The 70,433-nt window shown below is 46.7% G+C and overlaps 3 protein-coding genes across 3 annotated transcripts; 1 reads left to right on the top strand and 2 right to left on the bottom strand.

The window, feature by feature from the left end:
* Positions 1-23,771: 23,771 nt before the first annotated feature.
* On the bottom strand, positions 23,772-46,242 carry LOC115464872 (gastrula zinc finger protein XlCGF57.1-like). The gene is made up of 4 exons (XM_030195236.1): positions 46,014-46,242; positions 45,251-45,377; positions 27,485-27,604; positions 23,772-25,956 (listed from the first exon to the last, which is right to left on the bottom strand). Exons 1-4 carry the CDS (start codon positions 46,035-46,037, stop codon positions 24,542-24,544), a joined length of 1,686 nt encoding a protein of 561 aa, XP_030051096.1. The 5' UTR covers positions 46,038-46,242; the 3' UTR covers positions 23,772-24,541.
* Positions 46,243-62,958: 16,716 nt separating this feature from the next.
* LOC115464794 (heat shock 70 kDa protein-like) lies at positions 62,959-65,476 on the bottom strand. Its single transcript, XM_030195158.1, has one exon. The coding sequence runs from the start codon at positions 65,116-65,118 to the stop codon at positions 63,175-63,177; it is 1,944 nt and encodes a 647-aa protein (XP_030051018.1). The 5' UTR covers positions 65,119-65,476; the 3' UTR covers positions 62,959-63,174.
* A 633-nt stretch (positions 65,477-66,109) lies between these two features.
* Positions 66,110-68,694, top strand: LOC115464805 (heat shock 70 kDa protein-like). The gene has a single exon (XM_030195168.1). It carries the CDS (start codon positions 66,537-66,539, stop codon positions 68,478-68,480), a length of 1,944 nt encoding a protein of 647 aa, XP_030051028.1. The 5' UTR covers positions 66,110-66,536; the 3' UTR covers positions 68,481-68,694.
* The last annotated feature ends 1,739 nt before the right edge of the window (positions 68,695-70,433 follow it).

Below are 70,433 nucleotides of genomic sequence, written 5' to 3'. Positions count from 1 at the left end.
GCGCAATTTTCCGCAGCCCGCAGCCTTCGAAAATTTCCCACATTCTCTCTTAAAAACCAGCACATCATTGTGGGGCAAAAAAAATAGGCATTTCTCTCCTGCGTGCTGGGTGCACACTGATGACGTCACAGAGAAGGGCTATCCAGAATCAGCTGGAATGGCAATTTTACACAAATTCCTCAAAATAACACCTAAAGAATGGTTAAAGTAAAAAAAATAAATAAATAAGCTAAAAAAGGTAAGACGTATAACCTACAAAGTAGTAACAAAGAACCATAAGTAGAGAAGTGGTCTAGTGGTTAGAGCACCAGTCTTGAAATCCAGAGGTGGCTGGTTCAAATCCCACTGTTGCTCCTTGTGATCTTGGGCAAGTCACTTAACCCTCCCTTGCCTAGGCAGGTAGATTGTGAGCCCTCCTGGGCCAGAGAATTATCCAGTGTACTTGAATGTCACATTTCTTGAGTGGTGGCAGGATACAATTGTTGCTACAGCTGCTGGTTCCCTCAGGATTATACAGTTTTTCCTGCTCATATGAGAAGCAGGGGCATAGATTTGGCCCTAGACCCCCCCCCCCCCTACCGACGGCCCTCGCAACCCCTCCTACCTTTGCTGGCGGGGGACCCCCACCTCTGCCAGCCGAAGCCGTCGTCCTTCGTTCGTTTGTTTTCTTCTTTCTGAGTCTGACTTGTCTCTGACGTCCTACACAACGTGCAGGACGTCAGAGTCATACGCAGAAAGAAGAAAACGAATGAAGGACGACGGCTTCGGCTGGCGGGGGTTGGGGTCCCCTACCAGCACAGGTAAGCGACAGTGGGCGGGGGGGGTGACAGTTGTTGGAGGTGGTTCTGGAGGGGGGTGGCGGCAGGGGGCGGTGACGCCACGGGGGGGGGGGGGGCTAAAATGTGCCCCTTCACCTCAGCTCTGGACCCCCCCTACCGGCAAAGTCCAGATACACCCCTGAAATTGAGAAGTCAAATATAGAAAATCAAGGACCTGCTGGTATTTTGGTGGAATAGCCCAGTTAGGTTCGCAGGATTTCCTCAATAAATACGCATGAGATCTATTTTCATGCAATGGACCTAGATTGCCTACTCCTGAACTAGACCCTGTGAGCAACAATGGAGAACGAAAACAGAAATACATTTACTTTTGCATTGTGTAAAATAATAAAAAGGTATGAAGGAATGTACATTTCCCAAAACAAATATAGAAAATCAAGGTTTTGGGAAATGTACATTCCTTCATACCTTTTTATTATTTTACACAATGCAAAAGTAAATGTATTTCTGTTTTCGTTCTCCATTGTTGCTCACAGGGTCTAGTTCAGGAGTAGGCAATCTAGGTCCATTGCATGAAAATAAATCTCATGCGTATTTATTGAGGAAATCCTGCGAACCTAACTGGGCTATTCCACCAAAATACCCTCACCAAATATAGAACAAGGGATCACAAATTTAAAAATAAAATACATAGACAAAAATTTAACTGGAAACCCCCAAAAGTTACACAGCATATACTGCAACACTGGAGAATAAAAAGGAATATGCATTTCCTTTTCTAGTGAACACATACCAAGGCATCTGCTACCTACACTTCCCAAAGCTAACATTTTAGTTAAATTAAAAATAAAAATGCTTTTTTTTTGTTCTATCTTTGTTACCTGTACATTTTATTTTTTCCATCATGTTGGTTCTAATTTCTCATGCTTTCCTGTCTGCCTACTACTACTACTACTATTACTATTTAGCATTTCTATAGCGCTACAAGGCATACGCAGCGCTGTACAAACATAGAAGAAAGACAGTCCCTGCTCAAAGAGCTTACAATCTAATAGACAAAAAATAAATAAAGTAAGCAAATCAAATCAATTAATGTGAACGGGAAGGAAGAGAGGAGGGGGTAGGTGGAGGCGAGTGGTTACAAGTGGTTACGAGTCAAAAGCAATGTCAAAGAGGTGGGTTTTCAGTCTAGATTTAAAGGTGGCCAAGGATGGGGCAAGACGTAGGGGCTCAGGAAGTTTATTCCAGGCGTAGGGTGCAGCGAGACAGAAGGCGCGAAGTCTGGAGTTGGCAGTAGTGGAGAAGGGAACAGATAAGAAGGATTTATCCATGGAGCGGAGTGCACGGGAAGGGGTGTAGGGAAGGACGAGTGTGGAGAGATACTGGGGAGCAGCAGAGTGAGTACATTTATAGGTTAGTAGAAGAAGTTTGAACAGGATGCGAAAACGGATAGGGAGCCAGTGAAGGGTCTTGAGGAGAGGGGTAGTATGAGTAAAGCGACCCTGGCGGAAGATGAGACGGGCAGCAGAGTTTTGAACTGACTGGAGAGGGGAGAGGTGACTAAGTGGGAGGCCAGCAAGAAGCAGATTGCAGTAGTCTAAACGAGAGGTGACAAGGGTGTGGATGAGGGTTTTGGTAGAGTGCTCGGAAAGAAAGGGGCGGATTTTACGGATGTGGTAAAGAAAGAAACGACAGGTCTTGGCGGTCTGCTGGATATGAGCAGAGAAGGAGAGAGAAGAGTCAAAGATGACCCCAAGGTTTCGAGCTGAGGAGACAGGGAGAATGAGAGAGCCATCAACAGAAATAGAAAATGGGGGGGGCGGGGAGGTGGGTTTGGGGGGGAAAATGAGAAGCTCGGTTTTGGTCATATTTAATTTCAGGTGGCGTTGAGACATCCAGGCAGCAATGTCAGACAAGCACGCTGAAACTTTGGTTTGGATGCAAGGTGAGATATCAGGGGTAGAAAGGTAGATTTGGGAGTCATCAGCATAGAGGTGGTAGGAAAAGCCATGGGATGAGATTAATGAACCAAGGGAAGAAGTGTAGATAGAAAAGAGGAGGGGACCAGAACAGAACCCTGGGGTACGCCGACAGGCAGAGGGATAGAAGTAGAAGAGGATCCACCAGAGTGAACACTAAAGGTGCGGAGGGAGAGGTAGGAAGAGAACCAGGAAAGGACAGAGCCCTGGAATCCAAGTGAGGACAGGGTATCGAGAAGTATGCTGTGATCGACAGTGTCAAAAGCAGCGGAAAGATCAAGAAGAATGAGGATGGAATATTGACCTCTGGATTTAGCCAGTAATAGGTCATTGGAGACTTTAGTAAGCGCAGTTTCGGTTGAGTGGAGAGGGCGAAAACCAGATTGTAATGGGTCAAGAATAGCATGTGAGGAGAGAAAATCAAGGCAGCGGCGGTGAACAGCACGCTCAAGTAATTTGGAGAGAAAAGGAAGGAGGGAGATGGGTCGGTAATTAGAGGGACAAGTAGGGTCAAGTGAAGGCTTCTTAAGGAGAGGTGTGACCACAGCATGTTTAAAGGCAGCAGGGACAGTCGCAGTGGAAAGTGAGAGGTTGAGAATGTGACAGATAAAAGGAATAAGAGTAGGAGAGATGGCATTAAGAAGGTGGGTGGGAATGGGATCAGAGGAACAGGTGGTACATTTTGAGGAAGAAAGGAGAAGTGTAGTTTCCTCAATAGTAACTTCAGGAAAGGAGGAAAGGGAATGAGGGGAAGGAGAGAGAGGGGAACGGACTAGTGGAGGGAGAGCTGGTGAGGTAGAGAAAGCAAGGTTTATCTTTTGAACCTTGTTGTGAAAGAATTCAGCAAGGGTCTGAGGAGATAGTGAAGGGGGAGTTGGGGGAGGGGGCACCTTGAGGAGAGAGTTCAATGTGGTGAAGAGAAGTCGAGGATTAGAGCCAAGAGAGTTGGTCAGTTGGATATAATAATCCTGTTTGGCACGTAAAAGAGCAGATTGGAAGGAGGTCAGCATGAACTTAAAGTGTAAGAAATCAGCAAGGGCCCGAGATTTCCGCCAGAGGCGTTCGGCGGAGCGGGTACAGGAACGTAGGTAGCGGATATTAGAAGTCAGCCAAGGTTGGGGTTTTGTACGCCCTCTGCTAATTCTCCTTCAACTCCACTGCTGTCCATTAATTGTCTTTTCTCCTCTCGCCTGTCTTGCTCCATTCCCTCACTACCCCTGCCTCTGGTCTTTCCTTTTTAGGAGGGAGGGGAAGAGTGAGAGGGAGCAACCAATGTTGGACGGAGGGACCTGGTGAGATAGAGTGGGTGATGCTGGATGGATGGATGGATGGGTGGGAGGGAGGGAAGACAGTAGGAGACAGAGGAAAAATACTGGACATGGGTGGAGGGAAAAAGAGAAGGAGAAAATGCATATGAATGGAGAAGAAGGGAAGAGAGAGCAAGGAGATGTGCATAGATGAAGGGGAATAGAAGGAAAGAAAGGGATGAGATGCACATTGATAGGAGAGGAAGGACAAGGAGATGTACATGAGAGGATATGCTCATGGAAGGAGAAGAGAAGAAGGGAAGAGACCAGAAAAGCTGCACATGGGTAGAGAAAATAGGCAAAAGCTGGATCTTTCAGCTCCACTGGATCCACTCTATACCTCCTCAAATCAAGTTCACAGAGGACCCGGCTTTTACTTATGCACTGCCCTGGATCCTCTGCTGCCTTGGACATGGGACTCCAACTTACTCTGCTTTACTACTACTACTATTTAACATTTCTAAAGTGCTACCAGGGTTACGCAGCGCTGTACAATCTAACAAAGAAGGACAGTCCCTGCTCAAAGGAGCTTACAATCTAAAGGACAAAAAAGTGCAGTCAATCAAATTGGGGGCAGTCTAGATTTCCTGGATAGAGGTACAATGGTTAGGTGCCGAAAGCGACATTGAAGAGGTGGGCTTTGAGCAAGGATTTTAAGATGTGCAGGGAGGGGGCTTGGCGTATGGGCTCAGGGAGTTTATTGCAAGCATAGGGTGAGGCGAGGCAGAAAGGGTGAAGCCTGGAGTTGGCGGTGGTGGAGAAGGGTACTGAGAGGAGGGATTTGTCCTGTGAGCAGAAGTTACAGGTAGGAGCGTAAGGGGAGATGAGGGTAGAGAGGTAATGAGGGGCTGCAGATTGAGTGCATTTGTAGGTTAGTAGGAGAAGCTTGAACTGTATGCAGTATCTGATCGGAAGCCAGTGAAGTGACTTGAGGAGAGGGGTGATATGAGCATATCGGTCTAGGCGGAATATAAGACAGGCAGCAGAGTTCTGAATGGATTGAAGGGGGGATAGATGGTTAAGTGGGAGGCCAGTGAGGAGTAGGTTGCAGTAGTCAAGGCGAGAGGTGATGAGAGAGTGGGTGAAAGTTCGGGTGGTGTGCTCAGAGAGGAAGGGGCAAATTTTGCTGATGTTATAGAGAAAGAAGCGACAGGTCTTGGCTGTCTGCTGGATATGAGCAGAGAAGGAGAGGGAGGAGTCGAAGATGACTCTGAGGTTGCGGGCAGATGAGACGGGGAGGATGAGGGTGTTGTCGACTGAAATAGAGAGTGGAGGGAGAGGAGAAGTGGGTTTGGGTGGAAAGACAATGAGCTCAGTCTTGGCCACGTTCAGTTTCAGGTGGCGGTTGGACATCCAGGCAGCAATGTCGGATAAGCAGGCTGATACTTTGGCCTGGGTTTCCGCAGTGATGTCTGGTGTGGAGAGGTAAAGCTGGGTGTTGTCAGCACAGAGATGGTATTGGAAACCATGAGATGAGATCAGTGAGCCCAGGGAAGAGGTGTAGATTGAAAAAATAAGGGGTCCAAGGACAGATCCCTGAGGAACTCTGACAGAGAGTGGGATGGGGGTGGAGGAAGATCCATGAAAATGTACTCTGAAGGTACGGTGGGAGAGATCAGAGGAGAACCAGGAGAGGACAGAGCCTGGAACCCAAATGAGGATAGTGCAGCAAGAAGTAAATTATGATTGACAGTGTCAAAAGCGGCGGATAGGTCGAGGAGGAGGAGGATGGAGTAGTGACCTTTGGATTTGGCAAGGAACAGGTCATTACAGACTTTAGTGAGTGCTGGTTCTGTTGAGTGTAGAGGGCGAAAACCGGATTGAAGTGGATTGAGGATGGCATGAGAGGAGAGAAAATCAAGGCAGCGGCTGTGAACGGCGTGTTCAAGTATCTTGGAGAGGAAGGGTAGGAGGAAGATGGGGGCAGTAGTTGGAAGGACAGGTAGGGTCTAGTGATGTTTTTTTGAGAAGTGGTGTGACTACAGCATGCTTGAAGATGTCAGGGACAGTTGCAGTGGAGAGAGAGAGGTTGAGGATATGACAGATGGGGGGGGGGGGGTGACAGTAGGATAGATGGTGTTTAGTAAGTTGGTGGGGATGGGATCAGAGGAACAGGTGGTGCATTTTGAGGAGGAAAGAAGGTCGGCGGTTTCCTCCTTGGTGAGATCAGGAAAAGAGGAGAAGGAGGCCTGGGTGGGTTGGTTGGTTGGTTGGTTGAGGGAGTGGGTTAAAGGGTGGAGAGGAGGTGGCTTGGTAGTGAATTTGAGGTTGATCTTCTGCACCTTGTCACGGAAGTAGTCAGTTAGTGATTGAGGAGAGAGTGAGGGGGGTGGGAGCAGAGGGCACTTTGAGGAGGGGGTTAAGGGTGGCGAAGAGACGGCGAGGGTTGGAGTCGAGAGAATTAATCAATTGGGTGTAATAGTCCTGTTTGGCAAGAAGTAGGGAGGACTGGAAGGAGGATAGAATGAATTTGTAATGAATGAAGACGGTATGGGTGCAAGATTTCCTCCAGAGGCGTTCGGCAGATCGGGCGCAGGAGTGAAGGTATCGGATGCAAGGGGTCAGCCAGGGCTGGGGATTAGTACGCCTTGTGGGACGGGAGATGGATGGTGCAAGTGTGTCCAGAGCAGTGGAGAGAGTGGCATTGTAAGCAGAGATAGCTTTGTCGACAGACTCGGAGGACATGATGGAAGGGAGGCGATTAGAGATACAAGAGGATAAGGTGGGAGGGTCAACAGCCTGGAGATTCCTGAAAGTAGTGGTTAGTGTTGGGCGGGACTGAGGGGGAGGGTGATGAAGTGTGAAGGTGATCAGGTGATGATCTGAGAGAGGAAGAGCAGAGGCGCAGAAATTGGAGGGTGAGCAGGTAAAGGAGAGGACGAGGTCAAGACAATGGCCAGTTTGGTGAGTAGGGGTGGTGGAGCTCAGCTGGAGGTTGAAGGAGGATGTCAGAGTGAGGAACTGAGAAGCGTAGGAGTCGGATGGGTCATCAACGTGTATGTTAAAGTCTCCAAGAATGAGGGACGGAGATGAGGGTTCAAGAAAAACAGAGCGCCAGGCATCGAAGTCGGTAAGGAAGGAAGGGAGGGACTTATCAGAGGGGGGGGTGGTAAATGACTGCAACTCTGAGTGGCAGCGGGTAGAATAGACGGATGGAGTGAACTTCAAAGGATGAGAAGCAGTGAGACTGCAGTAAGGAGGGGTTGAAAACTACAGGAGGGCGAAAGTAGAAACCCGACTCCTCCACAGCCAACTGGGCGGGGAGTGTGGGAGAAAAGATAACCTCCATGGCACAGGGCCGCGACTGAGGCAGAGTCGTCGGGGGTGAGCCAGGTTTCAGTTAGGGCGAGCAGTTGGAGGGAACAGGAGATGAAGAGATCATGGGTGAAGGAAAGTTTGTTGCAGACCGAGTGGGCATTCCACAGGGCACACGAGAAGGGGAGGGAAGAGGGGGGGGAGGAGGGGAATAGAGATGAGATTGGAGACATCCTGGAATCGTTTGCATGGATAGGACGAGGACAGTTGTGGGGGACCTGGATTGGGATTGATGGCTCCCGCGGATAGCAGGAGAAGGAGCAAGAGTGCAGAGGAGGGTGGGGGAGGTAGGGCGACGAAGGCGAAGAAGACAGGATGCGCTTAGGAGGAATGGGGATGGGTTAATGGCAGGAAGGAAGTGATGAAAGTTGATAGCTAGGAAGGAGGAGGGGGATAGGAGAGATGGTGAGGGACGGGGTGGGTAGGGTATTGTAGTAGTGAGCAAGACGGGAGAGGACATGGATGGGCAGTGAGTTCCTGCGGTAGACAACGGTAGGAGGAGGGGGAAAAGATTAGGAAGGGACAGGGCAAGGAAAAGAATGTGTATAGGGGCCATGAGCAGTGGCGTACTAAGGGGGGGGGGTGGTGGTGGGTGCGGTCCACCCCGGGTGCACGCTGCTGGGGGGGTGCTGCACGCCTGTCCGCTACGTTCGTTCTGTGCTCCCTCTGACCCGGGGGTGTCAGCCCCCCTAGGAATGCCACTGGCCATGAGCAGTGACTGAGGTGTTTACGGGTGCATATGTAGTGACTGAGGTGTTAAGCAACAGATAGAGTAACTTGGAGAAAAATAGATGTAAAGAGAAAAATGCTCAGGCGCGCAGCACCTAAAGCGGAGGCCCTGAGTGGATCGGAGCGGACCTGGGAGTCACCCCGGAGAAGGCTGAAAGGATATGCAGATGAGCTGCAAGTCCTCTACAGCACCTGAAAGGCAGCCGGTGGTAGAGCTGGGCACCTCTCAGCTGAAGAAAAGGCTTACCAGGGGTTAGGCTGAAGCCAGCATTCCTCCCCCTGAGGGTCGCTTTGCCCAGGATTCACTGCTGCTTCCATCTGCCCTGGATGTGTCTTTACCTTTGTGATGTTTTTTTTCTTAATATTAAAGTTGGATCCAGAGGAGACTCCCAGAACCAACTTTAACGTTCCCAAAAAAAAAAAAACCCTGAAGCTCTGGGCAAGGTAAGCTCACCTGAAGCAGAGCAGGGCAGGCTGGAGAAGAGGCCACAGTAGCCACTGGATCCAGGGAAGACCGAGGCAGCAGAGAATCCAGGACAGCCACAAGATCCAGCCAATGCAGCAGAGGATGCAGAACAGAACAGGGCAAGTTGGAGCCCCATGTCAAAGGAAGCAGAGGATCTGGGGCAGCACATAAGTAACAACTGGATCTGTGCACTCCACTGTAAAGGTATAGAGCAGATCTGGAGGAGCTGGCTTTTAACCAGACCTGATGGAGGGAAATAGAAGGAAAGACAGAAGGAGGATATGCTGCACACGGATGGAGTGAAGGGAACAGATGGAAAATTAGAATTGAGAGACAGAAAAATGGAAGAAAGCTGAATGTGAAAGATTAAGTGCCAATAAAGACAGACGAAGAACAGGAAGTGAAGAAGAAAGGAAAGAAGAAAATAACAAATGGACAGGAGGCCCTGGAAACTGGGTTAAAAGCACAGAGAGAAGCAGAACAAGAGACTGGGCCATGCATGATCAGAAAAACAAAATTACCAGACAACAAAGGTAGAAAAATAATTTTATTTCATTTTAGTGTTTGGAATAAGTCCAATTTGAGAATCTACATCTTCTATCATTATTTTGCACTGTACAGGATGAAACTGTTTTCCTGGTATTGTGCTGCATGCAGCATCTGGATGCTTGGGATCTGCATGTGTGACCGCCAGGCCAAGTGTCTGAGTAGGGATTTGTTCAGTTTCCCAGTTGATGTATGTTCTAGGGTTCACTGCAATATTTACTGAACTATGTTTTCCTAGGTATATTCTTGTGTGAGTTTTGGAAGTTGGTGCTGTTATGAAATGGTAGATTTGTTCTGTCAGTTCTGAGTGGCTTTTGTAGGGTTGCTTTTTTTTTTTTAATTACTTTACACTAACCACTAGAACATACCAAGTAAAATCAAACTCAAACATATCACCACCGTGGAAAGCAGCCTGCGGAGTACCCCAAGGATCACCATTATCACCAATACATTTCATTATAATGATGATCCCAGTGGCAAAATCCCTATCCAATCGAGGCCTCAACCCGTTCATCTATGCAGATGACGTTACAAATAACCAATGAAATCAATGACGGCCTGAACATCATGGGCTCTTGGGCAAATTCATTTCAACTGAAACTGAACACTGAAAAAACACACTGCCATATCCTCTCATCTCAACATAACAAGTACAAACCCACAATCATAAACACCCCAGGACACACCCTCCCTACCTCAGACAGCCTAAAAATAGTCGGAGTCACAATCGACCGCAATCTTACCCTTGAGAGCCAAGTATACTCCGTAATAAAGAAAATGTTCTACTCAATGTGGAAACTTAAACAATTAAAGCCTTTCTTCCCGAGATAAATTTTTCGAAACCTAATGCAATCAATGGTCCTAAGCCATGCAGATTACTGCAACGGAATCTACGCAGGATGCAAAGATCAACTCATAAAAAAACTCCAGACTGCCCAAAACACAGCAGCCAGGCTATATGGTAAAACACGATTCAAAAGTGCCAAACCCCTCCGAGAAAAGCTGCACTGGCTCCCAATCAAACAAAGGATCATCTTCAAAATCTGCACCGTGGTCCACAAAATTATCTACAGCGTAGTTCCAGGATACATGATAGACCTCATAGATCTACCAACCAGGAACAGAATCCGATCGTCACTATCATACCTAAATCTACACTACCCTAATTGCAAAGGACTTAAATACAAAACAACTTACGCATCCTACTTCTCCTACATAAGCGCACAACTATGGAATGGACTCCCAAAAGCTGTGAAAACAATCCATCACCATTTAAATGTCAGGAAATCACTAAAAACCAAAATCTTCAAAAAGACTTACCCCACCGATCCACAGTAAATCCCCACACCCAGCAACACAGCATAACCTATGATCTTACTGGACAATATACAATCTACATTCCCTTCGACCCTCATGTTGTCTGATACACACCTACCTCATTAGACCACAATACAACCTGTATTTATCATGAACCGAATTGGCGAATGCCATTACGGTACTATGTAAGCCACATTGAGCCTGCAAATAGATGGGAAAATGTGGGGTACAAATGTAACAAATAAAAATAAATAAATAAGATACCTGGTGCTGGAGAGGGTTTACGTTGCTGTTATTGAGATGACACCAAAAACAGACATTTATTTTGTATGGTGAGTTATATGCAGAAATTCCCAATTCTGCTCAGTACCCACTGTTGTATCAGTTAAGGCTTCCGTGAATGAGATTATGTTTAAACTTAATACCTTGATGGTCCAGTGTACAGGGTCAGGGGGTCATTAACTTACAGGGTACATAATTTAATGGCAACAATTTTAGCTCTTTTATATGCTCTGCTGCTGGTAACAGAGATATGTGGCTGCTGTGGGATGGAACCATGGATATCACATCGTCCTCTAAGGTTGGCCCTGTATGAGTACCAGCACCTTTGTTTTTCGGGATAAAAAACACTAGGTAAAAGCTGGCCTGAGCACAGGGCCCACTTTGGTCCAACAATTTCCTCTCTTCCCCTCCCTCAGTGCAGCAGCTTCAATAACCCCATCCCCTGTACACCACCATAACCACCACCACTAACTCTGATGTGTGGAAATGTCATTTTGGCCTGCCACCCCCATACATAGCTTACCCTCCTGTTGCCACCCCAGATATTTCTGTCTAGAGACACCACTGCTCCCCCTTGCAACCTGGGTCCAACATCTCTCCCTCTGTCCCCTCCACTGCCATGTCCAACATTTCTCCTCTCACTCTGTCCCTTCTACTGCCATGTTGAACACCTCTTCCTCCTCCCTTTCTCCCATTGTCCAACCTCTATCTCTCTATCCCTCTCTCTTGCACCCTGACAGGGCCGCTTTTATCAACTGAAAAGGAACAGTTGCTCCAGGTCCCTGTATAAAGGGGGCCCAGGAGCTCAGTTGCCCATTGGTAAAAGCAGCCCTGCATTCCCCTATAATTGTATTTAAAAAACAAGAAAAAGGTATAGCTGGGATCATCAGATCACAGGCCAGGTCTGATCCCCTCAACCCCTCCTACTGCTATGCCTCTGAGTGCACGAGCCCCAGCCGATCCTCTCCCCTTTGCTGTCTCAGTCGTTGAGCCTATGTGCTCATGAAAGCCCTGCTGATCCCATCTCCTCTGATGCGCTCCTGACACATATGGAACACGTCAGAGGGGGAGGGACCAGCTGAGCCTTCATGAGTACATGGGCTCAAAGGCTGTATGGTACATCTCACTGGTGGTGTGCTGAATGCTGGCGTGGGCTCAGCGGCAGCAGAGGGGAGCTGATCGTCTGAGGCCCCGATTTGGGCCAAGAGGCATGGCAGCTGCAGGCCTTAGCACAGCATAAGGGAGGTAAATTTAATGGGAAATGCTTGACTGGTGGGGGGAGGGGTGATATTGCACCTAGGAGTGGGGAGAAAGAGAGGGAGTGATGTTGGAAGGGTGGATGAGAGAGGAGGAAAAAGAAAAATGGCAGTGCTAGACTCAGAGGAGGGGTGAGTGGGTGAAGAGGATGTGATACTGGATGGGTGGGTGGGAGGGAGGGAAGAAGTAGGGTCCATTGTTGACTATGGTAATGGAGGGAATAGTTGGTACTCAGCTTATGAATCATCTTTCCTCTTTCTCCCTCTTGCATAAATCCCAATCAGGCTTTAGGCTTTGTTATAGTACCAAGACAGTCTTGACCATCTTAGTATCTAATTTTAGGAAAGCAATCAGTCTAGGCTTTAAGTTTTCAGTGATGCAATTTGATATGCCAAGTGCCTTTGACCTCATTGATCATGAGTAGCTTTTAGGCATAGCAGGTGTGAAGTCTGGTTCTCTCTCACTAGACAAAACCTGACTGTGTGGTGCCACAGTGCTCACCACGATCTTCAATCCTGTTCAATGTTAGGATGGCTCTTTTAGGTGAAAGACTGGAGGCAGCAGGGTTCTGCACTTTCATTTATGTGGATGATATCACAATCTATATCCCTTTCAAAACTGGTTTTCCAGAAATTGTTCCCAAGACTAGGCTCGGTCTTGATTTGTTGGAATCCTGGGCTTCTGAATTTAAGTTTGAGATAAGACTAAATTTCTTGAGGTAACCAACCTCTTTGACCATATTGTATATAATAATTTTACCATTGACAAGGAGGCATATTTTCAAAGCACTTAGCCTTCCAAAGTTCCATAGGTTTCTATGGAACTTTGGAAGGCTAAGTGCTTTGAAAATAAGCCTCAGAATGTGTCCTACCCCCTAGACACTACGCTTAGGGTACTGGGTGTATTCATTGACTGTCACCTCAAGTTCGAGCCTCAGGTTTCCTCAGTAGTGAAAAAAATCCTTCAGGTCTCTTTGGAAGCTAAGGAGAATCAGATCACATTTCTGGCCTGACATTTTTAGACTGTTAGTTCAATCCTTGGTTTTAACTAAATTCGATTACTGCAATTCCATCTATGCTGGATGTAAGGAGGGTGTCCTAAAATGGCCCAAAATACAGCAGTTAGGCTTGTGCTCATGGTATCACGTTTTGATGGAGCTACTCATTATGCAAACTGCACTGGTTACCCATTAAAGCCAGGATTATTTTTAAATTATATGTTTTTGTCTTTCAAATATTATATGGCATGACACTGGATTTCATGCTGCCCATAATAACTATTCCCCTACACCAGTGGTTCCCAAACTGTGCACTGCGGCACCCTAGTACACCGCAGTGAACTCTCAGGGGTGCCGCGGCAAATCCTGACCTCCCTCCCGCTGACACCTACTACTACTACTACTACTTAACATATCTAGAGCGCTACAAGGGTTACGCAGCGCTGTACAAATTAACGAATAAGGACGGTCCCTGCTCAGAAGAGCTTACATTCTAAAAGACGAAATGTCAAGTTGGGGTAGATGAGATTTCCTGAGAAGAGATGAAGTGATTAGGTGCCGAAGGCGACATTGAAGAGGTGGGCTTTGAGCAATGATTTGAAGATGGGTAGGGAGGGGGCCCGGCATATGGGCTCAGAGAGTTTGTTCCAAGCATGGGGTGAGGCGAGGCAGAAAGGGCGAAGCCTAGAGTTGGCGGTGGTGGAGAAGGGTACAACTGAACCGTTATTGCTCCCCCACTCCAGCATCTGCTTCCTCTATGTCATCGCTCCCTCACACACACTCATCCCTGATGCTTCTCTAGATGAGAAGCAGCAATGGCAAAACAAGCTGCAGCCACGGGGCTCCAGACTCTTCATACATGCAGCTGACGATCCTGACCCCTCAAACATCACTTCCTGTTCTGGGGCATAGCCGCATGTATAGTGTATGCAGATTCTGATCCCACATAGCAGCAGCTTGTTTTGCCACTGCTGCTGCTCATCTAGAAAAGCAGCAGTGACAGGAATGGGGGGGGGGGGGGGGAACAGGGTCAGAGAGGAGGTAGACACTGGATTCGGGGGAGAATCAGAGGGAGGGCTTAGGCTAGATGGAAGGGGAAGAATGAAGGAGAGCATAGGCTGCATGAAAGTGGGGGAGAGGGAGAGCAGAGGCTGGATGAAAGTGGCAAGAGAGGGAGGGATGGAAGAGAGTGAGGACAGAGGCTGGATGAGGGGAGAGGAGGGCAGATGCTGAATGAAAGCGGGGAGAAAGGGAGGAAAGCACAAGAGAAGGAGGGCAGAGGCTGGAAGGAAGTGGCGAGAGAGGGAGAGATGGAAGGGAGAGAGAAGGAGGGGCAGAGGCTGGATGAAAGTGGTGAGAGAGGAAGGGAGGGATGGAAAGAAGGGAGAGAGAGAGAGAAGGAGGGCTGAGGCTGGATGAAAGTGGCGAGAGAGAGAGAGAGAGGGATGGAAGGAAGGAAGAGAGGAGGACAGACGCTGAATGAAAGAGGGCAAGGAGGGCAGAGGCTGGATGAAAGTGGTGAGAGGGATAGAAGGAAGAGAGAGATGGAGAGCAGATGCTGGATGAAAGTGGCAAGAGAGGAGGGCAGATGCTGGATGGAAGGGGGAGAGAAGGGGGGCATGCATGGGAATGTAGGTGTTGGTGGCTGAAGCATGCTACAGGTTTGCTTGCACAAGCAGCATGGAGCTTGGACCTCGGACCTCGGGCAGTGGACTTCTTCAGCATGTGGGGCTTGGGCATCCCCACCAGCAAAAGTAGGACTTAATGCTGTTGGGGCTGGGGGCAGGAGGCCTGAGTTGGAGGGGGGGTAGATGAGAAGAAATGTGTAGCAGACTTTAGATACCAAGGTGCTAAGTGGTGGAACTCACTGCTAGTGGAATAGCAACATTCCATGTAGAAGTCGGCCCTTGCAGATCACCAATGTGGCCGCGCAGGCTTCTGTTTCTGTGAGTCTGACATATGTGCAGGACGTCAGACTCACAGAAACAGAACGAAGCCTTGCGCTGGAAGAAGAGGACCTCGGCTGGCGGGGGTTGGGGTTCCCCGCCAGCAAATGTAGGCGACGGCGGGGGAGGGTTGGCAGCAGGAGGGGGGGGGGTCGAGAGGGTCGTCGGCAGGGGGGACCAGGACCAAATCTAAGGGGGCCCATGGCCCCAGGTAGCTACGCCACTGCACAAGTATACTCGCATTAGTGACAGTTATTTTCAAAATTTAGCTTTACTAAAAGCAAAGTGGACTGAATTGTAGAGCAGTAAAGTTATTGGGATAAAAATGTTAATAATACTTGTATTCATTGTAGTTGCGATACTTTTTACTCAAAGTATTACATTACGCAATAACTTGTTTACTTTCACTCAAGTAAATATTTTAAAGTGTTCTTCACTATACTTTTACTTAAGTATTAAAATATACATGTATTTTTCCTTTTTATTTTGGAAGTCCATTGCATTATCAGTCAATCTGCCAGAATTCAACTTCCTAATTACTGTTGCTTTAAAACTAATTGTAAACCATTGGAAAGACAGTTCTCATCTTAATATACACATGTGGTGGAATTGGATGAAACTATTCAAGAAATATAAGCAGTCAAGAGATAACAGAAATAGAAGACCCTTGATTCTTTTTTGAACTTGTCTACTGTATAGCTTGTACTTCTGCATTACAACCCATTTATCATATTGTCATATTCATTCTGTTAATAGTTTTATTCAATAACTTTTATTGTCACCTCTACTTTTGGTTCGGAACAAGGTATCTTTCAAAGCTATCACCAAAACAGGGAAAATAAGTTATCCCGACAGCGAGGTTGCAAGAAAGACCCTAGTAGACCAAGTGTCTTTAAATAAAAAGAAGATAAAAGATTGCAAATTAACACTGTCAACTGCTGTGCAGAATGTAAATAATAACAACGTTTGAAATGTCTATATGCAAATGCCAGAAGCCTAAGAAATAAGATGAAAACTTAGATATAATAGGCATCTCTGAGACCCGTGGAAGGAGGATAACCAGTGGGACACTGTCATACCAGGGTACAAATTATATCGTAATGATAGGGTGGATCAAAATGGTGGAGGGGTATCATTGTATGTTAAGGAGGGCCTTGAATCAAATAGATTGAAAATTCTGCAGGAAACAAAACACATCTTGGAATGCCTATGGATTGAAATTTCATGTGTAAAGGGGGAAAGGATAGTGATAGGAGTGCACTACCGTCCACCTGGCCAGGACGAACAGATATATGTAGAAATGTTATCAGAAATTAAGGAGGCTAACAAACTGGACAACACAATAATGGGTGATTTCAATTACCCCAATACTGACTGGGTAAATGTAACATCAGGGAATGCTACGGAGGTAAAATTCCTTGACAGAAATCAATGACTGCTTTATGGAGGAGCTGGTACAGGAGCCAACAAGAGGAAGAAAAATTCTAGACTTAGTCCTTAGTGGAACGCATGATTTGGTGCGGGAGGTAATGGTGCTGGATCCACTTGAAAACAGCGATCATAATATGATCAGATTGGATATCAGCTTTGGAGTAAGTACACACAAGAAATTCAATATGTTAGTATTTAACTTTCCAAAAAGGAGACTACGATAAATTGAAAATGATGGGTAAAAAAAAAAAATAAAGGAACAGCTGTGAAGGTCAAAAACCTACATCAGGCAAGGATGCTGTTCAAAAATGCCATCCTGGAAGCCCATGCCAAATATATTCTGTGTATTAAAAAAGGAGGAAGGAAGACCAAACAACAGACAAGGAAGCTGTTAGAGCTAAAAATAAATCCTTCAGAAAATGGAAGAAGGATCCAACTAAAAATAGTTAAGAAACAGCATAAGGAATGGCAAGTCAAATGCAAAACGCTGATAAGGAAGGCAAAGAGGGATTTTGGAAAAAAAGATTACGCTGGAAGCAAAAATACACACTGAAAATATTTTTTAGGTATATTAAAAGCAAGAAGTCGGCAAAAGAATCAGTTGGACTGAGGGGTAAAGGGGGCACTCAGGGAAGACAAAGCCACAGTGGAGAGATTAAATTAATTCTTTGCTTCGGTCTTCACTGAGGAATATTTTGGAGAGATACCGGTGCAGAAACGGTATTCAAAGCTGAATGAAATCCCTATAAACCTGGAGGATGTAATGGTGCAATCTGACAAACTGAAGAGTAGCAAATCATCTGGACCAGATGGCATTCATCCCAGAGTAGTAATAGAATTGAAAAATAAGCTTGTGGAACTATTGTAAGTAATATGTAATTTATCTTTAGAATCAAACATGGTACTGGAAGACTGGAGGGTGGCCAATGTAACGCCATATTTTTTTTTTTTAAAGGTTCCAGAGGTGATGCGGGAAATTATAGACCAGTGAGCCTGTCTGTGCCGTACAAAATATCTGAGACTATTATAAAGAACAAAATTACTGAGCATATTCAAAAGCATGGATTAATGGGACAAAGTCGACATGGATTTAGTGAAGGGAAATCTTGCCTCACCAATCTATTACATTTCTTTGAAGGGGTGAACAAACATGTGGATAAAGATGAGCCAGTCGATATTGTGTATCTGGATTTTCAAAAGGCATTTGACAAACCAGCTTATAATCGAAAGTGATCGCCAGCCATTTCCCGACAGAAATCGGGAGATGGCCTGCGATTTCTTAAAAGTGACGAAATCGGTATAATCGAAAGTGGCGTGTTTGACAGCATCGCCACTTTCCCGTTGCTTCGCCGGCGAAAGTTCAAGGGGGCATGTCGGTAGATTAGCGAAGGCGAGACATGAGCGGGCATGGGCGTGGCTACCAGATGGCCGGCTTTCGCCGATAATGGAAAAAAAAAAGCGGCGTTAAGCAGTATTTCGCCGGGTTTACTTGGTCCTTTTATTTTCACGACCAAGCCTCAAAAAGGTGCCCCAACTCACCAGATGACCACTGGACGGAATGGGGGATGACCTCCCCGTAGTCCCCCAGTGGTCACCAACCCCCTCCCACACTAAAATCATACAAATAAAAACTTTTTTTGCCAGCCTGTATGCCAGCCTCAAATGTCATACCCAGCTCCCTGACAGCAGTATGCAAGTCCCTGGAGCACTTTTTAATGGGTGCAGTGCACTTCAGGCAGGCAGACCCAGGCCCATCCCCCCCTACCTGTTACACTTGTGGTGCTAAGTGTTGAGCCCTCCAAACCCCCCCCCCCCAAACCCACTGTACCCACATGTAGGTGCCCCCCTTCACCCATAAGGACTATGGTCATGGTGTAGAGTTGTGGGGAGTGGGTTTGGGGGGGGGGGGATTTGGGGGTCTCAGCACCCAAGGGAAGGGAGCTATGGACCTAGGAGCTATTTGTATATATTTTTTTTAATTTTTAGAAATACCCCCTAGGGTGCCCAGTTGATGTCCTGGCATGTGAGGGGGACCAGTGCACTACAAATGCTGGCTCCTCCCATGACCAAATGCCTTGGATTTCGCCGGGTTTGAGATGGCCGGCATTTTTTTCCATTATCGCTGAAAAACAAAACCGGCAATCTCAAACCCGGCGAAATCCAAGGCATTTGGCCAGGCTAAACCGTATTATCGAAAAAAAGATGGCCGGTCATCTTTTTCGAAAATACGGTTCCGGCCAGCTGTTGCGCCGCCGCCAAAATAGATCGCCGGCAACCTATTTCGCCGGCGATGTTCAATTATGCCCCTCAAAATATCTCATGAAAGACTCCAGAGGAAATTGGAGAGTCATAGGACTGGAGGTCTAATGTGGATTAAAAACTGGTTAAAAGATAGAAAACAGAGTATAGGGTTAAGTGGTCAGTATTCTCAATGGAGAAGGGTAGATAGTGGGGTTCCCCAGGGGTCTGTGCTGGGACCGCTGCTTTTTAACATATTTTTGGCATATCAGTGGCATACCTAGGGTATTTGACACCTGGGGCCAATCGTTTTTTTTTTAACACCTCCCCCCCTCCAAAATCCAGTACTACACAGACAAGGGAAGCAACTGCTTGCCCTGGGATTTGTAGTATGGAGTGCCTCCACAATTTGGGTTTCTGCCAGGTACTTGTGACCTGGCTTGGCCACTGTTTGGAAACAGGATACTGGACTAGATGGACCATTGGTCTGACCCAGTATGGCTACTCTTATGTTCATTCTGAGACTACAAAAACACAACAAATGCCACTCGGGACCTACAGAGCAATCCTACGAGTCACACAAGGGCATACCTAGGAAAAGGCAGCATCTACATCAATACACCTATTGTAAAATTAAACCAGCCAGAATAGTACAGATCGTCGATCCTGCACAGAAAACCATGTTTTTTTCACAGACACAGCCTAATCCACTATAGAATAAGTAACCACAGATTGGTTTTAATCATTATAACCTGCCGAGACCTGCTAAGACCTGTTAGTTAGCATTAGCAGTATACACATTTTAAATAAACTATAAACTAAAAATAGAAATATTTAGGCAAAATTTAAACTGAACCCCCAAGAAGCCAGACTCTGCATACAATGCAACACTACAGAAACAGTGATAGTGATGTTATGTCCCCTAGAACTGTGCAAAATATGAAGATAGCAGATGTAAATGTAAAAAAACTAATAAATACCCATCACCACGTTACAAATTAAGAAATAGAAATAATAAGGAAAATAAGATAATACCATTTTATTGGACTAATATATATATATAGCTTTCAGAGCCCAAGACCTCCTTCTGCAGGTCAATACAGTACACTGCTATTACAATATCCTGTCCTGACTTGAGGAAGGGGATTTTTGGTCTCTGAAAGTTAGTCAAAATGTATTAAAATAAGTCCAATAAAAAAATTACTTTATTTCCATTTTCTATTTATAAACATAAATAGTACTTTAACCTAAGGCAAAAAAAAAAATCTTTTATCTACCTTTGTTGTCGCTGGTTTCTACTTTCATCTTTTCTTCACTCTCTCCCTTCCATCCAGCATCTGCCTTCTCTCTCTCCCTGTCCCTGCAATCCAGTGTCTGCCCTCTTTCTGCCCCTCCATCCAGCGTTTGCCCTCTCTTTCCCTGCCATCCAATACCTGCCCTCTCTGCCCCTTCCAAACACTATCTGCCCTCTCTCTTCCTTCCTTCCATCCATCCAGTGTCTGCTTTCTCTGTCTCAGCCCAGTCCATGCACTGTCTGCCCCCATCTGCCCTCTCTCTCCCCCCTTCCATCCACTGTCTGCCCTTTCTCTCCCTTCCATCCAGCATTTGCCCTCTCTTTCCCTGCCATCCAATACCTGCCCTCTCTGCCCCTTCCAAACACTATCTGCCCTCTCTCTTCCTTCCTTCCATCCATCCATCCATTGTCTGCTCTCTCTGTCTCAGCCCAGTCCATGCACTGTCTGCCCCCATCTGCCCTCTCTCTCCCTCCCCTTCCATCCAGGGTCTGCCCTCTCTCTCTGCTCCTTCCATCCAGCATCTGCCCTCTCTCTCCAATCCATCCAGGGTCTTCCCTTTCTCTCTCGTTGCCTCTTCCATCCACCATCTGCCCTTTCTTTCCCTTACATCCACTGTCTGCCCTCTCCGTCTCTGCCCCTTCTTCTATCTACTCACTGTCTGCCCTCTCTATCCTTTTTTACTGGATCCATCCCACCCCTCCCCCATGCTACTGCGCCCGCTTCAAACTATCAGCAGCAGCAAAATAAATAAATAAAGATCACGGGGCCTTACCTACCCATGGCTGCCGACCCTGCTCCAGAACTGGAAGTGACGTCAAAGGGGCGGGATCAGCAGCCACGGGTAACGCAGACCCCGCGATCTTCCTGCATTTATCACCACCGCTGCTAGTCTGTGGGAGGAAAAGCAGCAGTGGCGGTGATGACAGCCCAGAAGGGGTGGAGGCTGCTGGAGGGACCGGCCAGAGGAGAGGCAGTAGCAGCGATATTACACGAGAGTCTATTTTCCTGTTGCTGGTCCCACTTTATGGAATGCTATGCCCTTTCAACTCAAATCACAGACCTCGCTGGGAAAATTCAAAGCAGACCTTAAAACATTCCTTGTTGAGGATGCTTTTATACTACATAGATTGCCTAGATGAGGGGCTTGCCAACCAGCTCAGACATACAATCCTTACCGTATTCCTGCTGATACCCTAATCTTTCCTATCATTAAATGTAGTTTATTTATTTATTTATTTATTTATTTGCATTTGTATCCCACATTTTCCCACCTGTTTGCGGGCTCAGTGTGGCTTACAATACATTGTAAGTGATGGAAATACAATTAGTTGTAATACGATTATGGATTACATTATGAAGAGTTATGGGAAGACAGAGTAAATTCAGGATATCATTTGGGAGAACAGCGGAATATAACAGTGGTGAATTGAGAAGGGGACATAACAGTGTCAGGGGGACATAAAGGTCTGACAATTTTATCTGTGGGTAGGGTTTTAAGAGTGGTGGAGATACGGGAGAAGAGAATTCAGAAGAGAGTGTATTGGTGCGTATCTATTAGTTTGTATGGACTTCATGTGTTTTGGTCCTTGCCGTAGATTTTCTCAAAGAGATAGTTCAGTTGCTCCCTTCTTACACTCTTTTCCCCTTTATTCTCCCCCTTTCATCTTTTTAGAACTATAAGCCGCATAGATATTTTAGTTGACTTGCGGGATAGCAAGACTGGAATAAACTTGGAAACTTGGTGTTATTTTTTTTTTTATTTTTGTTACATTTGTACCCCGCGCTTTCCCACTCATGGCAGGCTCAATGCGGCTTACATGGGGCAATGGAGGGTTAAGTGACTTGCCCAGAGTCACAAGGAGCTGCCTGTGCCTGAAGTGGGAATCGAACCCAGTTCCTCAGGACCAAAGTCCACCACCCTAACCACTAGGCCACTCCTCCACTGTTGCTACTATTGGAGATTCTACATGGAATGTTGCTATTCCATTACCAACATTCCATGTAGAATCTCCAATAGTAGCAACATTCCATGTAGAAGTCGGCCCTTGCAGATCACCAATGTGGCCGCGCAGGCTTCTGTTTCTGCGAGTCTGACGTCCTGCACGTACTCACAGAAGCAGAAGCCTGCACAGCCTTCTACATGGAATGTTGCTAGTGGAATAGCAACATTCCATGTAGAATCTCCAATAGTATCTATTTTATTTTTGTTACATTTATACCCTGCGCTTTCCCACTCATGGCAGGCTCAATGCGGCTTACATGGGGCAATGGAGGGTTAAGTGACTTGCCCAGAGTCACAAGGAGCTGCCTGTGCCTGAAGTGGGAATCGAACCCAGTTCCTCAGTTCCCCAGGACCAAAGTCCACCACCCTAACCACTAGGCCACTCCTCCATTACCACTAGGCCATTCCTCCACTGTTGCTACTATTTGAGATTCTACATGGAATGTTGCTATTCCACTAGCAACATTCCATGTAGAAGTTGAAGTCGGCCCTTGCAGATCACCAATGTGGCCGCGCAGGCTTCTGTTTCTATGAGTCTGACGTCCTGCACGTACGTGCAGGACGTCAGACTCACAGAAGCAGAAGCCTGCGCAGCTTTCTACATGGAATGTTGCTAGTGTTTCCCTGTAGAATCTCCAATAGTAGCAACATTCCATGTAGAATCTCCAATAGTATCTATTTTATTACATTTGTACCCCGCGCTTTCCCACTCATGGCAGGCTCAATGCGGCTTACATGGGGCAATGGAGGGTTAAGTGACTTGCCCAGAGTCACAAGGAGCTGCCTGTGCCTGAAGTGGGAATCAAACTCAGTTCCTCAGTTCCCCAGGACCAAAGTCCACCACCCTAACCACTAGGCCACTCCTCCACATACACATACACACACATTTATTTTTAGTTTTACTTAAGTATTTTAACCTAGTAATTTTGAATAACACTGGACAGGAGCGAAGTTCACTTGCTCCTACCCCTAGGTGCTGATATGACCTCTAGTGACAGCCTGGTAGTACTTCAGCAGAACTAATGGACCACCAGGGATTGCAGGTGGGCCTGGGGATCCTGTGTATTGCAGGGGTGGAAATCAGAGGGTCTCTTAAAACCTTTGCAGTTCTGCGGGTCCCAGACGATATTCAGCTGGGGCCTGCATAATTGTCTTATGCGGGCGCCAGCTGAATATCGGCCAGGACCCGCATAAGCTCCGGCAACCAGCCCCACTTAAATTAGTTCCGGACATTCAGTGGCAGTGCCTGCACATGGCCCAGCACTGAATAGCTGAGGCTAATTTAGCCAGCTACGGTCAGCAATTAAAAAAAAAAATGCTGACCATTGCCAGCGGAATATTACCGCTAACGTTTATATTTAAAAATGCAGCAATCGTAACATTGATTTTATTATTGTTTCTTTTGTTGTATAGATTGAATGCTCTGTATTTTAATAGCAAAAGCATAGCCACACTGGGTTTTTTATTTTGTTTTACTTTTAATTTTGTTCCATATTTCTTCCTTATTGATCATCTGTCCTTAACCTCATTCTGTCCTATCCGTTGACTGTAAGCTCCACTGAGCAGAGACGACTGTCTTATCTCTCTATATAAAAGGCAACACCAACGTTCTATGAAGCCTCCAGCCGGAAGTGTGAAGGGGGCGAGATATCCGGTTTCCCTATGAGTGTCTGCCCCGCCCTCTCTGTAACACAGTCAGTGAAGGAAAACAGCAGAGCACGAAATCAAATCGCTGGCTCTGTAACAGTGAAGGACTCAGAGGGGGGAGGGGAGAGAGGCCAGAGGGCAGGGACACACACACTCCCACATGCACACAGAAGAAAACATTGCTAGCCCCCGTTTCATTTGCATCAGAAACGGGGCTTTTTTACTAGTATATCTATAAAACGCTGCCAGGGCTGGTGTTAGACATTCAGTGGCCCCGAAAGCTGGTCTTCAGCCTACAACTCCTTCAGCTTGAGGCAGGCTTGGGACCCCTATGTTATGGGGCCCTGTTTGCTGGCCTTGAACTTTACATAAACCTTAGCCCTGTCAGATATTTAAAATACTAATCTCCCAATGGCTTTTTCCATGCTTTTCAGGTATAGAAACAGAGTGAAACCTATCACACAAAGTACACGAATATAGTTTCTCTCTGGGGCACTGTCTCACGATAGTAATGAACTCACTGCTAAATCAGAGTATGTTATTTTTTTTCCTCAGTCTCTCAAATTTACTGCTAGTACTCACTCAAGTAATTGCATTCTGCCAAAGTAGGCTTCCTTCAGGAGTTCATAGGATATAATAATTATAGGCAACATATCAAGGGGCACTTGGGAATCCGTTTTAATCAGGCCAGTGGTGCCTAATACAATTGTGAATATTTCCTATAAACTTTCTACTATATTTTCTTAATCTCAAATTACATTTTTTGGTAATTGAGGATCTTCTCTCTCACCATATACTGTCAGTTTCAAATGAATATTCTGTACAGCTTTATTATCAATGCCACTCTGGTGTTTTATCTCTTTTACGACTATTTCCAACTTCCTTGCATGAAGCTTGTGTTTTTTTCATCAACTAGAATTAGAATGTCCCAGATGATCATTATTTCTCCATTCTCCGCTACTCTTTTAGGGCCATGATCCAAGATATATGACGGATTCCAGTTTTGTTTTAATCAAGCTGCATTTCTCTGTTTTCACCATTCTTTTTATTCTTGCTGTGGACCATCTTGTGGGTTTTCAGCGATGATGACTGATTAAAACTTTTGTTACATTCAGAACATGTAAACGGTTTCTCTCCTGTATGGATCCTTTGGTGTGTTCTGAGGTTTCCAAGCTGAGTAAAGGTTTTATTGCACTCAATACACGTAAAAGGTTTCTCTCCTGTATGGCGCCTTTTGTGGATTTTCAGAGATGTTGAGTCCTTGAAACTTGTATTACATTCAGAACACGAAAACGGTTTCTCTCCAGTGTGACTCCTTTTATGCCTTTTCAGGTGTGACAATTGCTTATAGCACTTGTTACATTCAGAACATGTGTAAGGTTTTTCTCCTTTGTGGGTCTTTTGGTGAGTTTTCAGTATTCCTAGCAGAGGGAAAGTCTCATCACACTCAACGCATGTAAATGGTTTCCCTGTATGTGTGTTTTGATGCAGTTCTAGGTCCTTTTCTCGAAAAACCCTTATCCCACATTCAGGACATGAAAATATATTCTTTTTTATCTGCATGTCCTCATGTATTTTTTGGTGTGTTACTAAAGATTCTTCAAGAAAGAAACGTTTCTTACATTCAATACATTGAAACGGTTTCACTAGAGTTTGCCAGAAGCTTTTGTCACACTCAGAACATGAAAACAGTCTCTTACTAGCGGAACTCATCTGGAACATTATGAAACTGTCCTTCTCAAAGCTTTTACGACACTCCGTGCAAGAAGACAGCCTTTCTCGGGTGTGAATTGTCTGGTGTTGTCTTAAATTTACCTTCCGAATGAAACTGTCCCCACATTCAGAACATGTAAATGGCATCTCTTCTATGTAGTTTTTCACTTTTTCAAGTAATTCTCCATTCTGGATGAAGTTTTTCCCACTGTCTGTATGTGAAAACGGTCTCTCTCCAATGTGACATCTCTGATGTGATATCAAAGTTACAAGATCATTGAACAACAATCCACATATGTCACATAAACATGTCTGTTCTGTTAGCCGGTTTCGCTGTTGTTCCCTTCTCTGTGTCTGGTGGAAGATTTTTCCACTATGTATACATGTAAATGGTCTTTCTTCAACAGCAGATCTCTCATGTGATTTCAGAAGGAGTATCCCACATTCATCGTGTACAAAGTTTTGTTCTGTTTGATTTCTCTGCCTTTCGCCTGTGTAAGTATTACTGCCACTATGCTCGCACACACTAGTTGTGTCTCCTGTTGAATTTTGTTTCTCCTCTGAGATGCATCGATTCCTGCCATGTCTCCCCCTGTCATAACATGAGGTTTCTTCTTCATCTCTTTCTGGTGAAATCTTGTTCCTTTCCAGATTCTCACCGAGCTTCAAGTAATGTGTCTCTGTGTTTCTATTCTTGGATGCAACTTTTGCTGGATAAGAAAAGAGAAAACAGATATGGTGAAAACACACAATGATATGCAATACTGCTTCACTCATGACTAAGCTTTTTATCACAGGATTTAAAAGAATTGTTGCACTCTGCTCTCTTTTTTTGGCACAGGACATGAGAATTTTGTGGTTAAAAGAAAACAACAGAACATCTAATTTGGACTCTGGCACTTTACTTGAATACTGTAAGGTATAAAACATTCTGAGAAGTCTTAGGAAACAAAGAAACTTATGCTTTAGAGCCTTTACCTGTGAAAAAATGGAACTTGTTGCGAATAAATTGACTTACTTCCTTCTGCCGTTCCAAGGCAGCATAGGAAGAACAGTCAGGAGAGGTAAGTAAAGCACTTCACCTTCTTGTGCCGAGGCAAACACCAACAGATACAGCTCCACTGTGAAGACCATTCTGAGTAATCTTAGATTGCTCAGTCTAGGTGGGACCCGCATTATCTGCTTCCAAACAAACCCCACTGAGGGGTTTTATCTTCAGGGAATGGCGATCATAAATGTGCAGGGGAATGCAGACAAGTCCATAGCCTTCACATGAGCAGCACATAGGTGTTTCCAGAGGAACAGCTTGGACACAGTAGGGGTGGAGTTGCAATAAAATACACGGGTGCACGCCAAGTACAATTTACACTTTCTCTGGAGCAGGTTTAACTCCATGTGCTATAGGGGATGGTTCTGACGGCCTATTTTGTAATAACAATATAGATACCTATGTTATCTGCATGAAACAGGCATTATTTGAACATTTCAAAGAGGTATCCTCTTATGAAATTACCCCTATCATGGTGATAAGATGGATTTATGGTTTTGAGCGACTGGGTTAAGCTATGTACAAAGTGCCTTACGAGAAACCTTGCGAGTAATTAGAACATTTTTCAACCAGTGTGCCGCAGCAGATGTTTTCTCGACTCTAGCAGCGATTCATTCAGCCTGCTCACGCCAACCCCGGAGCCTTACCTCTGATGTAATTTCCTGCTTCTGCGTAGGAGGGAAGCATCAGAGAGAAGGCTGTAGGGTTGGCATGAGCAGGATGTATGAATAGCTGCTCGCTGCTGCCGACTGCTAGAGACAAGAAAAATTTTAAGAGGTACACAGGGGGGAGGGACAAGAGAGGTGACTGAATCAGTAGGGAATTTCAGAGGCAATGGGAGATGCCTGATCGTCAGCTGGAAATGGAACAGGAAGGAGAGCAGCTGAACTATTTGTGGGGGTGGGAAGAAGAGAAGGTAAATTCTGGACTATTTGTGCGGATGGGGGAAGAGAAGGTAAATGCTGGACCATATGTGGGGGTGTGCCTTGACAATTTTAGTGCCATGTAAGTGTGCCGTGAGAGGAAAAAAGTTGAAAATCTCTGAATTACAGAGCTCTCCAGAGGAGCTTGTGAGGGGTCTCTGCCTATGAGTGATGTGAGAGACTTAAGAGGAGCTGGTGAAGGGGTTTCTGTAGGTCCACTCTTCAGCTCAACAGTTTTACACCAGTCTCTCTGATTAGTGGACTCACCTGAGCAGCTGCTTTTCCGAGTCTCACTTTTCTCTAATCCCAGCTCATTCCTGATGTATGGCTCTTCTCCTCGTTCAATGTGGGATATAATATCAGGGGTGACATCTGCAGATCCTGCTCCTGGGATAAACACACTGCATTACATTTCCCATAGTCACCCTGTATTTGTTTCTTTTTTTTTTTTTCCCAAATTTGTTTTATTATTTTCCATTAGAAACATAACAGTATTCACATTTTATCTTTGTACAGAAATTAGAGTTCCTCTTTCAACTAACATGTTTCCATCTAATACCCTCCCTCCCCTATTGTAGTCCCTCCTCTTAGGAAGTTTTGTGACCAATTCTCGTTAGACTTGTCCATGTGACACATCGATCTGGGGTGTCCGAGAGGTTAACCATTGTTCATAAGGGTTCCACGTTTTATGGTACTGCGGAACCCGGCCAGTGCGTAAGGCTGTCAATTTCGACATCAGATGAATATAGTCCAGTTTCCGCAACACTGACCGCTGTTCCGGAAGTGTAGGTTGCTTCCATGCCGCCGCCAGCACCAATTTGGCGGCCACGAATAGTTGTACGGCAAAGCGGTGTATGGCATTAGGAATTCCTGTAGGTCTAAAATGGAGTAAGCAGTAGTCCATTCTCATCTGGTAGTTCTCTCCTGTAACTTCACCTAGAAACTTCAATATCTCCCCCCAATACTTCTGCGCATGCTTGCATGCCCACCACACATGAATCATATCCCCCACTTCTCCACATTGCCTCCAACACAAAGCTGACCCTGTTTTAAACATTTTAACCAAGCGATGGGGTGTGTAGTACCAGTTGTATAATATTTTGTGACCGTTTTCAGTCAAGGCACTAGACACCGAGACTGCTAGCAGAGATCTAAGTGCTACTTTCCACTGGGGCTTTGTGTAGGTTTCCCCCATGGCTGTTTCCCACCTTGATAGGTATCGCTCCACTGGGTTAGCATGTAGAAGTAGTGCCCTATATATTCTTGAGATGCTACCCCTTCCTCCTCCCTTCATCATCCCCTCCTCTAATTTAGTTTCTTGTAGCTTTAACTCATCCTGTGCTCTGCGAGCTATAAAATCCTTCACTTGATAGTACTGAAAAGCTTGTAGGGGAGAGAGGCCATGCTCCTGGCATAATTCTTGGAATGGCACCGTCTTATCTGTTTCCCACATTTGGCCTAATTCACAAAGCCCCATCTCCTCCCATCGCTGGAAAGCTTTATCTTGTTTGCCCGGTCTAAACTGGGGAGCAAAGCGAAGGAACATATGCCTAAAATATATTCGCCCCGGGAAAAAGTGTCCCCTAATCTTGCTCCACGTCAATAGAGGCCAGCGCATCATAGGCGGGCTTCCCTTGATTATTTCTCCTAAATCTTCCCGTGATAACCAGGGGATAGCTCGCAGCGGGAAAGGTCCCATCCATTTTTGTTCCACCCTTGTCCAGGCCTTCCCTGTATCCTGAAGCCATGTAGCTATTACTCTAAGGTGGGCTGCTTGTAAGTAGTGTGTGAAGGAAGGAACTCCCATCCCTCCCCTCTCTTTCGATTGATACAGGATTTCTCTTTTCACCCTCGGGGGTCGTTTTCTCCAAATAAACGAAAATACCTTGTTCTGTAGACCTCGCAAAAATCTATCTGGGATGGCTATGGGCAGGGCCATAAAAAGATACAAAATTCTAGGTAATATAACCATCTTAACTGCATTGATCCTCCCACTCCAAGACAGTGTCAATCCCTCCCATCGATGTAGTTCTGCAAAGAGCTTTTTTACCATTTCTGGGAAATTTGATTGGAATAGCTCATCTAAACTCCTCGGAATATTGACTCCCAGATATCTAATATGTCGTGCAGCCCATCGAAATGGGGAAGTAGTCTGCAACTGTGTTTTTTGTGGGGCTGGGATATTTATATCTAACGCTTCTGACTTGTCTAGGTTAACCTTGAAGCCAGATACTCTCCCATACGACTGGAGCAACTCTTGTATCTTTAGAATTGCGGGTCCTGGCTCCCGTAGCATAAGTAGTATGTCATCCGCAAAGAGGAGCGCCCGTGTTTCCAGGCCCCCCACCCGTGGTCCCCTGATATCAGGGTGCGTTCGTATCTGAATAGCCAATGGCTCCATAACTATCGCAAAGAGCAATGGTGATAGCGCACAGCCTTGTCGGGTCCCCCTATGTAGTTGAAATGGCTTGGAGAGTCTCCCATTTACCCTTATCGATGCTAAGGGTGCCTTATAGATCAGTTTAAGCCAGTGTGTAAATCGCCCGGTGAAACCCATCCTACCCAGGACTGTAAACAGGAAAGGCCAACTCACCCGGTCGAATGCCTTCTCTGCGTCAAGGGATAGCAGGCACATAGAAAGTTTATGTTCCTGTGTGTGATGTATCATGTGGAGGGCCCTGCGGATGTTATCAAAAGTCTGTCTTCCATGTACAAATCCCGTTTGGTCTTCATGAATTAGTGTTGGGAGGTATCTCTGGAGTCTGGTCGCTAAAATTTTTGTAAAGATCTTGTAATCTACCCCCAACAAGGAAATCGGCCTGTATGATGCACATAATTGCGGGTCTTTTCCCGGCTTAGGGATAACTGTAATGTTAGCCTGATTCCATGTGGGGGGGAGCTCCTGACTAAATTCAAGTGAATTGAAGACCTTTAATAACAGTGGAGCCAACACTCCCCCAAACACCTTATAAAATTTGTTGGTGAATCCGTCAGGCCCCGGCGCCTTACCTATAGGAAGCTCCTTGAGAACCCGCAGGAGCTCCTCTAGCTCAAATGGGTGTGACAGGACTTGATCTGCACTAACTGCTAGTTTAGGGAGTTCTATGTCTGCAAAATAATCCTCCATTTCCTCTTCCGGTACCTCCTCCCCTGCCATATATAGTGTTTTATAAAAGTCCCCAAATGCCGCCTCAATATACTCGGGGTCTACGCGTGCTATCCCTCCCTCATCTTTTAGACTCACCACCACATTCCGGAGTGTAGTTTGTTTAAGTTTATAAGCCAAAAGCCGGCTGGCTTTATTGCCAAATTCAAAGTGGGACTGGCGGACCCGCTGAAGCTTTTCTGCCAAGTCCGCCAGTTCCAGCTCATTTATCTGTTTTCGCAGTCTATGTATTTGATCGATAATCTCCACTGCCGGCCGGGGCCCATCTCGGTGAAGTGCGGTTTCCGCCTTCCCCAGTTGTCCCCGCAGTTCGGCTTCTTTGGCTCTCTTTGTTCTCCCTATGTGGGCTTTTAATGCTATCAGATGTCCGCGCATGACTGCTTTGAAGCTCTCCCAAAGTACTATAGGAGTCACTTCCCCAGTGTCATTGAACTGAATGTATTCCTTAATATGTCGCTCCAGGCTGAGTATGTTAGCGGGCTCTTGGAGCAAAGTATCATCTAGTCGCCAGCCCCCGTTTTCTCGTCGGGTCTTAGGAAGGATTAGTTGTAATAATATGGGGGAGTGATCTGTCCATGTACGGGGTAGGATTTGCTGTGAACCTATAAGCCCCTGCATTGCAGCCTCTCCCAGCCAGAAGTCTATCCTCGATGAAGACTGGTGCACTGTCGAGAAATAGGAATAGCTGCGTTTGGTATGGTTTGCCTGTCGCCAGAAATCGACCAGGTGCCAGCGCTCAATAAATTCTTGTAGCGCCACCCTATCTCTTTGGCCATATCCTGTATGTCGTGAGGAGTTGTCTAAATGGGGCTGTAGCGTTAGATTAAAGTCCCCTCCTATCAGTAATGAGCCCTCTAAGTGTTGTAGGATTATCTGGTCTAGCTCACAAAAAAAAGATCCCTGATCTGCATTAGGTGCATAAATATTAACTACTGTATATACCTGCTCTGCTAAGGAAAAAATCACTAAGATGTAACGTCCCCCTTTATCTTTAACAATTTTTTGTATCTTCCAGGGCTTAGCTCCGTTAAATGCTATTAATACCCCTTTATTTTTGACATTATCCCTATTGGATGCAAAGTATATACCAGGGAATTTCTTATGTTGACACAAGTGTTCATGCCTAGGTAGGAGATGTGTTTCCTGTATCAGGGCCACATCCGTCCGAAGGCGGAGTAGCTCCCTGAACAGGAGCTGCCGTTTTCTAGGAATATTCAACCCTCGTGCATTAAGCAGTAGAAAATTTAATTCAGCCATGAGTTATCCAAGATAATCGTATAGGTTGCTTAAATTGAGTGTCCCCTCCTGTGACTCTCTCCCTTGCTTTCGAGTCATGGTCACGCTCCTCACAGTATTCACTCTCTCCCTTTTGTTCCCCTCTTCCCTCCCCCCTCCCACCCATCCCATCTTCTTCCCCTCCCTCCCTCCCCATCTTCCCCCCAAAAATTCTGTAGCTGCCCGCGTTAAGAAACGTGGGTAGTGTAAGGAGAAAGTGAAAGGCGGATGGTGCCTCTCAAGTGCCCCCACAGGTTTCATTGTATTAATTAACAATCCTCGACTGGCATTTTTGTAAAAACTATAACCCAACAATATTTATACAGTGCCTCACTTTGTATAACTCTATTAACTTTTGCAAACTATTTCAAACCTTTTTTCCTGACTTTACGTCAAGCAGTGTCCTGTGCCCAACAGTCTTATAGTCATGTCTCTTAGTAGGTTGATTAAGGGCAAAGTCAGGTTATCTTAGCAGCCGATTGCTGCCGCTGTAGGCGTCGTGTTCCCTTCCCCGCTCTCTGCCATTTTGGGGGAGCATCCGATCTTCTTTGTGGTGGTTTCAGTGCCTTTAGTGACTCTCCCAAGTTTTCTTCTGGCAAAATCTCCTTGGCCTCCATCAAAGATCGGATTTGTTGCATCTTTCCCTCCTTGTAGAAGATCAGCGCGAAGGGGTGTCTCCATCTGTATCGGATACCCATCTCTTGTAATCGCTTGGTGACTGGCTTTAAATCCGCTCTGCGCTTTAGAGTGGCTGCCGCCAGATCTTGGTATATTTCTATTTCATACGAATCCCATTTAAAGTTTGGGGTCTGGCGCGCTATGTTTGCCACTTGTTCCTTCAGCTTATAATCTTTGAAGCACACAATGATATCTTTGGGTAGATTCGTTCGCGGAGTTCCGAGCGCTCTGTGAGCCCGCTCTAGATGGATCGCTGATTGTTCCAACTGGGTTCCGCTCGTAGCCAGTAGATCCCGTACTAGCCTCTGAATCGTGTCCTCACAATTTGAGTATGTTGGTGTCTCAGGCAGGCCCCTAAAGCGCAGATTGCATCTCCGGCTGCGATTTTCTAAATCCTCCAGTTTATCCAGGATTTGCTGTTGGGAGGTCTGCAAGTCTCCCACTTGTTGGTCAAGTGTGTTCAGTGTGTCATCGTGGGAATCCAACCGGGTCTCCGTATCTTCTAGTCGGGCCCCCAGCTCTCGTATTTCCCCTCTGAGATCTGTTCCTAAAGTTGCCAGATCGCCCCACATGGCTTTCAAGTCCACTTTGATTTCTTGTAGCCATTGTTTCCAGTCAGGCCATTGGTCCTCCTCCGAAATTTCCGCTTCCATATCTTCTCTCTGGGGCTCTGCAGTCGATGTGCTTGCCATTTGCTGTTCTTGGGTGTGCGCCGCGGCCGCCATTTTGTTCGCCGCTCTTGCTGTCCCCGCACCCGGGAAGGCGAATCGCGAAAGATCCACTTCTGCACTTCGCGTTCGACACAGCTGTTCGACCCGTTAAAGTAAGCAGTGATATTTAGCGGTTTTTATGGAGAGTTCCCGCGTTCGCGTCGGGTATTATTTCTGTTTTTTCCCTGTGGGTCACTCGGAGCTCTGTCTTCAGGCAGCCATTCCGCCGGTGACGTCACTTCCTCCACCCTGTATTTGTTTCACAAACGCTTAGTCCTTTCAAAAAATTCTAATACAAAAATGTTCACCAACTTGCGACTAGATAGAGTCATATCCTCTATTTACAGAGCACAGCTCAGAATACTTCAGAAAATCATATCAACCTTCTTTATGCAACTGGTATAGTCCATGCCCTGCTCTGAACAGTATGAAAAATTATCAGCTTCATTTCCATAGCTACAGAACTCATTATTTATGGAGTATATTTGTTTATATACATCTATGGGTCCCTAACACAAGTGGACACTTACCGGACATCAAAATCTCTTATGGGGAGGATGAACTCCCTCTCAAATCACAAGTCAGGAACCTTGGAAGCCAGCTGGATTCAACATATACTCTGATCCCCCAAATCCAAGCAACCTTCAAGAGATGCTTCTATCAACTACGACAACTACATTGCCTCTCTCCTTACATTGTGAAGGCAAGTCTTGTCTCAGTTGTGTATGCCTTGACAACATCAAGACTGGATTACTGTAATGCACTCTACTGTGGTCTGACTACAAAGGGTCTGCACCAGCTCCAATTAATACAGAATGCTGCAGCAAAACTAAAAGAAGGTTGGAAAGCGACATGACCACAGCACACCAGTTTTGCAAAAATGTCACTGGTTACCAGTACAATACAGAGCTAAATCTGTTTGATCTTCAAGACCCTTAAAGGAAATGGTCCAGAGTACTTGAACTTTCAAGGTCACCAAAGTTCTCTCAAGGAGCATCCCTAACCACACCCTCTCCGAAGGACATCACATGATATGATACCCGCAAGCGAACCTTCTTCGGAGTAGTCCCCACACTCTGGAATGCAGTCCCTGAAAGGCTTTGCTTAACACAAGACTATCACTACTTCAGGAAGCAGGTGAAAGCTTGGCTCTTCAACCACGCCTTTAATGGAAGATGTAACTAACTTGCTAACACAAGGAAGGACACCAGCTGCACTCCAACCCTAGCTAATAATATTCAAGAACCTTTCTAACCTCATGTGTAACTTTCTTAAATTAACCCTATTCTTTTCTTACTCCATCTTATCTATCTATATGGTCCATTTTTTGCTTACACCTTATGATATTAAAATGTTTTATCAAGTATTGTGTTGACATTGTAACGTAGCATACTATTTTGTAATTTCAATATCTTTACTGCTGTAATTGTCTATTGCTTATCTTTGACTTATTCTTGCTGTATGCCGCCTTGAGTGAATTCTTCAAAAAGGCAGTAAATAAATCCTAAGAACATAAGAGTTGCCATACTGGATCAGACCAGTGGTCCATCTAGCCCAGTACATCACAAGTACCTGGCAGAAACCATGCTACCAATCCCAGTCTGTCTCAATAGCAGACTATGGACTTTTCCGCCAAGAACCTGTCCAAACCTTTTTTAAACCCAGATATGCTAATCGCTGTTACCACATCCTCCGGCAAAGAATTCCAAAGCTTATTCGTTGAGTGAAAAAATATTTCCTCCTATTTGTTTTAAAAGTATTTCCATGTAACTTCCTCGAGTGTCCCCTAGTCTTTGTATTTTTGGAATGAGTAAAAAATTGATTTACTTCTGCTTGTTCTACACCATTCATGATTTTGTAGACCTCAATCATATCTCCCCTCATCCATCTCTTGAGCCCTAACCTCTTTAGCCTTTCTTCCTCATACGAGAGGTTATATATTACGGAATATTTTTATATTGGATATTTAATAAAGATTTGTATTTTAATTGCAACGGTTGCTTATTGGAAGTAGTGATTACAGTGCAACCAATATTTAGCACTGAACCTAGAATAGAATTGTGTGTGTGTGTGTGTGTATATATATATATATATATACATACACACACACACATATATCTACTAATAATAATTTGCACCTCCAACGGTCTGAAGCTGACTGCCAGGAAGTTGAAGCCAGTTCGTAATGTCTGAAGCCTTTCGGTGACGTCACCGTGTTGCCTGGGAAACTGCGACGCGTCTCAAGCACAGGCACGACGAGTTCGCACCACCATCTCCAGTTCAGCAGTCCCGCCCCCCGTACATCACGCGTGAGTGCCCTTGACGTCGCGCTGATGTGCACACTAACATACTACTCGCTCACGCACTGCTCTTCACAGAAGCTGCCAAAATTCAAAACAAACGGCGAATACAGCGCAGAATACAGTAACTTAGTGAGCAGCGTTTCAACTGTCAAATGTGAAACACACTATTGGCGCGACCTAAGTACTCTGTGCATCAGCGCTGACCAGGTACACAAAAAAAAAAATGGAGGGCAGGGAATAGAAGAATACTGCAGGACATGGATGGATGCACTCTTAGGAACAGCGCTGAACAGTTATACTTTCCAGAAAGGAAACAAAAAAAAAAAAACAGTTTGAAGGTGATACAAGGGAAGAATTTAAAAACAAAAACAAAAAACTGTCTTGGACAGGGCAAACAGGGAGATTGCAGGATAGGGATGGATGGCCACACTCAATCACTCTCTCTCTCTCTCACACAGTCACTCACGGTCACACATACACATTATCTATGTGACACACACACACTGGATCTGTGAGACACACTCTCCATCTCACACACTCTCACTACTCTCTCAATCACAATCAGACTATCAATGTATCTCTCACACACACAACAATCTGGGAAATTATTCATTAGCATCACAGGAAATATCTAAAAACACTTCCATTAAAAACATTCATGGCAAAATCAGATTACCTTGCTAGCGCCCATTTAATTTCTAACAGAAACGGGCCTTTTTCTCTAATATATATAAAGCATTCACAGTAAGAACAGTCGTTGGCTAGGCCGGTCCCTCGATGGCCAGAACCTCCTCACTTCAGCAGCAAATCCATTGAGAGGTTTGAAATGAGAGCTCCTACTCACTACGCCAGGAAGATCCCTGCTATTGCTCCGGGGAGGAGGAGATCCCGGAGACGGGGCTAGATGTCACCCTTTCTCCCCCGGCGCTCAACCCTCCACCTCTCCCCGAAGGACCAGTGTCTCAGTGGAGGCCTTCTGAACTCGAAGAAGTTGGAGGAAGTCCTCCGGATCAAGGAATTGAAAATACGGGACCATTGGGAGGTCTGAAGCCTCTTTGTGCTTCGACTGAGCGTGTTACACCATTAAAACAGTCAGAGTCAGTAACGCTGAAAACTATCTGGGAAGCTCTCCAGCAGTTGGATAATACAGTGGCTAAATCTACAACTGAAGTTTCGACTTTAGTGAGTACTGTTGATACTTTATCAAATTCCTTAGTAGCAATAAAGACGGAATTTAACACAAGTGAATACAATTAAAGAAGATGTAAAGAACTTACAAGATTGTTCTGCAATGGTGGTAAAAGATAAAATGATATCACATCGTAAGATTGAACAGATAGAAAATTATCGTAGATTAAATCTCCACTTTCTGAATTTCCCAAAATCTCCGGGCATTACCCCTTTTGGAATTATTTAAGAAATATTTGCTTGAAGTTTTGAAATTTACTCTGGAAACAATTCCACTGATAAATCGTATATACTACTTACCTAATAAGAAAATCTCTGAGAATTCTTTGGAAATGTCTGGTCAAGAAAAGAAAGACTTATTAAACACTAGTAAAAAAAGGCCCGTTTCTGACACAAATGAAACGGGCGTTAGCAAGGTTTTCCACAGAGTGTGTATGTTTAAGAGAGTGTGTTTGAGAGTGACTGTGTGAGAGAGAGTGAATGTGTGTGTGTGACAGAGAGAGAGAGTGAGACTGGGTGCGAGTGTGTCTGTGAGAGAGTATGTGTGTGATTCTTTTTTTTTTAATATATTTTTATTCACGCAATAACAAGTTGTGAGTACAAAATACAGCAACTCTGCTCAATATACAGTTCAAAATCGTCATTCCAAATTTACATTCAGCTGTTATGTCTTTTCAAAAGTCTCTGACACAGCCTGCCTTGCAGTTTATTATTTAATCCCCCCAGCCATCCTACCTTGCATTCTATCATATATTCCATTCCACTTCTCACCTTCCATACCCTCCCTCCCCCCTCCCCCATTCATCCCTGCATGCTCCTTCTCCCCGTATCCCCTCCAGTTTCAGGTGAGTAATTGTAAACATTCTTCCCACAGCGTGGCATACTTGCGAGTCTCTGGTTTGTTAGCCTTGGAGTAAATTTGCTTCTCATGTGTGCCTACCTCTTTCATTTTTATTTTCCATACCACTCCTAGTGCGCCCTCTGCAGCACCCCAGAATTGCAATACTGTTTTTTTAACCAGCAGGAGGGAGACATACACCAGTCTCCTGTATGGTTGAGTTAAACCCTGGCCAATTAAGAGTGATTGTTCTCCAAGCAGTAAAGTGGCATAATCCCATTCTAATGTTTTCTGCACTACCTTATTGAGCAGCTGTATAGCTTCATTCCACAGCACCAGAGCCGGGCATTCCAGAAAAGAGTGCAGCAGCGTCCCCTCCGCCCCCTGGCATTTAATACACCGAGCATCAGTCCATAATCCTATCCTTGCCCCTTTCGCCCTGGAAATGTGTGCCCTATGTAATATCTTGTACTGCGTCTCCTGTAAATCGGCTGCCTTGACCATGCCATAAAGTGTCACGAACAACTTCTGAAATGTTTGCTCAGTGTAGTCGGTGCCCAGTTCTGCGTTCCATTTGGCCATCAATATCCTCATTTCCTCTTCCCGTCTATGTTCATTTAGCACCCTGTACCAGGTCGATAAATTGTTTAACTGACATGGAATTTTGAGAAGGATTTTGTCTAGTGGGCCCCACGTCCACGCCTCCCCATGCTTCAATCTTATGGTAGTCCAGTAGTGTCTGGCCTGGAGGTATTGTAACAAGTTTTTATTCGTCAATTCCCATTTTTCCTTCACCCGGTCAAATGTGTCAAAAATGTCTGTGTCATTTTCCAGTAATTGGCCCAAAATCCTACATCCATTATCCCTCCATGTGTCAAATGCTGTTCTACCCATTCCGGGTGGGAATGCTGCATTACCCACCAGATTCATGAAGGGTGAGACCTCTGGTGTTCTCTGTTGACGCTTCCTCCACCACCCCCAAGCTCTCCGCATGGGTTCCAGAAGTTCTCTCCTATCGGTAATGTTGATGTCACCACTGGGGCCCCCATGGATTAAATTAATAAAGGACCAAGGTCTACTCCAGATCTCCATCCCTCGTTCTGGTAGGTATCTCTGCTGGCCTATGATTCCTTCATAAATAAAGCGCATTAGCGCTGCAACATTATACATGCGAAGATCTGGTAGGCCCAATCCACCCCTCTCTCTCCTGAGGGAGAGTTTAACCTGGCTTATCCTTGCCCCCTTCCCTCTCCAAACAAAGTTCCTAAGAATTGATCGAAACAGTCGCTCTTCTTTTCTTAACACCCATATAGGTGCTGCCTGTAAAGGGTAGAGAATTTTTGGGAGAAGGATCATTTTGACCAAAGCTACCCTGCCCATCAAGGAGAGTGGTAGGTCTTTCCACCTAACACACAGTTGCCTAATGTTCTCTATCTGATTAATTACATTTTTCTTATAAAAAAGTTTTGCGTTGGTACTAAGGAAGACCCCCAAGTATCTCATTGCTCCTTTGACTGGTGTTATGGGTAATCCCTCCATCCCAGGATCTCCTTCTATTCCCGACAACGGGAGCAGCTCTGACTTGGCACAGTTCACTCTCAGTCCCGATATATCTCCGAATTCTCTAATTAACTCGAGTGCCCTAGGCAAATCTCTGGGGCCATTTGCCAAGTATAGAAGAATGTCATCAGCAAATAAATTAAGCCTAAGCTCCCTGTTTCGTACTTGGATCCCCCGTATTTGTGTTGTACTACGTATTCTTATGGCCAGTGGTTCAACTGCCAATAAAAAGAGGATTGGGGATAGGGGGCATCCCTGTCTGGTGCCTCTACCCAGAGGAAACCTCTCTGTGAGCTTCCCATTTACCATTAACCGGGCCACGGGGTTTCTATAGAGAGCCTCAATCCAAGACACCACTGGGCCTGATATCCCAAAATGTCCCAGGGTCTCAAATAGGTATCGCCAAGATATGCTGTCAAAGGCCTTCTCCATATCGAGCCCAGCTATAACTTCTAGTCCCCCCTCTCCACGGAATTTGTGAATGGCCATCAAAGCTCGCATTATATTCATGGAGCCATGACGACCCGGCACAAAGCCCACTTGATCCTCATGGATGAGTTCGGGCAGCACTTGATTCAAACGCCTAGCCAAGACAGCCGCTAAAATCTTAATATCTTGGTTTAACAAGGATATTGGTCGGTATGAGCCCACTTGTTCCACGTCTTTACCGGGTTTTGGCAACAGCACCACATGTGCTTCATTATGTTGTATGGTCAGGCCCTCTCCCACAATGCCGTTAAACCATATTTGTAATGGTGGTGCTACCAGGTCACTCAATATTCGATAGTATTCAGGGCCAAACCCATCTGGCCCTGGCGCCTTTGTAAGTTTCAGCGCTTTTATACTGGACCGGATTTCTTTCTCTGTTACGGGCCCATTTAAAAGATCCAGTTGTTCTCCTGCCAGTTTTGGCAACCGCAGCCCTTGAAAGAAAGCCGCCGATTGCACAGGATTGTATTCCCGTTCCTTGTATAGAGAGCTATAATATTGAACAAATTGTTGCATAATTTGGGCCTCAGTGGTAAATACCTCTCCTCTAGCGTTCTTTATGGAAAAGATTAATTGCTTTTTACGTGGAGGCCTCACTAGGTTTGCTAACAACCTTCCCGCTTTGCTACCCCATTTAAACAATTTAAACCGCTGATAGTATATATCCCTCTCTGCTCTCGCATGCAATATATCATCAATTTGTTTTTTGAGTTGGGTCAGTTGCACCTTGTGTGTATCATTTATAGTCTGCATATGTGCCCTCCTTATATGATGGTATTCCTGCGAGAGCCGCAGCAAGTCTGCCTCTCTTTGCTTCTTCTTACCCGCCATATATGCAATGATATATCCCCTCATGACTGCTTTGGATGCCTCCCAGTATGTACTAGCACTAACTTCTGGCGTGTTATTATGTGTCTGATATTCTAACCATTTAAGACGCAGAAATTCTCTAAACTCTTTATCCTGGTAAAGGTAGGGGGGAAGCCGCCACACCCTCTCGCCCGGCTCCGCCGCAAAGGAAACCGCCACCGAAACTGCCGAGTGATCACTAAGTGCACTATCCACTATATCTGCTTTTACAATTTTTGGGACCAAAGAGGGCGCCACCAGTAAGTAGTCTAGTCTCGAATATATCTTATGTGGGTGTGAATAAAATGTATATTCCCCATCCTGGGGGTGTAGGAGTCGCCAAATATCTACCAACCCCAACTGAGACATCACGAAGGGTATTCCCCTGTCTTCCCAGCTTCGCACCCTCGTTTTCTTGGGTTTACAGTCATTAGTGGGGTCCGCTACTGTGTTAAAATCCCCTCCTATTATAACCTGATAATTGGAGTAAGGAATCACTCTAGCCACAAGATCAGAGAAGAACCTATGGGAGTATACATTGGGTCCATATATGTTACAAAGAAGAATTTGCTGTCCCCATAATTCACCCATAACTAACACATATCTACCCTCTTTATCTTGAATCACTTTATGGCAGTGAAATGGGATTTGTTTATGAATTAGAATTGCTACTCCTCTCTGTCTGGAGTTATATGCTGAGTACCCAATCTCTCCAACCCATCCCCGTTTCAGCTTTTGGTGTTCTGAAGCCGTGAGATGGGTTTCTTGTAGATATGCAATATCAGCTTTTTCTCTCTTCAACCATGAGAGAATTTTATTTCTCTTAATGGGTGAGTGTAGGCCATCCACATTAAGCGTAATAATTTTCAAACTTCCCATACTAACAATAGGTGTGCGTAATAACCCAGCTCATTGTGTGTTGTACCCTGCCAGTCTCCCAGCCCGACCTGCAGGGTTTTAATCGTATCATCAGTCCAATTATATTTCCCATATCTCTTCTGCTTCTTCCCATTATTCACCTGAATCCCTTCATATCCCTGATCTCCCATTTTCCATGCATCCTCATCTGCCGAGGCCTTTCTTTCAATTCTTATCCTTTCCTTCCCTTCCCCTCCCCCTTCTAATTCGTTCTCATTCACACACTCACACCCCCCCCCTCCCGTTCCCCCCCCCTTCGTCCCTCCCTCCCTTTTACCATGTTCTTCCCCCACATCCTTCACCTACTCAGTCCAACCCGAGGATATCCGAAGCCCCCCTCCCCCACCCCTCTAGTAACTATGTCGTAACAAATATTTACCCATTGCCCACTACAGGTATGTTCCCGATAGTCCACAGTGTCTTAAAGGCACTACGGCTGCCCATCTCCAGTTTTAAAATTATGTCCAACCAACTTAACCAAGAAAGGCTTTACAGTTTATGTATTATCTATAATGTTTTCACCTCTCCCTGTAACATGTTGCACGTGCTCATCGCAGTTTTCCTCCCCACCGCCAGATCTTCCAATCTTGCTGAGGAAGGGAGAGGCGCTCAAAACCAACTCTTGCCTTTCTTGGCAGTGACACTGGAGTACATTAAGTTCATATCCTTTAATGTAAAACACCACCAAGCAAGTAGCGCTTTTATCTGTTCATATCCTCCTGGCCATTTTACTCTGGGTCCTTAGGCCTCGATGCTTCCAGCTGATTAAGTTTGCTCATATATTCTTTTGCCGTAGCTGCATCATTAAGAATAATAGTCTTTCCATCAGTCCATATTTTCAACTTGGCTGGGTATATCAGGGCAAATCGCACCCCCTTCTTGTAGAGTGCAGTGCAGGTAGGTGCCATAGCTTTCCTTAGTAGCGCCACTCGCGTCGAATAATCATTAAATAATAATAAGCGGCGGCCCTCATATTGTAATCCCTCCTTGCCTCTCGAAGCCTTCAATATCTTTTCCTTTGCCTGCCAGTTCACGAAGTGCGCAATCGCTATGCGGGGTCTGGAGTTGTTGTCTCCCCGATTCCCAATCCGATGGGCTCTGTCGCATGCATAATGGCTCTGGCTCTCTTCCAGGCCCAGGTGTTCAGGCAGCCATTTGGAGAAGAGATCATATAAGTCTTTGTCGGGCACCGTTTCTGGCAGTCCGGTCACCCGCAGGTTGTTTCGTCGGGAGCGATTTTCCTGCTCCTCGACTCTCTCTTTCATTTCTTCCAGTTCTTTTTGGAGCGTCTCCAACCGCGTGGCAGCGTGTTGGGCTTCTTCCTCCCTTGCGGACAGCCTGCTCTCCACGGCGGTAAGTCGTGCTGCATGGGAGTCGAATTTTTCATTGATTTCGTCCACCGCCGACTGCAATTTGTTCAGTTTATCTTCCAGAGCAGCGGACACCGAGCGGGAGATTTCCTGCGCCCAGTCTGCACCCACCGCGGCAGGCATGCTCTGTGCTGTTCGATGTTCCGCCATCTTGCCTGGCTCGTGTTTCTCAGAGGTCGTCGTTTTTTTATGTGATTTCGGGGGCATTCCGCCCTTGGCGCTTCCTCAGCTTTCACCCGTGCTTTCTCGCTGCTTGGGTAGTTTTTGTGGTATTCGTCGTTAAGTTTTAACCTGTAATATAGCAAGTTTGGGGTGGGTAGGCGCGGAGCCTCGTCCTCCCGTGTCTTCTCAAGTAGCAGGCATCACGTGACCCTCATGTGTGTGATTCTCCTCTTTCCCCTGCCCCCCCCCCCCACCCAGAGAGTATTAGATTGTAAGCTCTTTGAGCAGGGACTGTCTTTCTTCTATGTTTGTGCAGCGCTTTGTATGCCTTGTAGCACTATAGAAATGCTAAATAGTAGTAGTAGTAGTAGTAGTATGGATTCTCCTCTCTCCCCTGCCCCCCCCCCCTCCAGCCACCCAGCGATTCTCCTCTGTCCCCTGCCCCCCCCTCCAGCCACCCAGCGATTCATCTCGCTGTCTTGATTACCTCCGTCGAAGCAGCCGCATCATTGAAAGCCCTGCCCGTCTGTAGCCGTCCCTTGAGTTCGTTCCCTCAGAGTCCCGCCCTCGCCGAAAGATGAAATGACGTCAGAAGGCAGGACTCTGAGGGAGGCGGGAACGAACTCGAAGGGAAGGCTGGAGACGGGCATGGCTTTCAATAACACCACTGCTTCGACGGAGATAATCAAGAGAGCGAGATGAATCACTGGGTGACTGGAGGGGGGGGCAGGGGAGCATGGAGAATCGCTGGGTGGCTGTTCGGGATGGAGTAACATTTGTTTGCGGGTTGCTATGTTGTGGTCAAATGAGGTAAGTGTGTATCCAGCATCATGAGGGTCGAGGGAATGAAGACTGTATATTGTCCAGTACGAGCATTGGTAATGCTGTGTTGCTGGGTGTGGGGATTTACGGTGGATCGGTGGGGTAACCCTTTTTGAAGAGGTTGGTTTTTAGTGATTTCCTGAAGTTTAGGTGGTTATGGATTGTTTTCACAGCTTTTGGGAGTCCATTCCATAGTTGTGCGCTTATGTAGGAGAAGCAGGATGCGTAAGTTGCTTTGTATTTAAGTCCTTTGCAATTTGGGTAATGTATGATCGTGATGATCCGATTCTGTTTCTGGTTGGTAGATCTATGAGGTCTGTCATGTATCCTGGGATTACAACATAGATAATTTTGTGGACCAAAGTGCAGATTTTGAAGATGATCCTTTCTTTGATTGGGAGCCAGTGCAGCTTTTCTCGGAGGGGTTTAGCACTTTCGAATTATGTTTTACCAAAAATCAGCTTGGCTGCTGTGTTTTGGGTGGTCTGGAGTTTTTTTGTGAGTTGTTCTTTGCATCCCGCGTAGATTCTGTTGCAGTAATCTGCATGGCTTAGGACCATTGATTGTATTAAGTTCCGAAAGATCTCTCTCAGGAAGAAAGGTTTTAATCGTTTAAGTTTCCACATTGTGTAGAACATTTTCTTTATTACGGAGTTTACTTGGCTCTCAAGGGTAAGTTTGAATCTCTGTGATCATGCTTTTGATACCTGTGATTTGCTCATTTGGTGCCTTAATACAAATACTTAAACATAAATAATACTCTAGCATGTAAAGGCAGCCAGTGACAAGACTTCACCAAAAAGAAAACATACCATCATATCTGGTGCAACTAAAAATCAGCCTTGCAGCTGTGTTTTGGAGTCATTACTATTTAAATAACAATTTCTGAGATAGACTGAGGTAAATAGAATTGTAATAATCAAGAACTGATAAAGTCATAGCCTGTTCGACCAGAGTAAAATCCTTTTCATGGAAATTGGAGCATATAGATCTAAGCTGCCTTAACTTAAAAAAAAAACACTTTTTTTGACTACATCATTAATTTGTCTCTCAAAAGTTAATGTAGAGTCCAAAAAGACCCCTAGCACATGGGCTTCTTGGACACGCTGTCAGACAAAGTAACCATATTGGGTATATCAGTCAAAAAATTACTAAACCACAACTTGTCTTGTCTGAATTCAGCTAAAGAAGGCGACCATCAACCTAAATCTTAATCCTAGATATACACTGTTCAATAATCTGAAAAGTACAAAGCTGATCATTATGAACAGGAGCCACAACAAAGATATCATCAGCATATGAACAAAGAAATGTATCTGCAGGCAAAGAAATGGCGGCCAGATCCGACATAAATAAATTGGATAACAAAGGGAAGAGTGGTGACTCCTGAGGGTCTCCACACAAAGCCATGGTTTAGAACGAACTCCATTCTTGAAAACGCAGTAACTCCGGTTCACTAACCAGCTGAGCACAGAACCTCTGAATCCGAGTTCACTAAGTTTCTCAAGAAGCTTTAATTTTTATTCATTTATTAGGATTTATTTACCACCTATTTGAAGGAATTCAGGATAGCCACGATGAACAAGCAAAAGAAAAATCATGATGAGCAAGCAAAAGAAAAATCTGCATGCAGCAGACACAACACAAATTGTGCTTGTTATGATGACACAGGACTACTGATAACAAATATAAAATTCTCCCTTACCCAGCGAGATCAGGATCTTATAATTCTCCTTCATCACATCCTTGTACAGCTCCTTCTGCCATTCTTCTAGATCCTCCCACTCCTCCTGGGAGAAATAGATGACGATGTCCTCAAAGGTTACTGGGTTCTGAAACACAAACCCCTCCACACTCAGCATCTTTTGCATCACATCTATGAGGAAATCTCCCAGCACTGGGGTTCAGCAGGGCAGAGATTAGGATTTAGCTTACATCTTTCTAACTAGTTAAAGTTATAGTAGTTACTTTCATGTCCCTAAAGAGCTTCTTATTTATTTTGTTTTACTAAAGCTCTCCTGAACCAGCAACAGTATGGGCCATGGAAACTCTCAACATGCGGACACTACTTGGTCCCACAGCACACTTCCACCATTCTGCTTTGAACATGAAGCGTAAGAGAAGAGAGAAGGCAGCCCTATACATGTTCAGTGTCCCTTTAGCTTATGCAGCTCCTCCATGCTACTTCTGACCCATGCCAGTGACATGAGAGAAGAAAGCACAGAACAGTTCTGCCAGTATTGCATTGCCCCACGCAAGCCAACCTCAACTGGAAGGAGACTGCGCGGTTATGAAGCCGAGGCCCACATCCTGCTAAGTTTCCAGAACTTTAATGAAGTTGTTACGTAGGCATGTAAACGATATCAACGTTGAATTAGCCATTTGAAATTCCCTTTGTAGCTTCTCAGTCCTCAGTATTTATACAAACATATTTATATAGAGAGGGGCAGGAGGTTGGGGGTCATTACCTGAGCAGAAGCTCCCACAGGCATTTCGCAGTCTGCTTTGCACGTTTAGACAGGATCTGACAATTCTTTGCTAGGAAAGCGCTGATTGTTTGCCTCTTGCAGTCGTCCGGGGAGATCCGAAGCTGTAATTTGCTTTTAATCTGCGAATTAAAATAAATAAATAAATAACAGAGGACAAGACGATGAGGCTATAAACAACAGACTTCCTGCTCTGTCCTCTTCTCCAGCCATGCGGACGCACATTGATGACGTCACACGCAGGGAGCGCGCGATTAAAAAACAAAAAAAACCAGACGTTCCGGTCGGATTCCCTGTCCTAAACCGTATTAGGCAGCTGCTTCCCTTCTCACCCGCAGCTGGCTTTGTTTTGAGTGCTGGCTCCTTATTTGCCAGTTAATTGTTTTAACTGCTTCTTAACTCACTGCAGTGCAGACTTTTTACTGCCGAAAATTATGTGATTGCAGAACCTCCCGGTCTGCTCCTTGTGATCTTGGGCAAGTCACTTAACCCTCCATTGCCTCAGGTACAAACTTAGATTATGAGCCCTCCTGGGACAGAGAAATATCCAGTGTACCTGGCAACGTGGCTGCGCAGGCTTCTGTTTCTGTGAAGCCTGCGATTGCAGCTCAGCAACAACTCTGGAATCCTAAAGAGTGACAAGATTCCATGCAGAATCTCAAAGAGTAGCAACATTCCATGTAGAAGCCTAAAGAATAACAAGTGGAGGAGTGGCCTAGTGGTTAGAGCACCAGTCTTGCAATCCAGAGGTGGCCAGGTCAAATCCCACTGCTGTTTCTTGTGATCTTGGGCAAGTCACTTAACCCTCCATTGCCTCAGGTACAAACTTAGATTGTGAGCCCTCCTGAGACAGAGAAATATCCAGTGTACCTGGCAACGTGGCTGCGCAGGCTTCTGTTTTGTGTGAGTCTGACGTCCTGCACGACTCACAGAACCAGAAGCCTGCGCTTGCAGATCAGCAACGATTCTGGAATCCTAAAGCGTGACAAGATTCCATGCAGAATCTCAAAGAGTGGCAACATTCCATGTAGAACCCTAAAGAATAACAAGTGGAGGAGTGGCCTAGTGGTTAGAGCACCGGTCTTTCAATCCAGAGGTGACTGCTTCAAATCCCACTGCTGTTCCTTGTGATTTTGGGCAAGTCACTTAACCCTCCATTGCCTCAGGTACAAACTTAGATTATGAGCCCTCCTAGGACAGAGAAATATCCAGTGTACCTGGCAACGTGGCTGCGCAGGCTTCTGTTTCTGTGACTCACAGAACCAGAAGCCTGCGCGTGCAGATCAGCAACAACTCTGGAATCCTAAAGAGTGACAAGATTCCATGCAGAATCTAAGAGTAGCAACATTCCATGTAGAAGCCTAAAGAATAACAAGTGGAGGAGTGGCCTAGTGGTTAGAGCACCAGTCTTGCAATCCAGAGGTGGCCAGGTCAAATCCCACTGGTGTTTCTTGTGATCTTGGGCAAGTCACTTAACCCTCCATTGCCTCAGGTACAAACTTAGATTGTGAGCCCTCCTAGGACAGAGAAATATCCAGTGTACCTGGCAACGTGGCTGCGCAGGCTTCTGTTTCTATGAGTCTGACGTCCTGCACGTCAGACTCACAGAACCAGAAGCCTGCGCTTGCAGCTCAGCAATGATTCTGGAATCCTAAAGAGTGACAAGATTCCATGCAGAATCTCAAAGAGTAGCAACATTCCATGTAGAAGCCTAAAGAATAACAAGTGGAGGAGTGGCCTAGTGGTTAGAGCACCAGTCTTGCAATCCAGAGGTGGCTGTTCCTTGTGATCTTGGACAAGTCACTTAACCCTCCATTGCCTCAGGTACAAACAGATTGTGAGCCCTCCTGGGACAGAGAAATATCCAGTGTACCTGGCAACGTGGCTGCGCAGGCTTCTGTTTCTGTGAGTCTGACGTCCTGCACGTCAGACTCACAGAACCAGAAGCCTGCGCTTGCAGCTCAGCAATGATTCTGGAATCCTAAAGAGTGACAAGATTCCATGCAGAATCTCAAAGAGTGGCAACATTCCATGTAGAACCCTAAAGAATAACAAGTGGAGGAGTGGCCTAGTGGTTAGAGCACCGCTCTTGTAACCCAGAGGTGGCTGGTTCAAATCCCACTGCTGCTCCTTGTGATCCTGGGTAAGTCACTTAACCCTCCATTGCCTCAGGTATAAACTTAGACTGTGAGCCCTCCTGGGACAGAGAAATAACCAGCGTACCTGAATGTAACTCACCTTGAGCTACTACTGAAACCAAATAAATTATTTGAGATTCTGTTGCTACTATTTGAGATTCTACATGGAATGTTGCTATTCCACTAGCAATGTAGAAGCCTGCCCTTGTAGATCAGCCGCACAGGCTTCTGTTTCTGTGAGTCTGACATCCTGCACATACGTGCAGGATGTCAGACTCACAGAAACAGAAGCCTGTGCGGCACAAGGGCAGGCTTCTACATGGAATGTTGCTAGTGGAGGAGTAGCCCAGTGGTCACTGCAGTGGAACATTGAACTTTGCTATTATTGGTGATTCTACACAGAATGTTGCTGAGTGGAGGAGTGGCCTAGTGGTTAGAGCACCAGTCTTGCAATCCAGAGGTGGCTGGTTCAAATCCTGCTGCTGCTCCTTGTGATCTTGGGCAAGTCACTTAACCCTCCATTGCCTCAGGTACAAACTTAGATTGTGAGCTCTCCTGGGACAGAGAAATATCCAGAGTACCTGAATGTAACTCACCTTGAGCTACTACTGAAAAAGGTGTGAGCAAAATCTAAATAAATTATTTGAGATTCAACAGGAATGGGCCTGCCCTTGCAGATCAGCCGCACGGGCTTCTGTTTCTGTGAGTCTGACATCCTGCATGGCAGGCTTCTACATGGAGTGTTGCTAGTGGAGGAGTAGCCTAGTGGTTAGTGCAGTGGAACATGGAATGTTGCTACTATTGGAGATTCTACACAAAATGTTGCAAGTGGAGGAGTGGTTAGAGCACCAGTCTTGCAATCCAGAGGTGGCTGGTTCAAATCCCGCTGCTGCTCCTTGTGATCTTGGGCAAGTCACTTAACCCTCCATTGCCTCAGGTACAAACTTAGATTGTGAGCTCTCCTGGGACAGAGAAATATCCAGAGTACCTGAATGTAACTCACCTTGAGCTACTACTGAAAAAGGTGTGAGCAAACTTCAAAATAAATAAAATACAATACATGAGGTAAACTTGGAAATATGTCAGTACAATACAAACAATGCCATAATAGATAGCATGGAAGAACATTCCAACAACACAAATATAATGCATGCCAATATATTCAAGAGATAACTATTAACAACATTTTGCCATATGAAAACCTTCAAATAATGGTAGTAGAATGGTGTGAGAAATATGCAAATATATTGCTTTTTCATTTAACATAATTGCAAAATAACTTATGCCCTGGTAGAAAGGAACTCTTTAGGGATGGAGTATACTTCTGTAGGCCCACCATATAGTGAATGATACATACCTGTAGCAGGTGTTCTCCGAGGACAGCAGGCTGATTGTTCTCACGACTGGGGTGACGTCCGCGGCAGCCCCCACCAACCGGAAAAAAGCTTCGCGGGATGGTCGGCACGCAGGGCACGCCCACCGCGCATGCGCGGCCGTCTTCCCGCCCGTGCGCGACCGCTCCCGCCAGTTGAATGACTAGCAAAAGATGAAACACACAACTCCAAAGGGGAGGAGGGAGGGTAGGTGAGAACAATCAGCCTGCTGTCCTCGGAGAACACCTGCTACAGGTATGTATCATTCACTTTCTCCGAGGACAAGCAGGCTGCTTGTTCTCACGACTGGGGTATCCCTAGCTCTCAGGCTCACTCAAAACAAGAACCCAGGTCAATTGAACCTCGCAACGGCGAGGGAACAACAGAAAATTGACCTACGAAGAACAACTAACTGAGAGTGCAGCCTGACCAGAATAAATTCGGGTCCTGGAGGGTGGAGTTGGATTTACACCCCAAACAGATTCTGCAGCACCGACTGCCCGAACCGACTGTCGCGTCGGGTATCCTGCTGGAGGCAGTAATGTGATGTGAATGTGTGGACAGATGACCACGTCGCAGCCGTGCAAATCTCTTCAATAGTGGCTGACTTCAAGTGGGCCACCGACGCTGCCATGGCTCTAACACTATGAGCCGTGACATGACCCTCAAGAGCCAGCCCAGCCTGGGCGTAAGTGAAGGAAATGCAATCTGCTAGCCAATTGGAGATGGTGCGTTTCCCGACAGCGACCCCTAGCCTGTTAGGGTCGAAAGAAACAAACAATTGGGCGGACTGTCTGTGGGGCTGTGTCCGCTCCAAGTAGAAGGCCAATGCTCTCTTGCAGTCCAATGTGTGCAACTGACGTTCAGCAGGGCGGGTATGCGGCCTGGGGAAGAATGTTGGCAAGACAATTGACTGGTTAAGATGGAACTCCGACACCACCTTCGGCAGGAACTTTGGGTGGGTGCGGAGCACTACTCTGTTATGATGAAATTTGGTATATGGAGCATGAGCTACTAGGGCTTGAAGCTCACTGACCCTACGAGCTGAAGTAACTGCCACCAAGAAAATGACCTTCCAGGTCAAGTACTTCAGATGGCAGGAATTCAGTGGCTCAAAAGGAGGTTTCATCAGCTGGGTGAGGACGACGTTGAGATCCCATGACACTGTAGGAGGCTTGATAGGGGGCTTTGACAAAAGCAAGCCTCTCATAAATCGAACGACTAAAGGCTCTCCAGAGATGGCTTTACCTTCCACACAATAATGGTAAGCACTAATCGCACTAAGGTGATTCCTTACTGAGTTGGTCTTGAGGCCAGACTCTGATAAGTGCAGAAGGTATTCAAGCAGGTTCTGTGCAGGGCAAGAACGAGGTGCTAGGGACTTGCTCTCACACCAAACGACAAACCTCCTCCACTTGAAAAAGTAACTCTTTTTAGTGGAATCCTTCCTAGAGGCAAGCAAGACCCGGGAGACACCCTCAGACAGACCCAACTCAGCGAAGTCTACGCCCTCAACATCCAGGCCGTGAGAGCCAGGGATTGAAGGTTGGGGTGCAGCAACGCTCCGTCGTTCTGCGAAATGAGAGTCGGAAAACACTCCAATCTCCACGGTTCTTCTGAGGACAACTCCAGAAGAAGAGGGAACCAGATCTGACGGGGCCAAAAGGGCGCTATCAGAATCATGGTGCCGCGGTCTTGCTTGAGCTTCAGTAAGGTCTTCCCCACCAAAGGTATGGGAGGATAAGCATACAGGAGGCCGGTCCCCCAATGAAGGAGAAAGGCATCTGACGCTAGCCTGCCGTGTGTCTGAAGCCTGGAACAGAACAGAGGCAGCTTGTGGTTGGTCTGAGAGGCGAAAAGATCCACCGAGGGGGTGCCCCACTCTCGGAAGATCTTGCGTACCACTCTGGAATGGAGCGACCACTCGTGCGGTTGCATGACTCTGCTCAGTCTGTCGGCCAGACTGTTGTTTACGCCTGCCAGGTACGTGGCTTGGAGGAGCATGCCGAACCGGCACGCCCAACGCCACATCCCGACGGCTTCCTGACACAGGGGGCGAGATCCGGTGCCCCCCTGCTTGTTGACGTAATACATTGCAACCTGATTGTCTGTCCGAATTTGGATAATTTGGTAGGACAGCCGATCTCTGAAAGCCTTCAGTGCGTTCCAGATCGCTCGGAGCTCCAGGAGGTTGATCTGTAGATCCTTTTCCTGGAGGGACCACAGACCCTGGGTGTGAAGCCCATCGACATGAGCTCCCCACCCCAGGCGAGATGCATCCGTCGTCAGCACTTTCGAGGGCTGCGGAATTTGGAATGGACGTCCCAGGGTCAAATTGGTCCGGATGGTCCACCAGAGCAGTGAAGTGCGGCAACTGGTGGAGAGGCGGATGACATCTTCTAGATTCCCGGTGGCTTGAAACCACTGGGAAGCTAGGGTCCATTGAGCAGATCTCATGTGAAGACGAGCCATGGGAGTCACATGGACTGTGGAGGCCATATGACCCAGAAGTCTCAACATCTGCCGAGCTGTGACCTGCTGAGACGCTCTGGTCTGCGAAGCCAGGGCCAGGAGATTGGTGGCCCGCGCTTCGGGAAGGTAGGCCTGAGCCGTCTGGGTATTCAGCAGCGCTCCTATGAATTCCAGAGACTGGGATGGCTGGAGATGGGACTTTGGGTAATTTATCACAAACCCCAGCAGCTCCAGAAGTTGAATAGTGCACTGCATGGACCGGAGGGCTCCTGCCTCCGAGGTGTTCTTGACCAGCCAATCGTCGAGATATGGGAACACGTGCACTCCCAGCTTGCGTAGGTAGGCCGCTACCACCACGAGGCACTTGGTAAACACTCGTGGGGCAGAGGCGAGCCCAAAGGGCAGCACACAATACTGAAAGTGCCGTGCGCCCAGGCGGAATCTGAGATACTGTCTGTGAGCTGGCAGTATCGGTATGTGAGTATATGCGTCCTTTAAATCCAGGGAACATAGCCAATCGTTTTTCTGAATCATTGGCAGAAGGGTGCCCAAGGAAAGCATCCTGAACTTTTCTTTGACCAGGAATTTGTTCAGGCCTCTCAGGTCTAGGATGGGACGCATCCCCCATGTTTTCTTTTCCACAAGGAAGTACCTGGAATAGAATCCCTGCCCTTCCTGCCCGGGTGGTACGGGCTCGACCGCATTGGCGCTGAGAAGGGCGGAGAGTTCCTCTGCAAGTACCTGCTTGTGATGGGAGCTGAAAGACTGAGCTCCCGGGGGACAATTTGGAGGCAGGGAGGCCAAATTCAGGGCGTATCCGCACCGCACTATTTGGAGAACCCACTGGTCGGAGGTTATGAGAGGCCACCTTTGGTGAAAAAATTTTAACCTCCCTCCGACCGGCAGATCGTCCGGTACGGACACTTGTAGGGCGGCTATGTTCCCGTGGATCCAGTCAAAAGCCCGTCCCCGGCTTTTGCTGTGGAGGCACCGGGGGCTGCTTAGGCGCACGCTGTTGACGAGAACGAGCGCGCTGGGGCTGTCCCTGTGCCTGGCGAGGCCTTCGGGCCGGCTGGCTGTACCTACGCTTCGCAAAAGAATAGGGTGCAGCCTGCCGGGCCCGGGAAAAACGTCCACCTGTGGAGGTGGATGCTGAAGGCGCCCGGTGGGAGAGCTTGTCGAGAGCGGTTTCCCGCTGATGCAGTTGGTCCACCATCTGCTCGACCTTCTCACCAAAAATGTTATCCCCCCGGCAAGGGACGTCGGCCAGTCTCTGCTGGGTGCGGTTGTCCAGGTCAGAGGCACGCAGCCATGAGAGCCTGCGCATCACTATACCTTGGGCCGCAGCACGAGATGCCACGTCACAGGTGTCATAGATACCCCTGGACAGGAACTTTCTGCACGCCTTCAGCTGCCTGACCACCTCCTGATAAGGCCTGGACTGCTCCGGCGGGAGCTTCTCGACCAGGTCCGCCAGTTGTTGCACATAGGTCCGCATGTGAATGCTCATTTAGAGCAGGTATGATTGGATGCGGGTCACGAGCATGGAGGATTGGTAGGCCTTTCTCCCAAATGAGTCCAGAGTGCGAGACTCCCGCCCCGGGGGCGCCGAGGCGGTATCCCTCGAACTCCGTGCCCTCTTGAGAGCAGAATCCACGACCGCCGAGTCATGGGGCAATTGGGGCCGCATTAACTCTGGGTCAGAGTGGATCCTGTACTGGGACTCTGCTTTCTTGGGAATGGTGGGGTTAGTTAAAGGTCGCACCCAGTTCCGAAGCAGTGTCTCCTTGAGGACATTGTGCAGCGGTACCGTGGAGGACTCTCTAGGTGGTGATGGATAGTCGAGGACCTCGAGCATCTCGGCCCTCGGCTCTTCCACAGAGACCACGGGAAAGGGAATGCTGATAGACATATCCCGCACAAAGGAGGCAAAGGAGAGACTCTCAGGAGGTGAGAGCTTCCTCTCCGGTGAAGGCGTGGGGTCCGAGGGAAGGCCCGTAGACTCCTCTGAGGAGAAATATCTAGGGTCCTCCTCTTCCCCCCTCGGTGTCGGACATAAGCTCATGTAGCTGAGTCCTGAACCGGGCCCGGCTCGACGTCGAGGCACCAGGGTCTCGGTGTCGTCGAGCGGTGGACTCCCGCGCCCGCGGGGACGGAGCTCCCTCCATCGACGTCGACGGGGACTCCACTTGCGTGGCGGTCGAGACCGGCACCGCAAGCGGCGACGGTGTCGACGGCCCCGGCGCCGGGCTAGAGCTCGCCGGCGCCACAGTCATCGGCGCCGAGGGCGCAAGCACCCCCGGCGCCGGCACAGCCTGGCGCATCAGCCCTTCCAGGATCCCCGGAAGGATGGCTCTGAGGCACTCGTCCAGGCCCGCTGCCGGGAAAGGCGGTGGGGTCGGTAGGGGTGTCGGCGCCAGAAGCTGCTGGGAGCCAGGAGACGGCACCGAGGTGCCGGAACCCCGATGCGTCGGTACCTCCACAACCGACGGAGACCTCTCCTCCCGACGATGACGCTTCGGCGTCGCCTCCTCTCCGATATCCGGATGCACCGAGGGCGACCGGTGACGACGCTTCTTATCTTTCTTGCGATGCCCGTCACCGGCGCCGGAGGGCATGGAGGAGGAGGAGGTCGATCCCCCTCGGTCTCGAGGTACCGGGTCAGACAGGGTTCGGTCCCGTGGCCCACGAGCTGAGGGAGTGACCGGGGCCGACTGCCCACGCGGCCTCTCACCCCCACTCTCACCGGAGGACCGGCGGGCCGACGGGACCTGTTCTCCTGGGGTCGCTGCCATCGGTGCCGATGTCTCGGGCATCGATACCGGTACCGAAGGGCCGGGCGTCGATACCGATGCCTTCGAGGTCGACGTCGAGGGGCCGGCGCAAGTTCCAAAAAGACGGTCCCGCAGAACTTGCCTCGCAACCTGAGTCCGTTTCCGGAGACCGAGACACAGAGAACACGACTTGATATTGTGCTCCGGCCCGAGGCACTGGAGGCACCAAGCGTGGGTGTCGGTCTGCGAGATCGGCCGGCCGCAGCGACCACACTTTTTAAATCCACTCGGGACCTTCGAGGACATCGACGGAAAAATCGCGTCGGCGAAGTCAAAGTCGTCAATGGTGGCTGAAATCACACCACGAAAAAGAAAACGACCGAGCGGCCACTAGGCCGCAATGTGGCGTCCCCGCTGGAAGCGAGGGAAAAAGGGAGCGCGTGCTCCACACGCGCAGGGTTTCTTTTTTTTTTTTTTTTTTTTGAAAAAAAGAAGCCGGGCGGTAACTAGACCGAAAAAAACTAAGAAAAAGCGCGATCGCGTAAACGCGATCGAAAATCCGGCGGCTGAAAAAGAGAGAGCGGTTCGAAGCACGACTCTCTCCAGACGCGGAAAAAAAGGAACTGGCGGGAGCGGTCGCGCACGGGCGGGAAGACGGCCGCGCATGCGCGGTGGGCGTGCCCTGCGTGCCGACCGTCCCGCAAAGCTTTTTTCCGGTTGGTGGGGGCTGCCGCGGACGTCACCCCAGTCGTGAGAACAAGCAGCCTGCTTGTCCTCGGAGAAATATATATAGCTTTTTAAAATCATTAACAAAAGGAACCCTGTTAGTTTAAAGCAATGTGTGCAAAGTGATAAAAGTGCTGAGAGAGAGAGAGAGAGAAGAAAGGAGGGGTAAGAAGCCCAAAGAGCTGAAACAACAATATATCTAAGCATGAGACCATGAAGCTGTAAGACTATGGACAAAGGGGAAGGTGGAATGTGACGTGCTGAACTATGCAAAGCGCTCACATAAAGGTTTAAAGATACCAAAATGCAGACCAAGCAGAACTAACAATGGCTATGGACTCAGCTGCTAGGGTGATGGAAAATGTTTAGAGGACTGTCATATGATAATTAACCAGGGCTTTTTTTGTGGGGGGTACTTGGGGGTACTGAGTACCAGCTCCTTTTCCATTGTCTGCTAAAATTGACCCTTGGTCTCCAAGTTTTAATGAAAGAGTTCAGTCTCTACACACCAATTGTGCCTTGTCATAGATTCTGTGACTGGTTGCAGAGGGCCTGGCTATTATAGGGTGGGTCCCTCAGTGATCACCCCACTCCAAAGGGAGGCCCTGGCATTTGAGTACCGGCACCTTTTTCAGTAGAAAAAAGCGCACTGTAATTAACAATGATGTATTAGGGGTTGGTAAATGTGATCAATATCCAATGAGAAACTTAGGGGCAGATACTTAATGTAACCAAAAAGAAAGGGTATAAAGCCCGTAAACATTAAGGAGGGGTGTGCCTCTTGCTTCTAGAGGCAACCATCTTTGCAAAGGTGTATTTTGAATGAATACATTAATTAAGATCTCTTTCACCAAATCTGGTTTTATAAGTTCTTTTTTTTTTGTGTAAGTTCATAGGTTATCTGGGGGCTGTTTATAACAATGGTGATTGGTCATTCCTCTTGTGCAGGGCTGTTTCTGGTGCCCTCTTGCAACCCCCCACCAGTGCAGCATCTCCCCACTCAATGCCAGCACCTACTCCTCCCTCCTTGCATACCCATGCCAGCATCCATTCCTCTCTCCTTGCCCCCCCCCCCCCCAATGCCAGCGCCTACCCCTCTCTCATTGCTTCCTCCTCCTCCCCGGCACCTTTCTCTCTCTCCCTTCTCTTCTTTCCTGCCGGCGGTCAAAACTTCTTTTGTGTCATGGCAAGTGCAGCAGTAGCAATTTAAGTAGGCTGCTTCAGCAGCCCCAGAAACCTTCCTTCTACCGCGTCCCACTGTTACTACTACTACTTATCATTTCTATATCTCTACTAGACGTATGCAGCGCTGTACACTTAAACATGAAGAGACAGTCCCTTCTCGACAGAGCTTACAATCTAATCAGGACAGACAAACAGGACAAATAAGGGATAAGGGAATTACTAAGGTGGGGAATGATAAAACAGAACAAGTGAATAGGGGTTAGGAATTAAAAGCAGCATCAAAAAGGTGAGCTTCTAGCCTAGATTTGAAGACAACCAGAGATGGAGCTTGACGTACTGACTCAGGAAGTCTATTCCAGGCCTTTGGTGCAGTAAGATAAAAGGAACTGAGTCTGGAGTTAGCAGTGGAGGAGAAGGGTACAGACATAGGCGTAGACTGGGGGGGGCGAGGGGGGCAATGCCCCCCCAAACGACGATGAGGCACCGCTGCGCCGTTAAAAAAAAAAAAAAACACATGCACACACGCGCTCCTCTCCATCCACTTGGCTTCCCTGCTCTCTCTGTCTGCGTCCCGCCCTCCTCTGACGTCAGAGGAAGGCGGGACGCAGACAGAGACGAGAGGGCAGGGAAGCCAAGCGGAGTAGCGGACGGAGAGGAGCGTGTCCGTCTACTCCTCTCTCTTCCTCCCTCCCTCCCTCCCTCCGCAGGCAGCAGTCTTTTCCAGCGTTCCTGGCAGCGGTAGCGATGTGCACGCTGCCTTTGGCTCTGCCCCGAAGCCTTCTCTTCAAGTTCCTGTTCCCGCATAGGTGGGAACAGGAACTTGAAGAGAAGGCTTCCGGGGCAGACCGAAGGCAGCGTGCACATCGCTACCGCTGCCAGGAACGCTGAAAAAGCTGAAGACTGTTGCCTGCACCGGAGGGAGGGAGGGAGGGAGGAAGAGGGGGGTAAACGGAGTCACCATCTTGGACCTCGCGGGGGGGGGGAGCAGAGGGAAGATGGATGGGACTGGGAGGGGGGGAGCAGAGGGAAGGAGCAGGAGATGAATGGGACTGGGAGGGGTGGGAAGCAGAGGGAAGGAGCAGGAGATGGATGGGACTGCGAGGGGTGGGGAGCAGAGGGAAGGAGCAAGAGATGGATGGGACTGGGAGGGTGGGGAGCAGAGGGAAGCCTACTGGAAAGAAGACACTGAATAAAACAGAAGACACTGGGACCAAAGCGAATAGAAAAACTAAATGATCAGACAACAAAGGTAGATAAAAGTATTTTATTCATAATTTATTAATTGAAATGTGTCAGCTTTTTGAAATGTGCATCTGTGATATTTTGCCTGTAAATTCAATTCCTTCCTCCACATTAGCATATTCATTTGCATATGTATATATGCAAATGATATGCTAATATGCTCCGCCCATTCTTTGCCCCCCCCCCCCCCCCCAAATGAAACAGTCAAACTACGCCTATGGGTACAGATAAGAGAGATTTACCTAATGAACGAAGTTCCTGGGGAGGAGTTCAGGAAGAGATAAGAGTGAAGAGGTACTGAGGAGCTGCAGAGTGAATTATTATTTGTTATTATTACTATTTGTTGCATTTGTATCCCACATTTTCCCACCTCTTTGCAGGCTCAATGTGGCTTACATAGTACCGTAATCGGTGTTAACCGATTCCGGAGTGAACAAATACAAGTTGCAAGTAATATCAAGGTGATATGGTAGAGTGAGATACATGTATGGTAAAAGACAATTGGGGAGAACTTAGTGAGGGAAAGGAAGAGTTAGGATATGTCTGTTACGATCTTTGGTTACGTTGTGTCGCAGATGTCCAGGCTTCATGTTGGGTCAGTGGGGTATGCCCTTCTGAACAGTTCTGTTTTTAGTGCTTTACGGAAATTCATGTGGTCGAGTGTGGTTTTTACTGCTTTTGGCAGTGCGTGCCACAATTGTGTGCTCAGGTAGGAAAAGCTGGATGCATAGGTTGATTTGTATTTGAGTCCTTTGCTGTTTGGGTAGTGGAGGTTTAGGTATGATCGTGCTGATTTTATGGTGTTTCTGAGTGATAGGTCGATGAGGTCTGTCATGTATCCCGGTGCCTCGCTGTAGATGATTTTGTGGACTGTCGTGCAGATTTTGAATGCGATGCATTCCTTAATTGGAAGCCAATGCAGTTTTTCTCGGACTGGTTTGGCGCTGTCAAAACGCGTTTTTCCGTATATAAGCCGTGCTGCTGTGTTTTGGGCGGTTTGAAGTTTCTTTATGATTTGTTCTTTGCATCCCGCATAGATTCCGTTACAATAGTCTGCATGGCTTAGTACCTTTGGCTGTACCAGGTTGCAAACTATTTCCCTCGGGAAAAATGGTTTCACACGTTTTAGTTTCCACATTGAGAGGAACATTTTCTTTATGGTGAGTTTAGCTTGGGACTCTAGTTGGAGGTTTTGGTCGATTGTTACTCCGAGAATTTTCAGACTATCTGAGATAGGGAGGGTGTATCCTGGGGTGTTAATGTTTGTGGGTTTGTATGTGTTGTATTGGGATGAGATGATGAGACTGTGTGTTTTTTTCTGTGTTGAGTTTTAGTTGGAATGCATTTGCCCATGAGTTCATGATGTTTAAGCTGAGCTTGATTTTATTGGTGATTTTACTAAATCATGCTTGTAGGGGATGTATAGTGTGACGTCATCAGCGTAAATGAATGGATTAAGGGCTTGTGTGGATAAGGCTTTGGCTAGTGGGACCATCATGAGGTTGAAAAGGATCGGTGATAGTGGTGATCCTTGTGGTACTCTGCAGTCTGGTTTCCAGGGTGACAATATGTTGGTGCTTGATTTCACTTGGTATGTACTGGTGGTTAGAAAGCCCTTAATCCAGTTGAGAGTGTTACCACCAATTCCGAAATAGTCTAGGAGTCTTAGCAATATGTTATGGTTAACCATGTCGAACGCACTGGACATGTCAAATTGAAGGAGGAGAATGCTTTTGCCTATTGCTATCTCCTGCTTGAATTTGGATAGGAGAGTGAGTAGTACTGTTTTGGTGCTATGTTGGGGTCGGAATCCTGATTGTGACTCATGTAGTGTAGTGAATTTGTTTATGTAATCGTTGAGTTGTTTGGTCACCAGTCCTTCCAGTTTGGTATATTTTGGTATTGGGGTGAGCAGGATGTTGCCTTTTTCTTTAGGGAAAATACCCCACTGAAGCATGAAATTTAGATGGGATGCGAGATGTGTTATGAAGCGATGAGGGGCAGATTGTATTAGGTAGCTGGGGCAGTGAATGCACTTGTAAGTCAATAAGAGGAGTATGGACTGTATGCAGAAATGGATAGGGAGCCAATTAAGTAACTTGAGGAGAAGGCTAATAACGAGCTTAGCGATACTGGCAGAATATAAGTCATGCAGCAAATTTTGAACAGATTGAAGGAGAGAAAGATGGCTTAGTGGGAGACCTTTGAGAAGCAAGTTGCAATAGTCTAAGTGAGAGGTGATAAGAGTGTGGATAAGGATTTTGGTAATGAGGAAATAGGAAGTTGCTTCACAGGGAAGGACATGGCAGTGAGGGAAGGCCTCCGGAGCTGCTGAAGCAGTCTGCTTACATTGCTACCACTGCCCTTGCCGCAAAACCGAGGAGGCTTTGACCACCGAGAGAAGGGAGAGACAGAGAAAGGTGCTGGGGAAAGGGGTGAAAGAAAGAGATGCTGGATGACAAGGAGGGAGAGAGGTGACTGCACGGGGATGGGTCAGTCCAGGAAGACAGAGGAGCACACAGTAGCCTGGCATAATCCAGTAACATGACTTGGGGTAGTTTTGAATTCCCCATAGAGGTCGGCATCCCCCTGCCACACCTACCATGCTTACTGAGTTGTGCCCGTCCTGCTCTTGTGTCTAAGGCACGACTGGTAAAGGGAATTTTATAAATCGCGCTGAAAAATCAGTGCTAAAAAAATCCATGCAAAATGCTATTCTTTATAGATTAACCCTTTATAGGATAGCATTCGGCACAGATCCCATGCCTAACTTTTCAGTGCCATACTTACGCCTGCTAAAGCAGGTGTAAATGGCATCACCAAACTTTGGCACACTTTTGACAAATTCTACAATTCCATGTGCAAAAGTTTGGAATGCCCCTTACCATGCCTCCTTTTCAGATCCACGCCATAGAACTAAGTCATGGTGCTTTATAGAACAGGAACCAAAACAGTAACTGAACGTTAAAAAAAATCCGACAGAGAAACCAACAGAAAAGTCCAGAAGTGGGAAATGAAGGACAGCTAGACAGACCAAATCCAATTTATTCCTTAAAACGTATATAAAGACATGACACGGCAACCGTGTTTCGGCATACACTATGCTAGGAATGATGCTAGTGAGGACTAGGAATAATGTATAGGTCTTTTAAAAAAGACTATGTACATAGACTGCCCCAACTTGACATTTCGTCCTTTAGATTGTAAGCTCCTCTGAGCAGGGACTGTCCTTCTTTATTAAACTGTACAGCGCTGCGTAACCCTAGTAGCGCTCTAGAAAATGTTAAGTAGTTGTCAAAGGAAAGTCTCGGTATTGCAGGGCAAACATGACTGCCCCGAAATAGCGACAAAATGTTTGGATTTCTTTTTTAGACTGATGAGAAAACTGGAGTCCAATATGAGCTGGCACTAAGATATTTTGCTCACTGCCAAGCAAGGACTTTTAAGAGTCTCTCTCTCTCATCCCACCTCTGTGCTTTCAAGGAGGTACCCACTGTGTACATTCTCCATCTTAAATAAGTAATTGGGAAGAAGGGGGAGAGAAGGAAGGGAGTGTGGGCAAAGATGAGAGAAGGGAGGTCATTTATTATTCTGTGATACATTTGATGGTTTATTTAAAGTCTTACTAGACCACTCCTCATAAAAAAAGAAACTATAATCAAACTTAAGAAATGAATAACAGAATACCAAAGGAGTAGAAGAAAAAGAAAATAAAATTAGCCCAACTCCTCCTAGTTCAATCCTTGGGGAAAAGCCACAGAAAAAAATGTCTTCAAACCAATTTTAAATTTCTTGAAACTAGTCTCTGCCTGGAGGAATAAAGGTCATTCATTCCAAAGGGTGGGTGCAAGTAGGAAAAGAAATCTGCATATCTAGTAAAATCTGGCAGTAAATAAAGATGAATTTATTAAGCGATTCTGATCTTGAAAATGCAAAACCCTTACTAGAAGATATGGAATCAGGAAAGATTATGTAAATAGTATGGACTACCGGTATAGAATGCTTTCTGGGCTAAAATGAGTGGAGGAGTGGCTGAGTGGTTAGAGTACCAGTCTTGATATCCAGAGGTGGCCAGTTCAAATCCCACTGCTGTTCCCTGTGATCTTGGGCAAGTCACTTAACCCTCCATTGCCTCAGGTACAAACTTAGATTGTGAGCCCTCCTGGGACAGAAAAATATCCAGTGTACCTGAATGTAACTTACCTTGAGCTACTACTGAAAAAGGTGTGAGCAAAATCCAAATAAATAAAATAAACTGATAACAGAACAAATGTTTTGAATATGAAGGCCCATAAAGTCTCTTGTCTTTAGTGTGATCTCCACAGAGCGAGGACTGTCTTTATGTAAATCTCTGTAGTGTTGTGTACATTTACCCCCGTTTACTAAGTCATGCTAGCGGTTACTGTGCTGTAACACTGACACAGCCCATTCAATGTGAACGGGCTGTCCGCATTTGCACACCACCAGCTGCTAGTGCAGCTTAGCAAACGGGGGGGGGGGGGGGGGGGAGGAGGGGTTAATGAATTACCACAGAAAGGATAAACGCAGCATATTACATGACAGCGCTGGCTAGAAATATGAATTAATCCCTGCCACAGACCAGTTTGCGTAGCAGACCATGAAAGAGAAGCACAAAATCTTCAAAACTGTGGAATTTGTGAAGAAACAGCAGATTTTGGTGCAGAGAAACAAAATCTTACTTTCCCAGTGAAATTAAATATTCTTGTGTTTTTTTCATGAAGAATTGTATTATAAAGGAAAATCTATGATATAAAATTAAACATTAAAACAATGCCTGGAAACTGACAAGCTGCAGAACCCCTGAAAGAATCATCTCTAATGTAGGTTTTAAAGCATTACACCTGGATTCAATCCATTATTTCCAAGCACTTCTGACACCCTAAATATTAAAACGACATTCAGTGTCAAACAAAACACAGATACCACAGTCTGTTTAAAAATGATTTTATTACAAAAAAACTGCTTCAAATCCAATAATATAAATAAAGCAATCATGGTAGAAAACATTGTAAAAATAGAACAAATATACACAAAGGACTAATACACAGTATTAAATATATAGAGAACAGAAGGATTCATTCTTTCTATATACTAAGATCTCTTTATGATATTTGCCTGTAATGTTTGTGTCAGACTGAACATTACACCCATTTACCATATTTGTATTATCAACATGGAAAATCAGTCCATTTAATAATGTCCATCTAACAGTTCAATCCACCTCCTCAATTGTGGGGCCAGTACTGGAGGTGCCCTGGCGAGATTGAGCCCCACAGCTAGCTCCCGGCATTCCTCCAGGCACCCCACCCTGACACTGGTACAGTTTGGTGATGATGGGCTTACACACCTTCTCCAGCTCCTTCTGCTGGTGCTCATACTCCTCCTTCTCAGCCAGTTGGTTGTTCTCCAGCCAGGAGATGGTTTGGTTGCATTTCTCCACAACGCTCCTCTTGTCCTCCTCACTTATCTTGCCCTTCAGATTATCATCCTCCACCGTGCTCTTCAGGTTGAAGGCATAGGACTCCAGGGAGTTCTTGGCTGAGATCTTTTCCCTCTGGGCATCATCGTCAGCTTTGTACTTCTCTGCATCCTGCACCATCTCCTCGATCTCCTCTTTGCTCAGTCGGCCTTTGTCATTGGTGATGGTGATCTTGTTCTGCTTGCCTGTGCTCTTGTCCACAGCGGAGACGTTCAGGATGCCATTAGCATCAATGTCAAAGGTGACTTCAATCTGTGGCACACCACGAGGGGCAGGTGGGATTCCAGACAACTCAAACTTGCCCAATAGGTTGTTGTCCTTTGTCATGGCTCTTTCACCTTCATATACTTGGATCAGGACACCAGGCTGGTTGTCTGAGTAAGTGGTGAAGGTCTGAGTCTGCTTGGTTGGGATGGTAGAGTTGCGTTTAATGAGGGTAGTCATCACTCCTCCCGCTGTCTCCAGACCCAAGGACAATGGTGCCACGTCTAAGAGGAGAAGATCCTGCACCTTTTCAGACTTGTCCCCCATCAGGATGGCTCCTTGCACAGCTGCACCGTAGGCCACGGCCTCATCTGGGTTAATGCTCTTATTTAGTTCACGGCCATTGAAGAAATCTTGCAGCAGCTTCTGGATTTTAGGGATGCGGGTGGAACCCCCAACCAGCACAATATCGTGGATCTGACCTTTGTCCATCTTAGCATCTCGCAAGGCTTTTTCCACAGGTTCAAGAGTTCCTCTGAAGAGGTCCGCACATAGCTCTTCAAAGCGAGCTCTAGTGATTGAGGTGTAGAAGTCTATGCCTTCGTAGAGTGAGTCAATTTCTATGCTGGCCTGAGTGCTGGATGACAGGGTCCTCTTGGCTCTCTCACAGGCAGTCCTCAATCTCCTGATCGCCCTCTTGTTCTGGCTAATGTCTTTCTTTTGCTTTCTCTTGAACTCTTCTATGAAGTGGTTCACCATGCGGTTATCAAAGTCTTCTCCGCCCAGGTGAGTGTCTCCTGCTGTGGCTTTTACCTCAAAGATCCCATCATCAATCGTCAAGATGGAGACATCAAAGGTGCCACCACCTAAGTCAAAGATGAGGACATTGCGCTCTCCTCGGCCACTTTTATCCAGGCCATAGGCAATAGCAGCTGCGGTAGGCTCATTGATGATCCTCAGCACATTCAAACCAGCTATTGCTCCAGCATCTTTGGTGGCCTGGCGCTGCGAATCATTGAAATAAGCTGGTACAGTAACGACTGCATTGGTTACTGGGTGTCCCAAATATGCCTCTGCAGTCTCTCTCATCTTGACCAGCACCATGGAAGAAATCTCTTCTGGATTGAAGGACTTCATCTCCCCCTTATACTCCACCTGCACCTTAGGCTTGCCCCCATCACTCACCACCAAGAAGGGCCAGTGCTTCATATCAGACTGCACCATTGGGTCTTCAAACTTTCGACCAATCAGTCTCTTGGCATCGAAGACAGTGTTCTGGGGGTTCATGGCCACCTGGTTCTTGGCAGCATCTCCGATCAGCCTCTCAGTGTCAGTGAAGGCCACATAGCTGGGGGTGGTCCTGTTACCCTGGTCATTGGCGATGATTTCCACTTTGCCATGCTGGAAGACTCCCACGCAGGAATAGGTGGTGCCCAGGTCGATGCCGATGGCCACTCCTTTGGATGCAGACATCTCAGCTCTTTTTCTCTGCGTCTGGATCACAGGTCAATTTACTCTGTGTAAATTTAGATTCTTCTTCTTTCTCTCCTTCTTAGCACTATCACTGACTGCTGTATCCAGTAGGCATTGCAGCACCCTGCTCCTTATTTAAGAGCCGGTGCTGCAGGGGGTGGAGCTTAGTTACAGATTCAACCCCGCCTATCTACTCAGAAGCAGTCGGGTTGATAGCACTGCCCAATCAGAATGCAGCATTCACAGAGACCCTGACAACCATCAACAACAATCAGGAAAGTCTGGCACAGGCTGACCAATTAGACCTGCAGCGAAACTGTCCAAATCCTCCCCACTTCTCGAAATATCAGGAAGAATTTGTAATCTTAACCAATCAGAGCTAGAAAGAGGCGGTCTCCTCCAGCCCCTCAGGAAGCGTCTGTAACCTTTAGCCAATCACAGCTGGGTAGAGGCGCTCTCCTCCAGCCCCTTTCTCGAAGTTTCAGGAAGCGTCTGTAACCTTTAGCCAATCAGGACTGGGTAGAGGCGCTCTCCTCCAGCCCTCTACTCGAATTTTCAGGAAGCGTCTGTAACCTTTAGCCAATCACAGCTGGGTAGAAGCTGTCTCCTCCATCCCTCTTCTCAAAGTTTCAGGAAGTATCTCTAACCTTTAGCCAATCAGAGATAGAGGTGGACCGAGGCATCTCTCCTCCTGCGTCCTCCTGTCCCCTTCCCTTCTCGAAGTTTAAGGAAACTCCTGTACTACTACCGACTGTTCCTGAAACTTCGAGAAGCAGGGGCAGGACGCAGGAGGAGAGATGCCTCGGTCCACCTCTATCTCTGATTGGCTAAAGGTTAGAGATACTTCCTGAAACTTTGAGAAGAGGGATGGAGGAGACAGCTTCTACCCAGCTGTGATTGGCTAAAGGTTACAGACGCTTCCTGAAAATTCGAGTAGAGGGCTGGAGGAGAGCGCCTCTACCCAGTCCTGATTGGCTAAAGGTTACAGACGCTTCCTGAAACTTCGAGAAAGGGGCTGGAGGAGACCGCCTCTTTCTAGCTCTGATTGGTTAAGATTACAAATTCTTCCTGATATTTCGAGAAGTGGGGAGGATTTGGACAGTTTCGCTGCAGGTCTAATTGGTCAGCCTGTGCCAGACTTTCCTGATTGTTGTTGATGGTTGTCAGGGTCTCTGTGAATGCTGCATTCTGATTGGGCAGTGCTATCAACCCGACTGCTTCTGAGTAGATAGGCGGGGTTGAATCTGTAACTAAGCTCCACCCCCTGCAGCACCGGCTCTTAAATAAGGAGCAGGGTGCTGCAATGCCTACTGGATACAGCAGTCAGTGATAGTGCTAAGAAGGAGAGAAAGAAGAAGAATCTAAATTTACACAGAGTAAATTGACCTGTGATCCAGACGCAGAGAAAAAGAGCTGAGATGTCTGCATCCAAAGGAGTGGCCATCGGCATCGACCTGGGCACCACCTATTCCTGCGTGGGAGTCTTCCAGCATGGCAAAGTGGAAATCATCGCCAATGACCAGGGTAACAGGACCACCCCCAGCTATGTGGCCTTCACTGACACTGAGAGGCTGATCGGAGATGCTGCCAAGAACCAGGTGGCCATGAACCCCCAGAACACTGTCTTCGATGCCAAGAGACTGATTGGTCGAAAGTTTGAAGACCCAATGGTGCAGTCTGATATGAAGCACTGGCCCTTCTTGGTGGTGAGTGATGGGGGCAAGCCTAAGGTGCAGGTGGAGTATAAGGGGGAGATGAAGGCCTTCAATCCAGAAGAGATTTCTTCCATGGTGCTGGTCAAGATGAGAGAGACTGCAGAGGCATATTTGGGACACCCAGTAACCAATGCAGTCGTTACTGTACCAGCTTATTTCAATGATTCGCAGCGCCAGGCCACCAAAGATGCTGGAGCAATAGCTGGTTTGAATGTGCTGAGGATCATCAATGAGCCTACCGCAGCTGCTATTGCCTATGGCCTGGATAAAAGTGGCCGAGGAGAGCGCAATGTCCTCATCTTTGACTTAGGTGGTGGCACCTTTGATGTCTCCATCTTGACGATTGATGATGGGATCTTTGAGGTAAAAGCCACAGCAGGAGACACTCACCTGGGCGGAGAAGACTTTGATAACCGCATGGTGAACCACTTCATAGAAGAGTTCAAGAGAAAGCAAAAGAAAGACATTAGCCAGAACAAGAGGGCGATCAGGAGATTGAGGACTGCCTGTGAGAGAGCCAAGAGGACCCTGTCATCCAGCACTCAGGCCAGCATAGAAATTGACTCACTCTACGAAGGCATAGACTTCTACACCTCAATCACTAGAGCTCGCTTTGAAGAGCTATGTGCGGACCTCTTCAGAGGAACTCTTGAACCTGTGGAAAAAGCCTTGCGAGATGCTAAGATGGACAAAGGTCAGATCCACGATATTGTGCTGGTTGGGGGTTCCACCCGCATTCCTAAAATCCAGAAGCTGCTGCAAGATTTCTTCAATGGCCGTGAACTAAATAAGAGCATTAACCCAGATGAGGCCGTGGCCTACGGTGCAGCTGTGCAAGGAGCCATCCTGATGGGGGACAAGTCTGAAAAGGTGCAGGATCTTCTCCTCTTAGATGTGGCACCATTGTCCTTGGGTCTGGAGACAGCGGGAGGAGTGATGACTACCCTCATTAAACGCAACTCTACCATCCCAACCAAGCAGACTCAGACCTTCACCACTTTCTCAGACAACCAGCCTGGTGTCCTGATCCAAGTATATGAAGGTGAAAGAGCCATGACAAAGGACAACAACCTATTGGGCAAGTTTGAGTTGTCTGGAATCCCACCTGCCCCTCGTGGTGTGCCACAGATTGAAGTCACCTTTGACATTGATGCTAATGGCATCCTGAACGTCTCCGCTGTGGACAAGAGCACAGGCAAGCAGAACAAGATCACCATCACCAATGACAAAGGCCGACTGAGCAAAGAGGAGATCGAGGAGATGGTGCAGGATGCAGAGAAGTACAAAGCTGACGATGATGCCCAGAGGGAAAAGATCTCAGCCAAGAACTCCCTGGAGTCCTATGCCTTCAACCTGAAGAGCACGGTGGAGGATGATAATCTGAAGGGCAAGATAAGTGAGGAGGACAAGAGGAGCGTTGTGGAGAAATGCAACCAAACCATCTCCTGGCTGGAGAACAACCAACTGGCTGAGAAGGAGGAGTATGAGCACCAGCAGAAGGAGCTGGAGAAGGTGTGTAAGCCCATCATCACCAAACTGTACCAGTGTCAGGGTGGGGTGCCTGGAGGAATGCCGGGAGCTAGCTGTGGGGCTCAATCTCGCCAGGGCACCTCCAGTACTGGCCCCACAATTGAGGAGGTGGATTGAACTGTTAGATGGACATTATTAAATGGACTGATTTTCCATTTTGATAATACAAATATGGTAAACGGGTGTAATGTTCAGTCTGACAAACATTACAGGCAAATATCATAAAGAGACCTTAGTATATAGAAAGAATGAATCCTTCTGTTCTCTATATATTTAATACTGTGTATTAGTCCTTTGTGTATATTTGTTCTATTTTTACAATGTTTTCTACCATGATTGCTTTATTTATATTATTGGATTTGAAGCAGGTTTTTTTTGTAATAAAATCATTTTTAAACAGACTATGGTATTCTGTGTTTTGTTTGATACTGAGTGTTTTTAATATTTAGGGTTTCTGAAAGCTTAAAATAATGGAAGTGTCTAGGAACAGTGAATCCAGATGTAATGCTTTGAAACCTGATTTACAGATGATTCTGTCAAGGGTTCTAAAGCAAGTCTCTTTCCAAGCATTTTTTTAAGGTTAGCTTGATTTACAGACACGTCAAATCCACGTGCATTTGGCGTGTGACACAGCAATTGAGCCCCTTCTCCAGCTCATACACTTAAGGGGCCCAGTCTCGAGCACTGGTGTCCTCCTGTCCCCTCTTGTAGGTTGGGCAGTCTTCCCATTGTTCCCTTGAGTGTAGCACCTCTCTCCCTCTTTGTACTTCCTGTGCTCTCCTCCCCCTACCCTGCAGTCCTGTATCTATCCTGTTTGATTGATTTATTGGTGAGATTAATCTGTTTATATAGTACCAGCACCCAGCAATAGCAGGCTGCTTCAGCCAATCCCCGGAAGGGGGCTGAAGGAAGGCCCCCGGGATTGGGCATTGCTGAGGGTGCCGGCAATGCGCAGATTAATCGCAGCAAGAAGAGAAGAGCAGAGGTGCAGGATTGGGGGGGGGGGGGGCAGGGGGACAAAGAGGGAGAGAGGTGCCAGATTGGGGGGGGGCAGGGGGACAAAGAGGGAGCGAGGTGCTGCATCGGGGGTGGGGGGAAGTGCTGTCCAATTCAGTCAAAAAACAATTTTGATTTGGTACAATTTGATTCTTTCAAAAAAATTGGTTTTTCAATTCAATTTGATTTGATTTAACTTGATTGAAATAGTGAGGCCCACGTGCTAATATAACACACAAGGTAAAATAAACAAAAAACCAGACAGCAGCAATTCTTTTTTCTACCTTTTCTTGTCTGGTCATTTTATTTTTCAAGTCATGTTGGTCCCAGGCTCTGCTTTCTACATCCTTCTGTCTTCTCTTAACTCACTCACCAAGGTCTCATGTCCATTTGATATTTCTGCTCTCTCTCCGTGTCCACTATCCCTCTTCTTCCATCTCTGTACCTCTATCTTCCTCCATGTTCGGTATCTCCCTTTCTCTGTGTCCCTATATTTCTCTGTTCAGCTTCTCCTCTCTCTTCATCCCCAGTGCCAATCTCTCTCTCTCTGACCCTACCCCATCCAGCTTCTCTCTCTCTTTTTCCAATGACTTCTGAAGAGCCTGTATACTAATTGTAAACGATTTAAAATAGGATTGTTCTGTATTGCAGATCTGGGGGAACCAATGAGGTAGGCTTCTGTTACCTTTATCTTGGGCATCCTGAGCCAGTGCCTCACAGGCACACCTCTTAAGCTGGCCCTAGTACCAATGCTCCTTTTTCTTTTAGTTAGTGCTTTTAATGGGAGGCCCTGTATGCTATACAGGTTAGAGCTCTTCAGGGCTTTTTTTGAGGGGGTACTGAGTACCCGCACCTTTTCCATTGTCTGCTAAAATTGACCCATGGTCCCCAAGTTTTAATGAAAGAGCTCAGGCTTTACACACCAATTATGCCATATCATAGATTCTGTGACTGGTTGGGTTGCAGGGGGCCCTGAAGGGTGGTCTGCAATTTGAGTACCGGCACCTTTTCCATTGTCTGCTAAAATTGACCCATGGTCTCCAAGTTTTAATGAAAGAGCTCAGGCTCTACACA

This window comes from Microcaecilia unicolor, chromosome 1, assembly GCF_901765095.1.
Source record: "Microcaecilia unicolor chromosome 1, aMicUni1.1, whole genome shotgun sequence".
NCBI classification, from domain to species: domain Eukaryota; kingdom Metazoa; phylum Chordata; class Amphibia; order Gymnophiona; family Siphonopidae; genus Microcaecilia; species Microcaecilia unicolor.
This window is presented reverse-complemented; position numbering and strand designations above follow the sequence as displayed.

Bases quoted from the DNA above. Each gene is read 5' to 3' on its own strand.
- LOC115464872 (XM_030195236.1), bottom strand. From the start codon at position 46,037: ATGCCTGTGGGAGCTTCTGCTCAG. The intron at 45,378-46,013 runs GTAATGACCCCC...TTTGTGTTTCAG, and splicing joins CTGTGGGAGCTTCTGCTCAG to AACCCAGTAACCTTTGAGGA. The intron at 27,605-45,250 runs GTAAGGGAGAAT...TGTTTATCCCAG, and splicing joins TAAGATCCTGATCTCGCTGG to GAGCAGGATCTGCAGATGTC.
- LOC115464794 (XM_030195158.1), bottom strand. From the start codon at position 65,118: ATGTCTGCATCCAAAGGAGTGGCCATCGGCATCGACCTGGGCACCACC.
- LOC115464805 (XM_030195168.1), top strand. From the start codon at position 66,537: ATGTCTGCATCCAAAGGAGTGGCCATCGGCATCGACCTGGGCACCACC.